Source organism: Sprattus sprattus (assembly GCF_963457725.1).
Source record: "Sprattus sprattus genome assembly, chromosome: 1".
Classification (NCBI taxonomy): Eukaryota; Metazoa; Chordata; class Actinopteri; order Clupeiformes; family Clupeidae; genus Sprattus; species Sprattus sprattus.
The window spans coordinates 61,978,428-62,039,375 of NC_137920.1; the positions used below are offsets into that span (position 1 = coordinate 61,978,428).

General features: G+C 41.1%; 1 protein-coding gene across 1 annotated transcript; it reads right to left on the reverse strand.

Moving 5' to 3' along the window:
- Window positions 1-44,920: 44,920 nt before the first annotated feature.
- Window positions 44,921-46,003, reverse strand: avd (avidin; the record flags this gene model as incomplete). The annotated part of the gene is made up of 4 exons (XM_080845555.1): window positions 44,921-44,960; window positions 45,058-45,178; window positions 45,358-45,568; window positions 45,884-46,003. The coding sequence occupies 4 exons, from the start codon at window positions 46,001-46,003 to the stop codon at window positions 44,921-44,923; spliced, it is 492 nt and encodes a 163-aa protein (XP_080701681.1).
- Between the last annotated feature and the right edge of the window lie 14,945 nt (window positions 46,004-60,948).

Genomic DNA, 60,948 nt, shown 5'->3' on the forward strand with positions numbered 1-60,948 from the left:
AGACCCCCTCCATTCACCGGAGTAACATCTGCCTGTCGGGGCTTCCTCTTCCAGTGCCCACTGATCCTCGAGATGGAGGCTCATTGTACCCGTCAGACCGTAGTTTATCAAATCTTGACCCCACATTCACTGCAGTTCCCACCAACCGTTCACGAAGTAACACAGTGGAAACTGAGGTGAATATGGGGTCATGGCCGCGCGTGAGCATATCAATCAAATGAAAGGGAGCAGAAAGGCACGTAAAAAGTAACTGAAGTAGCAGCTTTTTTATTCGGTCAGTAACTGTAATCGGATTCATTAATTAATGACAGCCTGGGGACAAATACTCAAACAAACAAACAAATCGCCTTAACTGCAGTTGACCAAAAGCTGAAAAACTAAACACTGGATATCAGTGGTTAAGGCACACAAAACCAAACAAATAATTTGCAGAGTACCAGATGCTGGACGAATAGCACTGGCTATCAGTAGCTGTCGGATTACCGAAGACTCAAAGGTAATCCTTTACATTATTTTGTGACTGGATAAAGTAATCTGATTACAGTAATCAGTTACTCCCAACACTGGTTGTCAGTACTGTTAGCTAGTAGAGGTAGTAGGCAGCTAACTTGGCAAGGGAAGAAACAATTATTAACAGACAAAACAGTCCAAGGCAAAACCAGCTTGAGGCAAAGCAGGTGTAAGTAAAGCAGCAGTGTTTTTGCCGTATGAGCCAGAGTAGCAGCCGTAGTGCCCCATCAAGCCGCTCAACATCAACCCAAGGCCTATGGTCCCTTTGATACATAATAAAACATCAGGTTAAAAACAGGGATGATGAGAGTCAAAGTCCATAGGAGGCTAAGAAGCAGTGGAAGAGCCAGGAAAAAATGCACTGTGAAAGTTCACAGTTAACTGTTACATTTTCAGCTCAATCTTAATTATTCATAGTTCTACTATAAAGTTTACAGTTGGAACATGAGCGTTTCAATATAGAACTGTGAACTCTAGTTTTACTATGAAGTTCATGGTCACCTCTTCTGGTGTTTAATAATTCTGACAGTGAAGTTTACAGTTCAACTATGAAAATTATACAGTTGAGCGGTGAAGTTCAGTTCTGTCATCTTAGTCTTGAAGTTAATAACTGTGTTGATAACTGTGGACCTTTTTTGACCTTGAAAGGTAGCCTCAAAATCATTGTTGACAGCAAAGGTAGGCTACTGATACAAATTAAACTTAACCTTTACTGAAAATGGCAATGACCACATTTATGTGAGCAAGCTGAGCCCTGCAATACAGAAGCATCTGTATTGCAGCCATCAAAAAAGATATTTCGTAAAAGGCTGAAGCAGCCCCAAGGGCAAAGTTGCAAAACTCAGATGGACATTTCTCTGTAACCACTGCCCTTGACAGTACCTCCATCCACCCCAAGAAACTTCTGTAAATGCAACATTTACGTAACTGTAAACTGGTAAACTTCACCGTCAGAAAGTTTACAGTTCGTCTGTCAATTTCACAGTAGAACCATGAAAATTCCACCAATTCACTGTAAAACTTCATGGACGAACATGGTCGTTTCGCAATAAAAGGATCTACAAAATCATAAATTGTGTGGTAATATTTCCATATCTGGTGACGATGGATAAACTTATAAAAGATAAAAATAGCCTCACTCAAAATGGCTGACAAATAATACAAAAAAGGCTGACAGCCAGGATGTAAACAAGATTAATTGACTTTGCCAGCACTATCCAAGGAAATGGTAGTGGCACCAAACACGCAACAAATTCTGATTGAGTAAAAGTTAAAGGACCGAGCTAATTATAATTGGCCTGTGACACAGAAGAATGTGAGAACTAGTTTCCTTTAAAGAGACTGACCGGTGGGATCATCCATGGACCATCTTCTATTGTGGCTTAGTGACTACAATAAACTTCAGATCTACTGTACACATTCAGCCTCTTGACTTTTGATTGTGGAATTGCAAGATAGTGGCTGGTTTTCAATTTCTAAATATAAACAATAGCGATAACGAGTAAGTTAGTAATAAGCTAGTGAGTGCCAATTCAGAAAGCAGAGCAATACATAGAGAGGAAGAGAGGAATACAATACATAACCATTCTGCTATACCTGCAACAATGTGCTTTGGTATTTCATATCTTAAATTTTGACATATTTTGTTTTAATTGCGTACTCTTTTGCTCTGAATATATGTTGTTGAATTTCCAATAATCTTCAATTCATTTAAGCACAGCTGTTTGCTAAGGTGCTTCTCCCGGCCCGTCAAGGTTTAAGGCCTCGATACATCTTATCACAGACCTATTCTTAGCTCCAGGGAAGTGACTTGTTGACACAATGTCAGCTGGAGGTGCAACACTCTGGGATATCTTTACATGCCTTACATAATGCTGAATGGCTGTGTTAACATGTTGTGGCAAACTAGCCAGGAAAAAAGCAAAGCGAGAAAGCAATCTCAGTTTATTTGCAGCTCCCAGGCCAGATACGCTGTACGGCAGTGGTAGTGCCACTTATACGCTAACAGCATACAGAACAAGTGAAAGAGAAGGGCTCTAAAACCTGACTTTACCAAGTCACTGCGGGTGACAGATGCGCTAACTTACACTGGGGAGCTAACACATAGGTGTAAACAGACTAACACACAGACAAAATGATAACAATTTATACACACTGAAACCAGACACGAAATGGATGGCATGAACCACATAATTCTAGATAGACCGAATAACAGCCCACTGAAGCACTGAAGCATGCTGGGAACTACTACACTATATCCCACGCGCATTCAGAAGCGTGCTACCCCCCCCTGCATGCTACAATGCGTCTTCTATGACATGGTGATACGAAATTTTAAATGTGCTGCTCTGGTGTCTCACAAATGCCTCTATGTTCAGTTGGTTAAAAAAGACAATAAAAGACAAAAAAAAAAAAAGAAATACTCTGCAAGGTTCCCCGGGAAGACTATTTGTGCGTTCCGTCTTACAACTGACAAAACAATTCTAACCATGTCACAGGAGATGTAACATCCTGTCATTAGTCATCGTGAAAGTAAGTGTCCAGTCATACAACACGGCCAAGGCTGGTCATGACAGCCCTCAAAAATGTTTCACGCTATGTCTGCTTATTTGAACATGACAGTTTGTTAGGGTGTCTGTCATCTTTGTGAGCTGTTGGACACTGACTGACGTGATGACTAATGATTTGACATCTGCCATGATATGTTTATGACATTGTTAAGACTAACTCATATTGGAAGGTTCAAGCAGAGTTACTATTCCTCCCATTTCAAGTAAAACCAGGTACTTTTTTTCCCAAGTTATGTATTTTCTTACCTGAGCAAATCACTAATCACTAATTCTCTTTAACAAAACAGGACTTACATAAACATGATGAAACTCTAACACAGTATTTGAATTGGGTTTTAGGCACGCACACCAGTGCAGTATAATATTTGCACAGTGTCTTAAAATATTTAAATGTGACTCCTACTTCCCAGTGAGTGTGTGGCTCTCAATCACTTACTGCAGAGAGAGGAGAGACAGCCATTTCATTATTTAACAGTAGTTCACATGAAGAATGGCACATCAACCCCAGCCAATCCTCCATGGCCATGGGCTCTCTGTCTCTCTCACACACACACATGCACGCACGCACGCACGCACGCACAAACACACACACACACACACACACACACACACACACACACACACACACACACACACACACACACACACACACACACACACACAGAGAGACTCACATACACTCCCTCATATAGTTCTTAACATAAATGATTCACCACTGTGCAGCCATTCCAAAGCCATGCCAGTGAGTTGCACACCAGCTGTATGTCGCTGGTCTGGGTCTCAACAGAAGCAATGGGGTGGAAAGTGAAAATGCTTCATGGCTTACATCAAAATGTCTGCCATGTTCTGTGAGTGTCAATGACAGGAATCTGTTGTGATTGACAACAGACGAGTGAAAAAACAACAAATTGTAAATAAACACCAGATTACAACAGCCAGAGGAAATTAAGATATTTTGTAAAATGGCAGCGAAAAGCCTTGAGGATGTATTTCAACCCACAAAAGTAGTGAAGCTATTCTGAGGTGCATAGACTTTACAGGACTTGATATTTATCATACTGACAGGCACTTTCAAGGCAACAGTGGTAAGGAAGCATAGGAACACGTTGTCTGTCTGTGCATATTTTGCTGTAAACACACAAACACACACACACACACACCCACACACACACACACACACACACACACACACACATAATCATAATTACTTCATATTTTTATCTTCTTATTACTTTTGCATTAATTTCCAAATCGATTAACACAGATGTGGATTTTCTAAAATAACAACTTCCAAACATCAAGAAATGGTTTAAAGAGTAGGACTGTAAAACTCACAGGTGCAGATGCTAAACCATCAATTTGGTGGTTTAGGTTTGTAGAACAGACTGTAAGCTCACCCTCCTCGTCTTTTCCTCCTGATTGTGGAAATTGCATATAATCTTTCAAGTAAAAGTAATGAACACAAGCGGAAAGTGAGATTAGGTAAGTGTGAGGTGATTGTAACTAGGACGGCAGGGACGGAAATGATCATGATTGCTGCCTCATGATATAAAACTGGGGGGGAAATGAATGGGAGTGCTCGTAAAATGTACAAGAAATGATACTTCATTGAGCTGCAGGATGAGCTGCAAATCTATTTCTAAGTGAAGAGATTCACAGGTTTAACTAGATAAAGAAATATATTGTGGATTCAAACACATCTTGGGCAATCAGTTTTGAGGCCCAGAACTGTTTTATGAGAAGTGCTAAATAAGAATTCTCTACCTATAAAATACAGTGTGATCCACCGGCAATAAAATCTCACTAAATCTAATCCCCTCCCTGAACCCGTACAATATTGGTTATGGCTGAATGCATCTTGGCATGGGGATCTCTGCTTAACATTATGGGAAGCCAGCACCTGGAGTTCAGTTGGTGTACCTGAGGTAATTAAACTCTGTAAGTAACACATTTAACTTCACAGACCAAAACAAGACCTTATGTGTACAGTAGGCCAAAAGGCATACAGTATTTTGCCATGGCCTTATCCCAAAAGAGTGCCTGTTTAGAGAAATGTTTCTCGGTCTTCTAAAAACATGGCCGTGCATACAAAAGCACTTCTTAACGGTTAACCATGGCGCATGTTTATTAGGGGCAAATATTGTGAGTCCACAGACTTCCTCACGTCATCAAGAAGAGGGTCATCGCTGTTCGTCTGGTGAGGGAGATCAGCAAGTTGGCTGTACGGCAGAAAATCACCTTAGCCACCACACAGACGGATGCGACTCAGCTGCTGGCCAAGGTGAAGGCCATGATTGAGGAGCAGGGAGTCCAGCTGAGTCTCACCATCTCAGAGGTGAATGAGAAGGAAGGTAGGATGGGGGTTAGCGAGGCGAGCTCGGAGAACACCAGGCACAGCTGACGGAGCATGCGGCGCAGCTGAAGCTGAAGAGCTCCCGGCTCAAGGGTGATGAGCTGAACTTGACTAATTCATGTAAATGCGCTGGTTGTGTATGGAAAGTCTGAAAAACTTGTTCTCATGAGCTATGATATTGGGAAAGATTCTTTTAACTGCTTTCACTGGGTGATGTAAAAGAGTATGACCCCACAGATGACATTTTACATAACAGTGAGGATGTACAAGTTTCAAGAAGCTCTTTAAATTTCAGTTGAAGACCTTTCAGGTTCAGTAACGCCACTTTCCATCAATTATAATCCATGACTTTAGTTTTGCACATTTGAAATGCAAAATGTTTTCAGAGCTGCCGAGAGAATGAAAAAGTGATGAAGGTGTGCTTAAAATTAGAGGACCATTCAATGCAGGGATTTTATTTTCTTCACAGTTTTGAAGGCCAGGATGAACACCCGTGAGAGGCTCATTAAAGAGATGAACACAGTGAATAAAGGTAATTTAACGGAGAAAAATAAATTGAATCATCCATCCTGGGAGGATATATATATTTGCAAAAGGAGTGCTTTTGTACACCACAGATCCTTTTTTATAATTAAGGACAAGAGGTTCAGCTGAGAGACATGGAGTTAAGGCTGACCATGAACCAAAATGAAGTGGGGAAAGAAAAGAAAGATAACCATTGTATTGTATGGGGGGCCCATTAGGGGCCGCGGATATCCATTCTCTCAGACAGTTCAGAGATTGGTTCAATCAGAAAGAGTGTGATTTTGCTCTGCAGTTTTGCTTGCATTCAGTATTTGATAACACAAAAGGCAGAATTTCAGGGTCATAGTGAAACTTGACAACACAAATATGAACTTTTCTCAAATAAAGAGAATTAATTGTCCTTCTTGTAAAGGAAAGACGGATAAACCAGCTTTCATATCCGCTACCAAATCCTAATTCTTGAAGGGAAAGTGTCAACTTTTGAGTTGTTTACTTGTTTTATTATGAGCAGAGGGAATACGATTTTGATCCACATTTACATCTATTTTGTTGTCCGTGTAGTTTTTACATACCAGTGATATTTTAGGCTCATTTAGACACTATGGATGGAGAATGGACCTGACAGTGTCAACTTTTAAGTTGTGTACTTGTTTTATTATGAGCAGAAGGAAATAATGATTTTGATCAACATTTATGTCTATTTTGTTGTCCGTGTAGTTTTTATATACCAGTGATATTTTATGCTCATTTGGACACTTTCACTGAGATAAAGATGAACTACTTCAGTGTCAAATATACCATTTAATGGGAAAAAATATTAATAACAAAACAAAAAAACACATTGCAAGTACATCTTAAATATCAAATGATAATTGTATGATGGGCTGAAATGGAAGGCACCCAATGCAATCACTATACTTAAGTCAAACTAGGATTCATCCATCAAGATGGCAGACTCACAGAACATTGCCTCCTCACCAAAGAAATTACTATAAACATTCCGAACCTCAGGTAAAAAAAAAAACACTTTTAAATTATTGCTTAAAACACTGCAGTTCCTTCCCTGCGTTCGCGTCGCTCTTCCCTAACATTAAACACTTTTTTCTTCTTCAGACAAATCAAAGTATAACAACATTGTCATCACTATACATTTAGTATTTGATCACCAAAATATTTTTCACACCTTGAAAATAACACAGTCCATTAATTTAACCATGAAATTAAATCCACTCTGCAAAATTTGAACCAACTGTAAGATCACTACACTAAATGTGTCTAACCTTTTAATTCTATTTATGAATGAAACACCTTAATGTATGACCTTACACCCCAGGGTTTCATACACCACTTGTATACACAAATATCTGTACATTTGAAGAATACAGGGTTCAAGTAAAGGGTTATCACTTCAACTAGTTCATATAATGAAGACATAATAACTGACTTACCTCTGTTTTATCCAACCTCATCCATTTTTTTCAATGTATGTTTTGTTTTGATGTCTGTGTTTTCGTATATAAATATATCATACAAAATATATCCTATTTTAATAGATAAATATAACAGATTTTCTACAAACACCTGACCCAGTGTACAGCTATCTGGACCGGAAAACACTAAAGAAAAGTAATGAAGAAGCTGAAACTCTGACTGAGATGTGACTTGACATGTTTCCATGGTGATTTTAGGTCAGGTTTTGCATCTGGTTTCACTGGACATGAGGCAGAATGTCACAGAGACCCAGTTTGATGACCAGGAGATCATGATGACGGAGCTAAGGGCAGAAGTGATTCGGTTGAAGGGACAGCACTCAGGTTAGCAATAACAACAAAAAACATCTACAACACTGACGGCAACAGCATTTTTTTCTCATAAAAGGACCAGTAAGCCATAAGCAGCCTGAAGGATAGAGACTGCATTAGTCAGAAGTATTGTACAACGGCACCATAACACATTTTTTGCCAAGGTAACTATGGTTATGTATGTGATTCCAGCTCTAGCCCTAGGCTTGGTGTTTATCAAGTCAAACACCACAGAGATCCATTTGGAGCAACAGCAAACATTCATGGTCGAGCTAAATAGTCACCAGGAAGAGCTGAACAAAGAAAAAGCTGGTGAAAGCATTCAATAGTTTCCTTTCTAAAATAACTTTAAGATATTTTTCTTTGGGGGGGGGGTACTGAACCACACACCATGTAAAGTGTTTTTTATAACAAGAACTTGACCCCCAAAAGTAACACGAAAGTCACAAATCAAATGGGTTTTATGATAATGTATTCGCTGTGGAAGTTAATGGTTTCCGCTCAAGCACTGGAACTGATAGCCCTTGGGGAAAGGACAGCCAGATGGAGGGACAGGTGACTGTGGTGGGGGAGCTGAAGACTGAGGTGGAGGCGCTTAAGGAGGAAAATGAAGGTGAAAATGTGACCTTAAGAAAATCTATGCTGTCTTTTTATGGGTGGTAATTGGGGTCTCCCAAATATTTTTGTGTACTGTTTGCCTTGTCATCAACAAACCACACTGCACTGAATTGCTGGCATGTAAAAACAAAATGAAACCACAAGAGATTTAATACTTCTTTAAAGAAAATTATACAAGCTTTTGAATTTCTTTTTCAATCTTACAAAGTTTGATGTGAATACTTTGATTGAGACTGATGTGTGTACTGAACTGTATTGGTAAGAGGAGGCACACAGAAAATAATCAAGTATCTTCCAAAGGTAACTGAGGAGAATAACAGTTGTATGGACCATTAAACTTTGTTGTTGTAGAATGTAACTACAAATGCCAAAGTTTTATGTTTGATCTCTACCAGGACTAAGGTTCATTGCACTTGCTTTGATTTCCTTTGACATGGGCAGAGAACAAAGGTTTGGAGCTGTTGTGACCTTGCCAGCGATGTTCAAAATCACAGAAAGCTGAGTGAAACGGAAAATAAAGCAGATCAGTGTCTGGAAATTGTGTCCTACCAGTTCAGGCTCTGGAGCTGGAAATGCTTAATAGCAGTTCAAATGCCATGGACACCAAGGTGGAAGGCCAGCAGACTGGTTGTGGATCAAGGGAGATGTGGAAGAGCTTACAGTAAGAAAGAGAACAAAGGTAAGGCACATCAGATTGTAGTGCTTCTAAAGCAATATCCTGACAAAATGTAGTGTGTGTGTGTTCACGCGTGTGTGCATGTGTTTGTGTATGTGTGTGTCTGTGTGTGTGTGTGTGTGTGTGTGTGTGTGTGTGTGTGTGTGTGCGCGCGTGTGTATGTGTGTATGTGTGTATGTGTGTGTCTGTTTGTGTGCATGAATGCATGTGAATGTGTGTTGAGATAGATATGAAACAAAGGACTAATGCACATACAGTGTATTGCATGTATATTGTACTTGGTATCACAAAGATTGATTATACCATACATTTCTTTGTTCATGCCTTGCATGTTTATAAATGCCTTTTTTTGGTGAATGATAAATAAGGGTTTTATTAATTTGCATAATGACAATCACGTTCATAAAGGAAGCAGAAAACTAAGATTCCACTCTGAATGTTCTAGTGAATGACTCGACATGATTTCAGCACCACTTTAATTCACAGTGCTTGAACATATGCCATGTGTCACAGATTAAACTGGCAACAAGAGCAGGTGGACACAGAGACGTCTGCCTCAGGTGCTACATTCAGCAGTCATTCGACAACTCACTCGCAAACGTTTCTGGCTCCCTGGATTTGAGCTCAGTCTAATGACCTGAAAACTCTCAGAAACAAGTCAAGCATCATTGAGATTCAAGGTCTGGATTCACTTAGCATCTGAAGGAGGAAAGTAGCTCCCAACTTGCCAATAATAAATGGACGTGTCAGACTTGCCTTTGGGACTCCAAATAGTTTTGACGTCTAAGAGTAATTCACAAAGCCGCCTAGCGCTGAACGTAGTAGTAAAAGAACTAAGCAGAACTAAGAAGCAGTCGAGAGGACTACTAACTTACTATGAACAAGTCCCAAAGGATGGAACATGCCAGTTTCTATCATTCCACGTCAGAATGTTGTGGAACGCATATGCAGAATCACTGAAAATGTACCGTCTCATTCACAAGGAAATAGTTGTGGAGCTTGTAAGGGATGCAATTACACTACCAGCCAACCGAAAACAACCCTTTCATTGCTGAAATTGAATTGAATGTATTTCAAATGTAAAATTAAACTTGCTCCTGCTCACACAAATGTATCATCATACAGATTTTGAAGACTATGCAAAGATACACTAAGTCTGTGAGGCATGCAATGGGCACTAATGCACTTCATTTTATGAATTGATTGATTGATTGATTGATTGATTGTTCTTGGACTATGAGGCACATGCCTACTCTCTAGCACAAACCTGTCACTCATCAACAAATCACCAAAGTCATTGAAATCAAGCTCATGCATGAGACTTGACGTCAGCCATGGCTACTGGGTCTTTCTCTTAGCTTAAGAGTTCTCACTTTTCCTTCGTAAAAGTTCGTCTCCACTGCTTTGGAATAGGATTCAGGATTCAAAATGTTTTAATGCGACTTAGGAGTAGTGGTAAGATAAAATGCTTTGTGTACAGAGTTGCAATGTGATAATAATGGGTGAGCAGGTTGCAGATTTATTACAATGTGTAGTTCAAGCCCTGAAGATCACAGTCTTGGTAGAGAAGTCAAGCTCTGCGGTGAGTCAGACGGAGGCGCAGCTGAAGGCTGACTTAAAGCAGATCTAGGGGTAGAACACAGGTTGTGATATGATCATGTGCTGTGCAGTGTAACTGTCAAATTGTTTTATCTTTTCTAAACTATGTTAATGACAACCAAATAGCTGCTATTACCTGCTTTCATCCTACACGGTAGATACAGCTGCTATATGAGACAACATTTTATGATTATCTGACAATAGCTTTTATAATTTCTTTTAGCTGTATTTGTTGATGTCAGACATCTTCCCTTGGGATTGCAGCTCAGAATTATTTCCTGGACTCTTTTGATGAGAGGTCAAAGATCTCTGAGAGTCTGGTGAAGACTAAGAGGCTGTGGGGTGGTTGACCCTGTGGGGTGGGAGATCCTCAAGCCACAGGTACACACTTCTACAAAAATAACAGTGAGCCACATGGTATAGATCAGAGGTGACATTTTCCAACATTTTGTCAGAGCAGATCTGGGGAAGAAAAATCCTTTAACTGCTTTGGGGGGAGGGGGTTATCTGCCAATGCATTTTATTACCATTTAAATTACATTGGCACATAATGTATTCACAGATGAATTTGAACTCTTGATCACTGCCATCCATATTTATTACATCATCAGTACCGTGCATCAGTGTCCATTGCAAAGCAGTCATGACCTTTGTGTGACTTTAGAACAAGCCATTGAACTGCAATTACTGAGAGATAAGGCCAGCTCACTGTTTGCGTGGCAGAGGAGAAGAAGACCACAGTGATGGAATTGCAGGCGGCCTTGCAGGATCTGAAGAAGGAGAACTCCTGTAAGTCTATTCCAAAATGGCACAATTTAAAAGTTTCTAAAAGACAATGATCTATACCTTCATGGATCATACACTTCTTGCAGACTATTTGCATTATAAAAGGTCCAGTGATTTGATGTGTGTTTCATTATTAATGCAAGCATCAAACAAGCAATGAGATTCATAGCAAATGTTTTATATTCTGATGTGATTCGTTCATTTTGCGATGATACTTTAGACCAGGCCCAGAAACTGGTGGCCCTCGCAGAGCAAACCAGTCAGATAGAGGGGCAGTTGACTGTGGTTTCTGGACTGAGATTGGAGAACTGAAGGACAAGCATGAAGGTGCAGCTCACTAGAGCGAAAAAGCATCTTGAAATGTGATATTGATTGGTTTGATCTGTTGCTGAAAGGCGCATTCGTGACATCTTCAGGTGTGTTCCTCCCTCATGGTTGCAGCCCAGTCTGTGGAACTGTCAGTGACAGGCCCTGGTGAAGGAACCTTAGACAGTGTTTGTGGACCAGAAGCCTACTGTAGAGGAGCTAAAGAGGGAGAATGCTGGTAAATTACTATAATATCCCCTTTGATAAATGAAAACCCAATGGTATGTGTACAATTATCAAAGAAAGTTGACTGTTGATTCCTTTGAAGCTCTATGGACATTATACCATCTTTGTTCCCACTTATATTTGTGTCTGATACTATATGTTAACTATATGTGTCTGTGATGGACTGAGCGTCGGGGTAAGGTCTATATGTGGGTAAGGCCAAAAGCTCAGAGTCAGGGTGAGGGTTCAAAAGTCATAATCATTTATTTAATCTTGAAAAGGATGAAACAAACCATAAATCCAACACAAAAATGTAGATTGAACCCGTATTCATTCATCCAATACAAAAAGGCATTAATACAAAAAAAGAACAATTCAAAATATCAAGAAAAAACTTGTAAGCCTCTAAATAAGCATAGGACAAAATTCAGTAGTCTCAGAGTCCACTTCCATGTACATACCTGTCCAGACTCTCCTAATAGACAGAACAAGTGAACATATGTAGAAAAGTGCTCAATGGTGTTTTGAGGCCTCAACTTCGACTGCCAGTCAGCGGCTGCCTGGAGGGTGGTTCCGCCCCCAAAACTCTTATCCAATCAATGTGCTTCCCACCTCCAAACCTCTGGTTCCGCCCCCAAACCTCTGGTCCAATCCAAACACTTGGAGCCCAAATTCAAACTTTCTGTATAGTGCTCTCATTCCAGCTCCAACTTCATTCCACCTCTCAGCAATGAGTGAAAGCTCCAACTTTACAAAGGTATGTAGCTAATATATCTATGTAGCTAATATAGCTAATATATCTATGTCTATTTCAAACATGAAATGGCTAATTGTGTTTGCTTTAGGGCTGTACATGTAAGATGGGCCAGCTAATGTTATGTTTAGCATGCAATATGTTAACCATATTTAAAGATAGATTGTGCTAATCTTAGCTGTGGTAATGTCATTTCAACCTGCTAGCTAGCTAAATCTGGTTAAAACATTAGGTAACAGTAAGCCTAAAAAGTAAGATGAATTACTGTAGATATGTATTTAAGTGATTAATTACTGTAGATATGTATTTTAGTGATTGTTAATGGTTAGTGGTTATCTTTCAAATGACGTTGAGACTGGTTGACTTCCAGGCTGCTTACTAACACTGGGTAACTCTCAGGCAGCCAATTGGCTTTGGGTGCCTGTGAGGCACTCGATGTTGAGACTGGTTGACTTCCAGGCTGCTTTGGAATAAGGGTAATTCTCAGGCAGACAATTGGCTTTGGGTGCCTGTGAGGCACTCAATGTTGAGACTGGTTGACTTCCAGGCTGCTTTGGAATAAGGGTAATTCTCAGGCAGACAATTGGCTGTGAGGCACTCGATGTTGAGACTGGTTGACTTCCAGGCTGCTTTGGAATAAGGGTAACTCTCAGGCAGCCAATTGGCTTTGGGTGCCTGTGAGGCACTCGATGTTGAGACTGGTTGACTTCCAGGCTGCTTTGGAATAAGGGTTACTCTCAGGCAGCCAATTGGTTTTAGATACCTGCATTGTTCATGATATCCCTTAGTTATAAAGTTAAATTGTCCTCATGCCTCCTCATACAGATAGGCAACCTGAATAAATCTGCCAGATTATTTTTAACATTGCATATGCCTAACATTATGTGATAATACTAATCACACTCATATTGCCTTTCTCTTTCAGTTTATGAAGAAATGGCGCCCAGGAAGGGTAAGGTTCAACCTAGACCTACTTTAATGACCGCTCTCACACACTGACATTTAACAATGACTACAATAATTCCCCCCAAAATACTTTGTTAATTGCAATGTCTTTATACAGTAGGACGGAAGCGTAAGGCCCTGCAGGTGGCAAAAGGTGGTAAGTTATTCTTTATCTTGCCATGTACTGGCGGTACAGCAATCCATGCCCTCTCTATGGGGGAAGTCATATATCAACCCACTTCCTTTGTCAATCTATACATTTACAAAAACTATGAATTTATTCACTGACTTAAGGCAAAGTCTTTGTATAGCACCATGGGATGTCATTTTCAAATAATGGCCATCAACATTTTGCTATGTTTTTTTATTTTATTTAAATTGATTTTTAATGATGGATAATGGATAATTGGATATATTTGTTAACTTGAACTTAAATCAAATCTGTTGGTCTCGAGGACTCGCTCTGAAAATACGAGTCCTTCTTGAGACCAAGTCTTTTGAAGGTTCCAGTCAGAGACGAGACAGAGAAAGCAGAAAATGGTCTCTAGACTGGACTCGAGTACTACAACACTAGTTCATCTACATCCATCTACTCACATAGCAAATTTGGTTACTTCTTGTGACTTTATAGGGCCATCTGCAAAATCATTAATTTTCCACCAGTCACCACTGGTTGGTGGAGCCTCCGCCCCAGCCCCAACCCCATCCAGCCCTCCTGCCCCACCCAGCCCTGTTGCTCCACCAAGCCCTACTGCCCCATCCAGCCCTGCTGCTCCATTTGTGATGGAATCTGGGAAAACCAGTCACATATGTAAAGAAGATGGAATCCTAATATGATTGTTACAAATTATATTGTTGAAACATTGAAACCTTCTTTGAGCGTGAATCTCAGAAATGATATTTACAAAGATACCAGATAACGGTGGAGGAGATCAGGAGGAGGACTGTTCCTCCTGAGAGCATGTCCATTAACACCCTCACTGCTCTCCTGAGGATTGATAAGAATAAGAAGAGGGACATCAGGCAGCAGCTGCAGGAGGTCGGGGTGACTCCGTCCCCAGTGACCAGAGTCACCTCACTTTGCTCAAAGCTGTCAGAGGGTACAGTTCAATTCTACACACTATTCTTGTAACGGCACTTTTTACATAAATTGATATTAAGAAAGAACTTCAGAAAGCCAGCTCCAAACTATTACACCCCAGTGTCAATAAGTGTTGCACTGTCACATTGGTATGTGCATCAAATCTGAATTTAATACTGTGTTCGTGTCATGATATGTCTTTCCCATTTTTGCTAAGGCGAAGCCAAGGACCTGTGCTCCTCTGTCGGTGCTCTGGCTGCCGGGAGCATTGATTTTAAAGAAGTGGCCATGCTGCCTGCTCTAGACCCCACTGTGGCCACAGGGAGAGCCACGGAGTTCAAGTAATTTGCAATATTCCACATCCTATATCTGGGCTCTGACAGGTATAATAGACATTATTTATCCTGAATTTATGTTTTTATCTTTTCCTCCAGATAACAGCTCCAGCACCTCGCCAACCAGGTGTGCTCAAATGAGGATTTCGGACTCCTTAAACACACCTTCAGGCCAGGAATGGTAGAGGTGGTAGTTGATGTTTTTAAAAAGTGTGTTGACACACACATCACAAACATTAACAATTAAAAAAAAAATCTGTTGTTTGTTGTTGTCTATTAATAAAATAACTAGATGTTCTACATCACTGTGTATGTGTATTGAATTGGAAGTGTATTGAACTTGGCATCTTGATTTAACTAGTCTGATAATTTAGCTAGCTGGGCCTGAAATGAAATAAACTAATTTCAACACTTATTTCTACAGCTTCACATAAGGGTTTATTCCAGTAGAGTGTTACAAGTTAATGAAACCCCAACTTACATTAATTATTTAAAAAAAATGTATCATCAGAGGACACACATGATGGAGGAGAGACATGACTGATGGGGTGTGACATATTCTTTATTGAAAATAAAGGCCAAGTACAACCCTCATACACACAGTAACCAAGTTGATACAGAATAATGTGAAAATGGTAAAAATCAAATTTCCTCAAGAGAACATCCTCAGGAATATTCCCTTCAAGAATATCAAAGGATTGCTTGATTCTAGGGTCCCTTTCCTTCTTTAAGCCGTCTTCGATTGACTTCAGCCAATTCTTCTCCATTGCCTGAAACGGGGAAAAAGTATGAAAATATAAGCCTATGACTCCCTGAGACACACATACTAAACTATTTTATCTTGTGATTACCTGAACTGTAGGCTACATGGTCAGTGTTAAGCAGTCTGGAGCACAACATAAATCCACCATGCCTAGATTCCTCTCCACTGGCTGTCACCTGTAGTCTATTATGAAGTCTATTAAAAAGCCTATTACAAAAACTGGTGGCTGCCTCAGAGTTGTCCTTATTCCAAAGCAGCCTGGAAGTCAACCAGTCTCAACATCGAGTGCCTCACAGGCACCCAAAGCCAATTGGCTGCCTGAGAGTCACCTCACAGGCACCCAAAGCCAATTGTCTGCCTGAGAGTTACCCTTATTCCAAAGCAGCCTGGAAGTCAACCAGTCTCAACATGGAGTGCCTCACAGGCACCTAAAGCCAATTGGCTGCCTGAGAGTTACCCAGTGTTAGTAAGCAGCCTGGAAGTCAACCAGTCTCAACATCAAGTGCCTCACAGGCACCCAAAGCCAATTGGCTGCCTGAGAGTTACCCAGTGTTAGTAAGCAGCCTGGATGTCAACCAGTCTCAACATCAAGTGCCTCACAGGCACCCAAAGCCAATTGGCTGCCTGAGAGTCACCCTTATTCCAAAGCAGCCTGGAAGTCAACCAGTCTCAACATCGAGTGCCTCACAGACACCTAAAGCCAATTGGCTGCCTGAGAGTTACCCTTATTCCAAAGCAGCCTGGAAGTCAACCAGTCTCAACATCGAGTGCCTCACAGGCAGCCAAAGCCAATTGGCTGCCTGAGAGTCACCTCACAGGCACCCAAAGCCAATTGTCTGCCTGAGAGTTACCCTTATTCCAAAGCAGCCTGGAAGTCAACCAGTCTAAACATCGAGTGCCTCACAGGCACCCAAAGCCAATTGGCTGCCTGAGAGTCACCCTTATTCCAAAGCAGCCTGGAAGTCAACCAGTCTCAACATCGAGTGCCTCAAAGACACCCAAAGCCAATTGGCTGCCTGAGAGTTACCCTTATTCCAAAGCAGCCTGGAAGTCAACCAGTCTCAACATCGAGTGCCTCACAGGCACCCAAAGCTAATTGGCTGCCTGAGAGTTACCCTTATTCCAAAGCAGCCTGGAAGTCAACCAGTCTCAACACCGAGTGCCTCACAGGCAGCCAAAGCCAATTGTCTGCCTGAGAGTTACCCTTATTCCAAAGCAGCCTGGAAGTCAACCAGTCTCAACATCGAGTGCCTCACAGGCACCCAAAGCCAATTGGCTGCCTGAGAGCTACCCTTATTCCAAAGCAGCCTGGAAGTCAACCAGTCTCAACATCAAGTGCCTCACAGGCACCCAAAGCCAATTGAGAGTTACCAAGTGTTAGTAAGCAGCCTGGAAGTCAACCAGTCTCAACGTCATTTGAAAGATAACCACTAACCATTAACAATCACTAAAATACATATCTACAGTAATTAATCACTTAAATACATATCTACAGTAATTAATCTTACTTTATAGGCTTCCTGTTACCTAATGTTTTAACCAGATTTAGCTAGCTAGCAGGTTGAAATAACATTACCACAGCTAAAATTAGATTTAGCTAGCTGGCAGGTTGAAATGAAATTACCACAGCTAAGATTAGCATAATCTATCTTTATGTTAACATATTGCATGGTAAAGATAACTTTAGACGGCCCATTTTATACAGTGATTTATACAGTTTTATACAGTGATTTTATACAGTGGCTCTGGGGGGCAGGTCCTGCCTGTGTGTTTGTGTGTGTGTGAGACCTGTGTCCTGTGTTGCCTCCATGTATGTACATGACGGTGTTGTGTGTGCCATTAAAAACTTGACAAAGGTCTTAATTATTATATTTTTATTACAGGGAATCAGCCAGTGTAATTCAACTGGGAGCCAAATAAATGTTCCCCCTGTTTCCGGCGGTGCTTCTTTGCCGACAGGCTGACCAGCTACACGAGGACACATGTCCCCAACCAGTCGGTTATCCATTTATCCATACTCAATGAAGCTGAGTTTGTGCACCAACTCGGTTCACTCAAATAAATGGTGTAAAACAAGATTGGTGTCCTAGCCTCGTTTGTCAAGTTCGTGTCAAGTTCGTTTGTCAAATTGTGTGTGTGTGTGTGTGTATGCAAATCAATGTGTTTGCGTGAGCTAGCGGTCGTAAATAAGGGGCAGGAGTGTGTTGTTCAGATGCGGTCGCAACGCAACTTTTTAAGAAATACTTAATACAAGTAATTGACTGATTTAATTCAATTGATTTCATTTGAAAAGTTTTTTAAGTTACTTCAAGATGCAGAGTATGTGTTAGGTTTCTGGTTTGTGTTAATAACTTGTAGTGAAACAACTATACAATTAAAATGAATTAGTTCCTAAAGTATCCAGATTATAATACCAGATTATAATCTCAAATTCAGCAAATTGCTCCTCATCGTCCTCTAACTGTCCATTCTGTCTGTGTGCACAGAAGATGTCTGGTGTTCGTACACAGTCCTGGCTCTGTGTGCTCAGAAGATCTCTGGTGTTCGTACACAGTCCTTGCTCTGTTGCTTCATGAGCACAACAAGGAAGGATATATTTTGATTGGCTCAAATATAAGCTAAAATATCAACAGCCTTTGACCAGAATTCCAGACTCCACTTATAAGGCTACTTCATATGAAGTGGGGGGAAATTTCATCTTGGTTTATTCTGAATATTTTTCAATTTCAGCCCAATCATCAGAAGTCACTGCAGTGTCTGACAAGTCCAGCGCTACTAAAACTCTTCTGAAGGAACAGCACACTTTAGTGGTGGAGCTAAAGATTGGTGTTGATCAAAAAAGAGAATGCTGATCCAAACTCTCTGCAATCAAATTATATAAAAACGCTTAGATAAATACACAAATATAAACACTTTATCGAGTGGCAACCCTGTGTCATAATACCCTCATATCAATGTCATATCCTGGCAAATGGAGCGATGAATTAATTTGATTTGTTTACATACTCCTGTTGTGAATATTTTTTACCTGTGATTAAAGTTCAGTCACTGGAACTAAGTGTTATAAGTGAAAAGTCTACCTCTGCTGGGAACCTTGTTAAAGAACAGCATGTCATTGTGATGGATCTCAAGGCTAGTATAGACACTGAAGAGAGAAAATGAAGGGATTGATTACTTTTGATTAGTCAATTATATATCAATTATCCTTACTCAGTCAACCAGAAACCAACAGCATGTTATTTGTTTTTCATCACATTGTGTAATGATATGTACATATTTGCTCTCTTGTAACTCAGGGCCAGGAACTACTTGCTTTTGGAGACAAGACGGAGATGGAGGGACAGGTGACTGTCATCGTGGACCTGAAGACTGAGCTGGAGGAGTCTTAAGAGAGAAAACACAGGTACACTTTACTTAATGGCATTAGTTTCATAAGTGTAATTGATTCTCTCTTTTGAATATATAACATGAAGGTTGATATATATAGAATCACTGAAATATAAGCAGAGTTAAATCTTCAGGTGTGTCTCCATTTTGATTCAAGACCAGTCCAAGGAGCTCATCAACATCAGTGACAAGTCAAGCATGACTGAGACCTTGGTGAAAAAAACAGGAAACTGCTGTCAAAGATCTGACAGCTACAGTGGAGCAGCTGAAAAGGGAGAATCGTGGTTAAATATAGCACATCTTACCAAATGTTTTCGTTTTTCATTTAACATCTGAAGCAAAGCGAAGCAAAGGGTATTGTCTCTCTCCTTTAAGCACAGCCTGCTGGAGTTTACAATCATTACTGACAAGCCCAGTTGCACGGAGATTCTGGTAAATAACCAACAGTCTGTGGTAGTTGACCTGACTGCTAAAGTGAAATAGCTTGATGGTGAGAATGCAGGTAAAGTGCCTTCAAAATGTGTCTTAGTCAAGACTGAATGATTTGCTCTGCCGAGCATACTTCAGACATGTTTCACTGTAAAAGTCTCGTTGAGAGAGTTTTATATTTATATTCTGTCAAACTGTCATCTCTTCGTCGGTTGTCAGTGACAAGTCAAGCACCACGTAAAACATGGAGAAGACCCAGGAAACTGTGTTGGCCAAGCTGAGGGTACAGGTGGAACAGTTGAAGGAGAACAAGAGTAAAGGGGTCATTCCTCTGACTCAAATTATTTACCTGAGATGTGATCATTAGAGAGGAACATTTTTGGGATGAAATGCGCGCACACACACACACACACACACACACACACACACACACACACACACACACACACACACACACACACACACACACACACATACACATACACCCACACATACACACACACACATTTTCATTTGCCCCCTTCCACACCCTAGGATGTGGGGTAACATCACTATTTAATCATCAACACTCAAATCAATAATGCATATTGTTTTGTTTCAGTCACATTGGTTTATGGTATGTCAGAAGTATCAAAGCATGTCATCACTCCACTGTCATCATTCAACACTGCCAGCAACCTTACAGTAAGCCTCAGTGAATTATTTCTCTCTTCAGTTCACTATTGCATTCAGCCATTCTAATACATTTCATAGATACATTTGGAATTCACCAATGTAGATATTTTGAAAGGATAAAAATTCATATATACTAGTAAGCAAAAGCCTTGGATTTAACCCCTCCTTTCAGGGTACTGCCTTGTGGGTTTTTCCCCCAGTTGTATCCTTATTAAGCAAAGCCTTCACGATGTCATGATGTCAGACACTTGAATTAAGTATAGTGTGGACCAGCAGCATGCAGTGGGGTTGCTGAGGATATAAGTGGAACAGCTGAAGAACGAGAGTGCAGGTATGGCCCACATGCTTCTCCTTATCATCCATCCCCCATAACACAGTGTGCTCATTTCTCACAGGTCTGGGCTGTTACACACTCAATGTGAGATATGCATACGCAAAGTGTGGGTGGGGGGGTTTGGGGGGCAAGGAGTCATCCATTCTTGTGAAACAAAAAATGTGTAGTCTCGGCGCGCATTGCACCGTCATCATCTTTGGCATGCGATAGGTGGTAAATGCGGTTACGGAACGGTTGTTTTTGATTGAGGCTGCAGTTGCATCGACGTTTCTCACAAGCCCTCTGATCTCATATTTGAAATGCAAAATGGTTATTGATGGATACATTAGTCCAATCCTAAGGCATACTTAATGTACTATCAGATAACTGATACAACACCATGTACTTATAGAATGATAATTAAATCACCAGGGTGAGTTAAAAATGCTTTATGTTGGGCTTAAGAAGAGGATGATAGCTAGGGTAAGGTTTATGGAAATGCAGACTTTCAAGTGCTGTCCCACACTGATAAATACGGTACAACAAAAGCAATTTAATCATGGGATTTACCCAGGAATTTGAAACCGAATGTGTGCAAACATTGCCCAAAGATTGATTTCATTGTGCATCTGAAGAATGTCTCATCCACTGATCATCACTACAGCCCAGTCCCAGGAGCTGACTGTTATCAGTGAGATGTCTGGCACCACTAGTGCTAGGAACAGGAAACTGTGGCAATACATTTGAAGTTCACAGTAGAACAGCTGAAGAGGGAGAACTCAGGTTAGAGTGAACAATATTAGAACCCATGTATGTGCTTTTGACACACAAAACCATTTGAAAATGCACTGAAGTACGCAGTGAATTTGTTTTGTTGTCTTAACATCCTGGGTACTTAATGCTTAATCAATATGTACAGTGCACTTTGTGAATACTAACATGTTGTCACAAAATGTACATGGAGTAAGGTTTAGAATTAGGTTAAGGTATATGCCCTTACATGGGAATAACATCATGGCATTTATAGCTTACTCACCTGCATTGGTCTAAGGATGTCTAATGTAAACTATAATGAAAAGTTAAGGAGGATTTGGCAGTAAATCTGAATTGGTCTAAAGACGTCTAATGTAAACTATAATAAAAAGTCAAGGAGGATTTGGCAGTTAATCTGAATTGGTCTAAATACATCTAAAGTAAACTATAATGAAAAGTTAAGGAGGATTTGGAAGTCAATCTGAATGGGTCTACTCCAGAAGTGACAAGCAATATGAATTAACAGGTTCTAATACTTGTTGTACATCATGGCCTTCCACAGCTGGCATATGTTTTCTCTCCTGTCATTGGTTCTTCCAGCTCAGGCCCAAGAACTGGCATCTCTTGGGGTCAAGGGACAGGTGACTATTGTGTTGTGGATTAAAAAGCTGAGGTGGAAGAGCTCAAGGGAGAAAACACAGGTACAGGTGTCAGCGAAGCTGTTTTAAAATAAAGAACATTACATTGCCAGAAATAGAAGACAAAAAAGAAGACCAGAAAATAATTTCATCTCTTTGTCTTCACTTCAAGCATTAGAGAGTTGTTCAGTGTTTTTTGATGGTGAATATTCTGTTGAAAAGGACATCAATAAATGCCTAAAACATTTTATGGTGTGATCAATAAGTGGGACAAAAAGCAAATGCATTAGCAGACCTAAAAAAAAACCTTTCAAGTGAACCTTTCAAGTGAATGTTGTGTTTCTCCATTTAATTGCAGCCCAGACTCAGGGGGTTGAATGCTGTCAGTGAGATCTCTAAAGCCACTGAAGAGAGGGTGAAGGACCATAGGAGGCTCTTGTTAAAGGCTATAATGGAGGACCTGAAGAAAAAGATTGCAGGGGGTAGGGGGTAATTTAAAATGCTTAGGGTGCAATGGAAATGTTTTTGATTGATTTACCAGAGAGATACAGCATTCATTCTCATTCTCAATAAAACATTCTTTCATTACAGGTATGGGCCCATTATATGTGCTTCTTTTCAGTCTAATAGTGTAGTATGGCACCCAGCCCACTATTCCATAATAATGCAAAAAGCAGCATAAAGATATGGATGGCATCAGGGTGCTATTTTCTTGTTCCTCTGTTGAAAGTTACGTTATTATGTATGTACGAGTTAGGAAATGATATTACCTCCTACAGTCTTGGCAAATATTGCTAATATAAAAACATGGTTCTGCACATATAATGACACATTTCATGTTTATTGAATTCTGCTCTTTTGATTCTAGCCTAGGTCCAGGAACTGGTTGCTCTTGGAGACAGTCAAATGGAAGGGACAGGTGACTGTGGTGATGGAGATGAAAGCTTAGCTGGACAAGCTGAATGATGAGAAGTCAGGTTTGGCCCATCTACGCTTTATGTTTTGAAATCTCACTATGATTATCTACATATTGTTACGTGCACGGCTCAATGTATGAAACATTAAGGGGAGGCCACGCAGAATTTATAATGATAATAATAAAAGTTATTTATTCAATGATACAAGATTTATATTATATTTAAGTAAAAAGTGTGGTGAATGTCAGTGTTGTGAATAGAAACCAAAGATGTAATGTAAAGTCAGTTTAAGAGTAATTAAAAACAAACGACGACGACGATAATCCAAAACCCAACAACCAAACCAAAACCAATGAGTATCCAAAACCAACGATCCAAAACCAATCTCTATCCAACGATAACCAAATGCCGGTAATCCAAAGCTCTCCCGACTGCCGTCTGATCAGGGATCTTATAGCCCAGCCAATCAAGGATACACCTGTTTCCAATCACCTGTTGTAACGACAGAGACAGAATAGGCATGCAAATATCATGGGGCGGGGCCTAGACCCGCCAGGGTCGTAACAATATACAAACACTGTCAGTGTTTAATGTTATGATACCTTTTCTGCATCTTCAGCTCTAACTTCAGGGATGAATTGAATGCAAATTGGATCTGTAGTCTAGAATGATGTCAGTACTAATTTCATCTACTCGCTTTACTTCAGTATCTCTTTTTGACTTAAGAACAAGCCAAGGAACTGTAGATCGTGCATGACAGGACCAGTTCAACTCCTACTTTAGTGGAGGAACAGAGAAGTGCAGTGGTGGAACTCCTCTAAGTGTTCCCAAAGGGTCTGTGGAGGATGAGCACAAAGGCTGAATGTAGAATGAATTTGGTGACTCTGTGAATTTTTATGCCAATGAACTGTGTACCACTAAATATGCACATACAGTACGTACTTACATGGGAAATTAGTTCTCTGGCACTCATTTTCCCTGTGTGTGTTTTACACACTCTTTAGACCAGGCTAAAGAGATGGTGGCTCTACCAGAGGACCCCTCACATGAAGGGACAGGTGGCTGATCTCAAAGCTGAGGTGAAGTTGAATGATGAGAATACAGGAATATAGGAATATATCAATCACACAGGAAATATGATGACATTTCTTAATATGAATTTATATTGATCAGCGTTCATTCAGCATATAAATACATTAAGATGCTAATCTGGATAAATGTCACTGTTATTTATTAGTGCCCTTTGGAATGCAGTCGTGGTCTTCGGGTCACTTCAGAACAAGCCAATAAACTGCATGCACTGAGTAATAAGCAGAGCTGAACTGCTAGTGTGGTGGAGGAACAGAAGGCCACCATGATGGAGCTTCAGCCTGCTGTGCAGGATCTAAATAAGGCGAACTCAGATTTACTTGAGAATATGGGGGGAAAGATAAAAAAGAAAAGCTTTTCATACATTTTCATTGAATAAATTTGCCTAAGAACTAAAGTTTTTTAGTGGAAGTGCACTATGATAATACTGTAGACCTGAAGCCTAATCTAGAAGAGCTGAAGAATTCCAAAGTATCATCATAAAGATAAAGATATTAACCAGTGAATTGTTAGGCTTTTTCTTTCAACATTATTCACTAGGTGGCGATACAACATAAATACATCATGAGGACCTAGGGTAATGTGCATCCTAGAAGCCAATTTGCCATAACTAATTGGTTGTCGAGCTATTGCCAAAAGTGCTTTGAGTCTACTGAACTTCATGGGGGGCGCTTGCAGGAGGGTGGAGGCCTACCTAGGGAAGCAAGCCTCTTATGTCGTAAAAACCATGTGGAGCTACAAAGATGGCAAGTTTCATGTGGATCGGTGAAGTCTTACTATGTGATATCATCAACTAAAACATTGGTGAAAAAAAAGGCGGGGGAGTGGTACTTACTAATACTTTATTATTTTATTCATATACTGTTAAAAATATAATCTGAAATGGTTTTACATAAAACCATTTCATTAACCTTGTGAAATGGGCTATGAAGTAGACTGTAATAGCTGTGTCCTAAAATTGAAATTGCTTTATGAAATTCCAGCCCAGGCTCTTGAACTGACAAACCACGACATTAGAGAACTACATGGTGGACCAGCAGAGTTCAGCAGTGGAGCTGAAGGCTACAGTACAGGAGCTCAAGAAAGAGAATCATCATCATCATCATCGCCTTTTACCCCTACTGGGGCTTAGGCCGTCAACAAGGGTTCTCCAAGCATCCCGGTCCTGCGATAACTTCTCCAGCTGTCCCCACGTGTAGCCCATCCGCTTGGTGTCTACCTCCACCTCTCTGCGCCAGGAACTTCTTGGTCGTCCTCTCTTCCTTTTTCCTTGGGGGTTCCACTTCAAAGATTGCCTTGTTATATTTGAGGCGGGTTTGCAGAGAGTATGTCCTATCCATTTCCAACGTCTTTTGGTGATCTCTTCCTCAGCAGGTCGCTGGTTGGTTCTTTGCCACAGATCTTTGTTACTGATGGTGTCGGGCCAGTGGATACGGAGTATTTGTCTAAGGCAGTTATTGATGAAGGTTTGGATTTTGTTTATGGTGCGCACAGTGGTTCTCCATGTTTCGGCTCCGTACAGCAGAACTGACTTTACATTGGTGTTGAAGATCCGGATTTTTGTTGTGATGGCCAGGTCCCTTGAACTCCAGATGTTTTTAAGTTGGATGAATGCTTCTCTGGCCTTGCCAGTCCTAAAGCGTACATCGGCATCAGTTCCGCCCTGTTTGTCAACAATGCTGCCTAGGTAGGTGAACTCTTCTACCTCCTCAAGTGTTTCACCTTCCAGATTGATGGGCGAAGTATCGGCAGCATTCACCCTTAAAATCTTGCTCTTCCCCCTGTGGATGCTTAAACCGAGGCGAGCTGAGTTGGTTGCGATGGTGTTGGTCTTATCCTGCATCTGCTGTTGGGTATGGGAGAGAAGGGCCAGGTCATCTGCAAAATCAAGGTCGTCAAGCTGTGCCCACATCATCCACTGTATGCGATTTCTCTTATCTTCTGTGGATTGCTTCATTACCCAATCTATCGCCAGAAGGAAGAGAAATGGTGACATCAGGCATCCCTGCCTTACTCCTGTGTGTACTTGGAAGGCGTCCGTGAGTTGCCCTCTGTGGATCACCCTGCAGACCATCCCTCCGTAGGACTTTTGGATGATGTTGGTGAGCTTCTCTGGGACTCCATAATGTCTGAGCAGCTTCCAGAGTGTTTTTCTATCTAAGCTGTCAAAGGCCTTCTCATAATCAATAAAGTTCACATACAGAGGTGAGTTCCACTCCAGTGACTGCTCTAGGATGATGCGCAGGGTTGCAATCTGATCTATACATGATCTATCCTTGCGGAAGCCAGCCTGTTGGTCTCTGAGCTGGAGATCAACAGCATCTATCATCCTGTCCAATATGATTCTGTAGAAAATTTTACTTGGGATGGATAGCAGTGTAACACCTCTGTAGTTTGCACATTTACTTAAGTCACCTTTCTTCGGTATCTTGGTGAGGTGTCCCTCCTTCCATTCCGTTGGGATGTACTCCTCTTCCCAGATCTTCTTGAAGAGAGGTTGTAGGATCTCTTCCATGGTCTGCGAGTCAGCTTTCATTGCCTCTGCTGGGATACCATCGGGACCTGGGGTCTTGTTGTTCCTATGCTTCTTTATGGCCTTGCGGATCTCTTCCTTTGTGGGTGCATTACAGTTTATTGGTAGATCTTTGTCTGCTTGTTGGATGTCTGGTGGGTCCTTTGGGGTTGGTCTGTTGAGCAGCTCCTCAAAATATTCCTTCCATCTTCTTTTCTGTCCTTCCTCTCCAGGGATAGGCTTCCCCTCCTTATCTTTTACAGGTCTTTCTGATTTACTAAACTTTCCTGCAAGCTTTTTGGTGGTGGCATACAGGTCTCTCCAGTTTCTGTGCTTGACTGCCTCTTCTGCCTCTCTAGCTAGGGTGTCTATGTATTTTTTCTTGTCTGTTTTGATGCTTTTCTTTACTCTCTTGTTTGCATCCGAGTACTCTTTTTGTGCTCTTGCTTTTTCTGCCCTGGTGCGGCTGTTATTCATTGCTGCCTTCTTTCTTTTCCTCTCCTCAACCTTTGCCAGTGACTCTGTTGATATCCACTCTTTGTTGTGATATTTCCGTGGTCCAAGTGTTTCCTTACATGTTGTGATCACTGCTTCTTTCACCATCTTCCATGTTTCATCGATGTTTGTGTCTTTTTCGGTCAGTTCTTGTAATGCTTGAAACCTATTCCTCAGTGTGAGCTTGAATTCTTCTCTCTTCAATGGGTCCTGTAGAAGTGCTGTGTTGATTGTCTGTCTCTGATTCCTATCCCCGGTCCAGTTTCTCTTAACACTCTAAGGTCAGCTGCCTTTTAGACTTTTCTAAGTTGTCTGACATGCCTTGATGTTTTTGTACATTTCCCTAAACTAAAAACATTGATGCACAAATGGAACATATGATTATATTGTAGAAGACATCAGCAATAATAACATGTGAGTAAAAGTAATGTAGTAATTCATTTTTTATTTTTAAATCTAATGTAAACATACCCTTAGAAAAACCTAATTTTAGAGGTGCTCAGATTTAGTAAAAAAACACATTGTGCAAATTTATTCACAAGGCTTTTTATTTCTGAACCTTGAAAACATATGTGTTAGCTATGTATATGTTAGTTTAGCATTTAGAAAGTGTGTGTGGTTTCTCTTCTATAAATTTATAATTTCAGAGTGACCTTTCCCTGCCCAAGAATTCTTTCCCTGCCCAATGAATATTGATGAGTTAGATTTGACAGGCCGGTGATTGCTCCTCCCCCCTGTCACTGTCACCTGTCAAAGAGGATGGCCAATAGATAACAACCCTGAAATGTCTCTCAGTTTTGAAAGTGCATAATTAGTTAGTGGATATAACTAAGTCAGTAAACAAGTAAGTGGATATATATTAGAAAAAAAGTGCATAATTAGCAAATGCATGCAAGTAAGTGGATATAACTAAGTAAGTAAGTGGATATAACAAGAATCAGAATCAGAATCAGTAACAGATTTATTGTCATGCAGGTTTACACCAAGAAATTGCTCTGGTGTATGGGTACAGTAAACATATAAACAAACCCAACACAATAAGTACTACACATAACATAAGACATAGAAACACACTAAGTACTACACATAACATAAGTACTACAGATAGACCACAGTATGAATACAGATATATAAAAAGAGTGTATATAAAAAAGTTAACTAAGCAAGTAAGTGAATATATATAAAAAAAGAGTGTATATAAAAAAATCCACTAAACGAAGAGGGGATGTGGACATCTCGGACCATGGAGCTGCCGATGAATCAGCACAAACGAACACACAGATGAAACATTTCACCAACCAGGGATATGTCACCTGTGTGTCGGTTTGCTGTTGCATGTTGCTAAACTAAGCAAGTAAGTGGATATACTGTACAAAAGAAGTATAATCATATCCCCCCAGCATGCCAAGCCTCAAAACAATTCCTCTCTGGGATAAGGCAAAGGTGGATACGACACCCTTTGCACTTCCAGAGGGTTTTTGTTTGCTTTCCCCTATACTTTCTGCAAAATGCACATGTCTTGCGATTATCGCGAGTAGCAACCTCACAAACTGGCATACAAACATTGCTGGCATTCATTATAGGGTCTGTTTGTGGCTGAGTTTTTAATGGAATGCCAAACAGCTGAGCAGTTGAGCAGACAATGGCTCCTGTTGGAGATGACGCTGTGACAACGTCTTTGTCTTCTTTTTGGGCAGAGGTCGTGCTCTTTTGCGGGGTGATGTAGGTGCTATGTTCTCCTCGTTGTTTTCCACGTTGTTCTCCACGTTTCTGTAATAGAGTAAATAAAAACAATGATCAGTTGCTTGTTCAGGGATTTTTGCAACATAGAATCCCAGAGCTGCAATTCACACTTTACAGCAGTTTCGGCCATTCACACCTGGCCTGGCCGGTTTCGATTCACACCTATCAGACGTGTTTGAATAGCCTACACTAATGACTAACCCAAGGGGAACAACATACTTTTAGCGTTAGTATTTGTACTTATTTCGGTGCAGACAACAAAACTGCAAACATCGACGTATATAGCGAGATAAAGTTATGTATATGATTCATAATCGCCATATAGACGGTAGTCGCCTGGTTTACTCCTCTTTGCGCACACAATAAACCCCAAACATCGACAACAAAATGTCGGCGAACGTAGCAACATAAAGTTATTTACCTATATTATTCAAAACCGCTATACATACGGTAGTTACGTGTTTTATTTATTTTAGGATAGACAACAAACTGCAAACATCGACGACTGTAGCGACATAAAGTTATGTATGATTCAAATCGCCATACAGACGGTAGTCGCCTAGTTTACTCAGCTTTGTGCACACAACAAACTCCAAACAATATAAAGTAATTTATATTATTCAAATTCGCCATACAGTCGTAGCGTGTTCTACTAATTTTTGCACACACAACAAACTAGACGCCAACGGCATAATAAGCATACTATGCCATGAGTTTTACTCCCTATAAGTAAATCAACACCATGCAAGAGCCAGTCAAGTGAATATAAATTACTTACTCATCAGGAATATCCTGAACGGGGTCAAGACGAAGCACGAAGTGGTTATGTTCGTCCTCACTGTCTTCACTACTTTCATCGGATTCGTGGTTGTCCTCCTCGCTTTCCAGGTCAAGTTCCTCCTGAATTTGTCGTAGAGCATCAGCAGCAGAGATGGGAAGCGGCATGTTGTCTCGTTCTCAGTCGAAATGTAAACAAACATACGACCATGTGGACTGGCTTATATGGGTGAAAAGGGCGATTACTGAGTGCTCCTCGCCACGGCATGACCCAATAGCGTTCGCCGAATTACCATTTCTTACCATATGAATAGCCACCAAGTGCTAATGGGTGGCGCATTAGGAGCTGAATTCTGGCTCAGACAGTGAAATGTGCAAGTTTTCGTTCGATTCTCCTGACAAAGTGCCTATTTATTTTTTAGTTTTGAACTTTATATATTTTAAAAGAAAAGGGTTCAATGATGATGTGGGTGTTATTTGTATGTCTGTAGGTCAAAAACTCGCGGAGCTTTAAACATTTTTTGACAAAAAAAAAAAATATCCCTGACAAGGGATATCGACCTTAGACCTTTAAGCTTCAGTTTCATCTTTGCAATCAGCAAATGGTGGTCCGATGCGACATCCGCTCCTCTTCTGACACATACATCTTGGAGGGACCTTCGGAACTTCTTTGTGATGCACACATGGTCTAGCTGATTCTCAGTGGAGAGGTCAGGTGAGATCCAAGTGGCTTTGTGTATCCGTTTGTGCGGAAAGACACTTCCTCCTATGACCAAGCTGTTGGTGGCACATAGGTCAGCAAATCTCTCTCCGTTTTCATTCATCTCTCCTATACCATGTTTTCCCATGATCTCCTCGTATCCCTTGTTATCACTTCCAATTTTTGCATTGAAGTCTCCCATGGCGATGTTGATGTCTCTTGCAGGATAATTCTGGATTATGGCTTGTAGTCTGTTGTAGAACTGCTCCTTGTCTTCCTCTTCACTGTCGTTGGTAGGGGCGTAGCATTGGATGATGTTGATGCTTATTCTCTCCTTATCGGTTTTGAAGGAAGCTGTTATTGTTCTAGGGCCATGTGCCTCCCATCCTGTGAGTGCCCTCTGTGCAGATTTGGACAGCATCAAAGCCACTCCCTGCGTAATGGTGTGCAGAGACATCTTCATGGCCCGAGTACAACAGCAGCTCTCCTGTGGTGAGCCTCCTCTGTCCGGATCCGGTCCATCTTGCTTCACTGATTCCAAGAATGGCAAGGTTGTGCTTCCTCATTTCAGCAGCCACTTGTGCGGTCTTCCCAATCTCGTACATTGTTCTAACGTTCCATGTTCCGAATGTGGTGATAGCCCTTGTTGATAGGATGGTCTTCGGCACGGCAGCTTCCAAGCGGCTTTCACCACCGCGCGTCATACCTCTTCCAGAAGGAGATCCATCTTCTCTCAAGGCCGAGGTGTCTTGTTTTTTCCTTGTTAACGTTTCTGTAACAGGATACTTTTTATGGGGTGGGGTTGTTGACCCCACGCCCAACCCCCAACCTGGAGGGCCAGGTGTTGCTTTTAGTCTGTCCCCTCCTCTTTGACCTGTCCGGCTTGGTAAAACCTGCCAGGGGTATAAAAACCCCGGCCGGCATAGCTCTCAGAATCATGGAAGCACACAAGCTGCCCCATCGTAGAAGAAGACGACAAGTTACAACTAGTTAAGTTGGTGACAGTTCAGTTTGTCGCCAAGTAGTTGACCATACTGTGCCTTATACATTTCCTATGCTTAAATCATCATTGTTCGACCTGTATGTGATGCATTATGTGCATACCAAATGAAAGTAAGGGTTTTCATGAAGTTGCTACTGTGATAGATCGTGTGTATTAAATACCACATTTTGGGCTACCTTCTAGTGCTATTAGTAGTGATTAGCACGCTAAGCGGAGATTTAGCTATGTTCTGTTCTTATGTTGATACGCTGTAATAAAGATGTGTTCAATCCTGCTAAGATTTCGACTGGATGAGATATGAATGAGATCCATGTTGCCTAGTGTAATGTCCACTATTATATGTATCTGGTAATATTAGTTGTGTAATTCAGTGCAGTGTAAATTAGTCCCCCTAAAGAAGACTGCTTTGGTAACTCAGTGAATAAAACGTGCCCTTCTTAGATCGTTGTTTGCCAGCCATAAACAGAACAGAAGACTTACATTTTTTTGTTTTTATTGCGATTGGGAAGATGTACGTGACTACTTGACAGCTTCCAGCGTTCACGTGGGATAATTACGTCATCAGATTCGCGGATTCAAACCCGATTTGCGGCCAGACAGGCCCTGATAGCAGGGTAGATTGCAACCTTCCCACTCTGGAGAGGGGATTCTAACCTTGGCGGAAAGTAACGCTCCAAATGGCAGATTTATCTGGCCGGGAGGCCAGTTTGTCAAGTTATTTTCCGGAAAGTATGAAAATCCGCTTAGTCTGGCCTGGCCTTAAATCCTCCGGTCTCCAGGCTCACTCAGCTTTGAGCATGACGCCGCTTATTTGCTGGAAAGGTGTGGATGGCGGGGAACACACGGTCTTAACGTAGCCCGAAACCCACTTCACAGAAAGACTCCTGTTTTGATATGCAAACAGCACCTGGTAAAAAGGACTAATTATGTACACTTCTGTATCTTATATTTAGCGGGAACACCACGCAAAGAGAGCTCATGCCGAGGCTTATAGGATAGACTCTACACTGTAAGACCTTTTCCTCATCGATGGATACGAATCGTGATTTGGATACGTTTAGATATTCGAAGGATTGTGTATTTCAATGGATTGGCAACCTGAGGCGGAGCTGTACGCCTTAAATCGCAACGTATCCTCATCTCCACCCTGGAAAGCACTTCAGTCCCCGCGACCGCAGCGGCTCCAAGAGTTAGTGCCACTTCCGGAAACCAGCGGGCATCTAGCCTCGCAGGGCCTATGCGTCTGCTGTGCCAAATGGCCGCCTCAGGAGCCTTCATTCCCTCTGCAGCAGCCATTACACACGCGCTTCGCAGACAGATAATCGCAGGTAATGATGTCAATCTTGTTAAGATTTGTTGTGCCTGAAGAAATACTCTCCTGAATAAAAGGTTACTTTTAATGACAATGACTTCCTGCAGCAATTCACAAATAACAATACGAGCTACAACCAGTAGCCTAATTTCTACATGCACTATCTAACATTACTATCAGCAGGAAATTAATTATGATGATAAAAATGATAAATGATACTGATAACAAGAATGATGATGGACTACATGAATTATGTTTACATGCTTTATCCAACCTTGTAACAGGAACTTCTGTCATGTTTACCATGCTTCGCAAATGCGCATGCGCGAACATCAAGCTTCTCACTCTGGCTTGATACTTGATCAATTAAGTATTGTCAACTTAGCTCTTCCACTTAACGATGTTAAATCGCGGAAATGGTTGAGATTACTGTCAATAACAAGTTGAAAGCCAAATGAAGGGTTTGAGTTGTGTCTGCTGAAATGTTGGCATAACACATTCAAGTTATATTACAGCATAGGTATTCTGTTGCAGTGGTGGACAGTAACGAAGTAAATGTAATTCGTTCCTGTACTTAAGTAACATATCTATGTATCTGTACTTACTCAAGTATTTCTATTTGGTGAGACTTTAAACTTCACTCCACTACATTTCAAAGTGAAAATTCGTACTTTTACTCCATTACTTTAGTAAAGCCCCTCGTTCCTTTTACCAAAGCGAATCAAATAATGAGAGGTCAAAGTGAGTCACAATCACACCAATCAGGGATTAGCGCTATTTGCTCTGAAGTCCTTCGGTTGTACAGTCAGGTTCGTTCGTCCGTTGAGCATGAGCTACGTTGAATTCTGCAGCATTTTGAGGCTGTTATGCTCAAGCTTAGCTACGTAACGCTACATAAATGATGGAAGAACATACACAATCAACGGAGTTTTGCTCAGGCTCACATTTAAAAATGCTTGCCTTTTATAAGGGCACAAGATGTCGTAAACTTTATCATGCAGTTCTTGGCAAACTCCCTCGGTAAAGGTATCTCTACATACTCTTTACAAACTTTATCATGCAGTTCTTGGCAAACTCCATCGGTAAAGGTATCTCTACATACTCTTACAGTCTTCGGTGCAGACTGGTATGCTCTGTAGTTGTGCAATGTATGCAAAGACTAGTTCCTCTAATGACATTTTTTCTTCACGTTTGATTTGAGGTCAAGTGTTTGTTTTGTACCTAGGGTTGTGTAGGGAATATCACTGCTAACACTAGTCTTCAGCACAAACTAGTATAACTAGGTACCTAATTGCAATAGATAGCTTCAATGTTGTGCTTATACACTTTAAATAGACAAATGTAAGACACTATTTAAAGATTGGCATTAGTATTTTCATCTTATATCAGTTGGTTGAGCCCGAGCTTTGATGTGGAAATGATAAAAGGCCGTTAAAACCATAATTCATTAAGGCTCTTTACTTTTAATACTTAAGTATATTTGAAGGCAAATACTCTTATACTTCTACTTAAGTGGAATTCAAAGTGCATTCTTCTACTTACTGGAGTAATATTTACACCAGGGGCCGTATTCACAAAGCCTTTTATCTTACCACTAGGAGTGCTCCTAACTCGCGCTAAAACCTTTTACGTAGGAGTAATTTCTTAAAAGTGATTCACAACGGCTCTGAGACCTACTCATACTAAGGATAATACCAACTCCTAAGCTTAAGATAAAAACTCCGTTGCTATGGATGACGTCGCTTCTCATGCACGAGTTTAGAAGGGGTGAGGACGGTGATTGGTTGTTGACAGGCTCTCATTAAAAACTCAGTCCTAACATCCCCCTAACGATCCCACTAAATAAACAGAAAATAAGAGAATAACCTAGGCTTAAAATTAAGTCATATTAAATAGTTATGGACAGTGCACTTAGCAGAATGCACACGCATGATGACAAGTTTGTGCATCCAACGAGAATGACGCTTTGCACGTTAAGAGAAAGAGAAATTGCCGAAAAAAACACGGAAATTGCATGAAATCAAAGAAGTAATAATTAAAGCACCCTGCAAACTATGCGTGAGGCATGGGAGGACATATGTGTTAACATAAATGCTTCATTCCCTGCCGTGTGTCGCTCTGTCAATGACTGCGAGAAGCGGTGGTATGCGCTCCAGTCACAATGTAGGATGGAGATTGCGGAGTGGACTTTAAAAGAGCCGTCGCGGCTACAGGTATCACCAAAATAGGCCTCATGCGTATACTTGCATGTTGTAGTTCAACTGTGCTCCCGGTTGTGGATTGAGGAAGGGTGTCAAAAGCCATGTCTTGCATGGATGGCCACTGTCACGTCACCCAAGTGGCATCCAGCAGGTACATGGTGCCGCTCAAAAAGCTGGCGCAGACCGCGCTCTCCATTAAACTGCGCGAATCGTGAGTAGATCCAGGCCACTTCGCAACAATATCCATGATTGTGAAATTTGGATCAAACACTATCTGTGTATTAATTGAATGTACCTTTTTTGCGGTTTACAAAGACGTCCTCATCTCTGGATGGAGCAATTATTTTAATGTGTGTTCCATCGATGGCACCCACGACACCGGGCATTCCTGCAAACGCCATGAAATTGACCTTGATCCTTTGAAGTAGCCGATTGTCCAAAGGGAACCGGATAAACTGTTGTACAATGTGTGGTCTACAGAGTGCGGTGATTGCGATATTCTGAAGTCGTCTGCGTTGCAAAGTTGCATTTTCCCCGTAGCCAAAAATCGTAATGTTATCAAACATTTAACTTCCGGACTGATTGGGTTGTTTCGGATAGTTGGAGACGTGATTGCATCCCGCACTAATTCTAGTAAAATGTTGATGCCTTCACGGTTTAAACGATATCTTCTCAACAATTCAGACTCGTTCATTGTCTCCAACACGTTACGTCTGGCTTCAGCCATTTTAAGACTTTTTGTGAATAGGTCTTAGTGACTTAGGAGTCCTCATGAGGAGTTTTAAGCTGTCCTAGACTTAGGTGCTACTTTTAGGGATAAAATATTTTGTGAATTGCTCTTAGTAAAAAAAAATAGGAGTCCTAAATTTAAGACTGACACGCCCATTATTTTTAGGAGTTTCTCCTAAATTCGCCACTTATGAGCTACTTTTAGCCCTAAGATTCTTTGTGAATACGGCCCCAGGTATCTATACTTTCACTTAAGTACGTAGTTAGTGTACTTCGTCCACCAATGTTCTGTTGGGTAGCGTGATATGCGGGCTTCCCTTTCCGAGGATAAATTACTTCGTATAGGGGAATGATTCAGTCTTCAGTCCGCCGTTTCTCTCTTCAGCTGCACACTATATGAGGTTGGGAATGGCCAAATCACACTGAATGCTTATGACTGCTTAGTCTCACTTCACCTCCTTCTGTGCTGCTTTCACGCTGTTAAACATTCCGATTATAAACTCCTTCATTGTGCATCTATCTATTAATCCAGAAATCTCTGTGTGTCAGAGTGTCCGTCTGGGGCGTGTCTCCCTGAAGGTGTTTGCGTTGGTATGAGATTTCGCTTGTGGCTGCTCATGTCGTGGGCCTGTGCATCCTTGATTTTGAGGATTTGAGTTCGTGGTTCGCGAGATATTTGTATTTTACCGGTGCGCTAGGCACTATGGGTAGTGAGGCACTATGGGCGGACCCATGCGACGTAAATGATGTCAGTCATAGAACAGTCGTTGTCATAGATGTTGCCCCAGCTGATGCGTATGGGCCTGGCATGTAACCAACTCTCATTACCATGTTAAGTAGTATATTGTAGTTGATGTATTCGTATAAGAGCTTTCTATTCAACGTTGCTGGTTAGCTAGACCAGTAACCATGCGTCATGCATCAACTGACGCAATGAGAGAGGTTCCGATGTGTCCCGATGTATTTGTTGTAATTCGTGTGTACTTTGTTTTCTCAATTTTATAATAATATAAACTCAGTCTGCATTTTCCCTGGCTGGGAGAGGCTGTCATTCGGAAGATACTGTGTGTGATCGCTTGCTCTGGGTTCATTAAACCTGTCAGAGCATGAATAAAGGGCTGGGTGCCATCAAAATCACAACGCAAGAGTGGAGTACTACACCACTACAATGGTAGCTTGATAAAGCCTCGGAGGCTTTCAGATTGTACATTGCTTTCCCATCTGTTGCTATGGAGTCCACGAAATATGCGCAATTCTCGCTGTAAGTTACGTTGGGCTTTCAATCCCACTTCGGACCTTACCATGTCCGATCTCTTACTAGATCACGACCACTCACTCTAATTTTAAAACTCAAACTGATACATTTTGCAAGGGTGTGCCTATCATTATTTCTGCCTCTAACAATGATTTCTGTCCCTTATCTTCCATATCGCGCCTCCCGATGTTCTGCTGCCCCCGATGAGCCCCTGTTCCTCACACTGGACTGCAAGCCCATGACCAGAGCCTGGTCTTCAAAAGCTGGAGTCCATTTGCCAGCTGCGGCTTGGATCCTAAAGCATACACGCCTCATTCCTTCAGGATCGGAGCTGCCACAGTGCTGCGCCTACAGTACCGGCTGCCACCCTTAAAGAATGGGCCGCTGGTCATCTCAGCTTATGAACACAACCCTTCCCCGTCCCACCTTCCTGTCTCCACCCGGCCGACCTTAAGCAGATGGGTCCCCCCTTATGTGCCGTGGTTCTGCTTAAGGTTTCTTCCTGCCCAACAGGGAGTTTTTCCTTGCCCCTGTTGCCGTTGTGCATGCACTAAGGGGGTTCAGGCTGGGCCCTGTTAAGCGCCTAGAGGCAATTGTATTATTATGGCGCTATTTAAATTGAATTGAATTGAATATGTCAGACCTAACCCCAAAGACATTGTCAATGGCCAAAAGCTTATGAGTAATGCTCAGGTGGTGCTGGGACCCCTTAACCTGTTGTTTATTCTTCACATTGTTGCTCTTTGGGGGGCGTCACTCCAGCTTGCTTGTCATTGTTCAGGCATTCTTATTCTATTCTTCTTTCTATTTATCACATTCACTGGTAGGTCATTAGCAACCTCCGTCTTCGACCTGAGGTACACACATTGTCACTAGTTATCGACACTGGTATTTTAGTTCACTTAGCTTGCCCATGCTTTCACCAAGGCTGGGTTTCATTTATAGGTCACTGAAACTGAAACATGTTGCAGCAGCACACATGTCTGGCGTCCATCTGCCATGTCGGGGTTTTCGTTAAATCCTGCTTGTATTTATTGTGGCAGCAATTTACAGTGTAAATTGTGTTCAAGCTGCTGCTTAATCTTGCTGCAGCAGTTGCAATGTGCAGCTTTATCTTGCAGCAGCAGCTTGAGCAGATCTAGGGCGCCATGACCAAACATACTACCTTGTATTTACATTAATAAAATCTGTTACTTATTCTGAGAGTTCCTGTCTGAAATGACCAAGTGTGTCATCGTTCAGGCATTCTCTTATTCTATTCTTCTTTCTATTTATCACATTCACTGGTAGGTCATTAGCAACCTCCGTCTTCGACCTGAGGTACACACATTGTCACTAGTTATCGACACTGGTATTTTAGTTCACTTAGCTTGCCCATGCTTTCACCAAGGCTGGGTTTCATTTATAGGTCACTGAAACTGAAATATGTTGCAGCAGCACACATGTCTGGCGTCCATCTGCTATGTTGGGGTTTTTGTTAAATCCTGCTTGTATTTATTGTGGCATTAATTTACAGTGTAAATTGTGTTTAAGCAGCATTTGCAATGTGCAGCTTTGTTTTGTGCAGCAGTTGCAATGTGCAACTTATCTTGCTGCAGCAGTTGCAATGTGCAACTTATCTTGCAGCAGCAGCTTGAGCAGATCTAGGGCGCCACGACCAAACATACTACCTTGTACTACATTAATAAAATCTGTTTACTTATTCTGAGAGTTTCCTGTCTGAACTGAGTTTCCGGTGAAGGAATATGGGGCCATGGTGATTGAGTTAAAGGCAACAGTAGGGAAGCTGAGGAAGGAGAGCACTGGTATGCCTTTAATGTGACATTAAATATTGTGACATTCATACATTCGCACAGAAGAAGTGAGCATGTTTATTATCAGAAATAAATTAATGGACTTTGATGATCAATTCAAATCACATGCTTGGGCTTGCTGAAACCAAGTATAACATCCAAGTACAAAATAAGTCCTCTCATTGTAAGCAATTTAACAACAAACACAAGCACCTGTTTCTCTCTCCTGTTATTTAAGACTTATCTCTGGAAGCGAGCATCCTTACTTACCGTCAGTCAGGTGGAGCAACAGGCCACGTGGGTGATGTGAGAGCTGAACTTGAACAGCTCTGAAAGGACAATAAAGGTACAACCTTCACATGTCCTATGAGTGAAAAAATATGTATTGACTAAATATCTCTAGTCCTCTTCTATTGACCAGTCTGCCAGGTTTCAATAGACTTTTATATGCCCACCTCTCGCTTTTTTTTCACTTCAGTCTCAAATGCACACATAGCGGTTGTGAAGAAAAGAACATAACAAACATAACAAGCTGTGTAGATGACCTGAAAAAGAAAGTTCAGTTGTTGGATAGTGAGAATGCAGGTGCATTAAATGTTCACTCTAGTGTGAGCTATCCATAACAAACGATAAAGGTAAGGTTTACTTGAGTTGTGTTCAAAATATTATTTCATGTCCACAGTGAGTATACAGCTGTGATTCTATCCATTTGTCAAAATACAGCACCCTGTCTTCAACCCATGGCCCAATTTAGATCTGTTTTGCCAAAGCTCAGTCCTTGAAAATCACCACCATCAGTGATAAATCCAGTACCATTGAGAGCCGTATAAAGAAACAGCAGACAGAGATGACCAACATCAATGTCAGAGTCAGGGATCTTAAGAAACAGAATGCAGCCAATGACCCATTAAAAGAGCACAGACCATTTGGATTTGAATCACACAGGATTGTGATTTATTATGTTGCCTTTTTCATTTTTCATAATTTGTTTGTGTGTTTCTTAAGCCCAAGCCCTAGAGCTCAGTGTTTTTTATCGGACAGATCAGTATCCTATGGAAATAAACTTGACCTCTGGCAGATTGAGGTGTTGGAACTGAAGGCCGACTCGAGGCAGAAAGCTCAGGTGCAGTGAACTCACAACAATTCAGCAATTCACCTCTTGGCAGTTAAAAAGGCTTAGAAAACACCACCTATGTATACATAATACGTGACTAGGACGTTGTCAGAATACAGATGACTTTCACAATTATAAATGTGGTTCAAAGTATAGAATTGTTTACCTGGACATGACCCCTTAAATGTGTCTTGATGAAGTATCTCATTTTGTATGAGGAACAGAAATAGTTTTAATCTAAATATGCGGTTGTGTGAATTAACAGGTCAGTTTCCAGAACCGAAAGCCCTTAGTGAGAAGTCGAGCTCCACTGAGCATCTCGCTATAGAGCAGCAGACTGCCCTTGTAGCGGTGAGGGCTGAAATGGAGGCGGTGAAGTCAGAGAATGCAGGTGAGTCATTGGTAATACACACCCATAACCTCAAACCTAAAGCATCCCCCAAAATAGGGCTCACCGTGCTGAATATCCAAAGCCACAATCCCCTTGTTTCCCTCTCTGAATGTACAGTATGCTCTCACTTTCCCATTTATTATTGATATATGATACTGATGATGTCAAATAAAGTCAAGCTCATCCAGATGCTTTGCTGTTTTCAGCATGAATATTTTAAATATTGACCAATGTAGCACAGTCCTCGAGCAAGAAGGCCCTGGCTGAGAGGACCAGCCGCACCAAGAGCCCGGTGAAGGAGCAGGAAACGGAATTGGTTTGACTCAAGCCAGAGTGGCAGAGGTGAAAAACGATAACAAAGGTATTCTCTGCCAGGGCGCGTGATTCTGTTTGTCTCGTCTGCTCGATTTTATAGACCAACAGATTAGAGCAAATCAACCAGAGCCGACTGTGCAACACAATGAGAACCAATCCTCCATTATGGAGGTGTTAACGACCTGCATATCATCTTCAAAGCAGGAGTGTAGTGGGCACACATTTGGTTGTGTTCACTGGTTTACTCAACAACTGCATTATACCTTTCATGAGGAATTCCTTCAAATTCCTGAAAAAACTCTTATATATTTATGTTTTTCTCTCTGAAAACTTTCAACAACCCTTAAAGGGCTAAACCCTTGAATTTGAAAGGGCTCTCAATTTGGTAACATACTTTCTCCCTAATCTGTTTGTTTGTGATAGGCCAGCAATTGTCAATTAAAACATGCACAAATCTATCTTATATCCCCATAACAAACCTCTTGAAAAATGGAAGGGGTTCGATTTTAGAGTAATTTGCCAGAGTATGAAAATTGCATGGCAGTGTCAAGATGCAGGTCATCCCTGAATGCTTATCAAATGACAGATCTTCACCCAGCCAAGTGAAGTATTGACAGCTTGTATATCTTCGAATGTTGCACACAACTTAATGATTTTCAGCTCAGGCTCAGGAGCTGACGGCCCTGGATGACAGCTCCAAATCCACGGAGAGCCAGGTGCTGGAGCAACAGAGCGTTGTCACGGAGATGAAGACTGCAGTGGAGGCACACAAGGAAGAGGATGCAGGTAAAATAAATGTGCAAAAAAATCATTGCTGGAGTCACACTCTCAGACATAAATGATATGTTTGTGAGTTGGAGAGTCCACACGCCACACTGCAAAAGGATATTGTTCAAAAGGAAATTGCACCTTTTCAATATCATAATATCCTAACTGCTCTTAGTGCCGAGGTGGGATATTTCAAAACAATTGCACTAATGCAGTAGTGATGACATAACGGCATGTGCTTAGTGGTATTGAAGGAATATTATGTTGATTGGGTTTAGCGTGCAAAGTGTGTTGGCAAAAAGCGTAGCAATGACTGCTAAAACACATCTAGCAGAATATTTGTTTCTTAAGAGGAACAGGAGCTGAGGGACATAATGAGGGAGGCTCTGAAGGAAGAGAAAGAGGGTAAGACACAGGCAACACAGCCCTCTGAGTTACTGTAGAGTCCTGCAAAACAACCTGCTTCTAAGGCACTGTGCCCTCTGTTGCTCTGCTCTAGGCAGTAGTGGCTTGACATTGGGCATGCCTGAGTAACTCCGGGATGGACCGTCATCTTTATTAATGATAGATGGGAAGATGGCTGTAGACAGAATGGGAGCCTGTGTGTGGGTTTGTGTGTGGGCTTGTGTGTGTGTTTCTGTGAGTGTTTGAGTGTGTGTGTGTGTGTGTGTGTGTGTGTGTGTGTGTGTGTGTGTGTGTGTGTGTGTGTGTGTGTGTGTGTGTGTGTGTGTGTGTGTGTGTGTGTGTGTGTGTGTGTGTGTGTGTGTGTGTGTGTGTGTGTCCGCTTTTCAGGGAAGTTGGCAGGCAGCTTAGTGTGAATGTGATCATTTCTCAAACAAGATGAAATGTTAATCCTTCCCGCCTGTCTACTGTATGCATGAGTTTGAGATGGGGAGGAGGGACTGTGTTTGTTCATGTGTGCATGCATTATGGCCCCTATCAGCCTGGAAATGTCAATTTCACTTAGTGAAGAAGCAGGTTGGTATTTGAATGACTGATGGTGATTGTGTTGAAAGAGAAGCATCTTTAGTCCCTGTGAAATGTACCTTGATCTGGCATGACAGGTTTTATTAACTTAAATATCTTTTGGCATCAACAAAATGTTGTGTTCTTCTAGAGCCTGATAATATACCATCTCTCTGTCAGTCATCTCCTTTTGGTTGCATTTTCCATTCCATTTCATTCTTTCTCTCACAAAAGCATATCAACAGTGTATCACCCTATACTGTACTTGCTGTAGCAATGCACTGGTATAGGGACAGTTGCTTTCATATAAAACTGTTGAAACCCCATTTGCAGGGAAAACAGCCTTTTTATTTATGACAGTGGAGACAGAAAACATGTATGCCCTCGTATTTGTCTGGTTAAGGTTTATAAGTATTGGGTTACGGAAGCAAACACACTGAGCGTACAGATGATGCTGTGTATGGAAAGCCAACATAGAACTCACAAGACAGAATGGCTCTTGCTTATTGTCCCTATAGTGGTAAGTGTTTGAACCTTGAACCGTCCCTTCCAGTACTTCCACATAAAACACATTCACCGCATTTCTTTCTTTCTTTCTCGCTATTTTGCGTGCTTCCTTCCTTTCCAAAACCTAAACACAAAGCCAGGAACTGCAAACTCTGGAAACAGAGTCCAGCTCCCCTGAGACTCAGGTTGAAAAACAGGGGAGTATCATTGAGGAGCTCAAGGCTAACTTATGACGGAGACTGGCATAAATAAACTGATGAAACTGTGATTAAATGGATCAACACGACTGACACACAATCTTACTCTCACCAGGCAACTGGTTTGTGTTACCATGAAGCCATGTCCTTTCACCACAGTGAATGTTGTTAGGTATTTTGGGTAAAGGATTTTGCAAAGAGCTTTTGTATTCTCAGAAATCTTTAGTGGTGTGACATGTATTGTTGTTGTGTGAAAAAAAAATCATGTTTCTAACAATGGTGCAGAGCTAAAGGCAAATGGACAAGATGGCATTTCCCATAAATCTCTTGCATTTTTGTGTCCGGTTTCTTTGATTCAGACTTTTGTTGCAGTTGTTTACTTTTCCGAGCCAAAAATGAAAAACAATGATTGTAACAAAAGATGCAGACATAAAATGAATCTAAAGACAGTGAAACTCTGTCTCATTGTTCCCTAGGATTTACATTGCTGTTGTGTGCCTGCAGGCATTTAAACTCCCACAGTAATCACTGAATGCTGCATATTTTAATCAGAAATGTATCAAAGTCGATCATTGTTCCCTACAAATAATATAGTAGAGAGTGATCATACTTTCCAGAATATATGAAAATTCCAACCCTAAACTTTCATAATAAAAAACTGATTGCATAATTTCACCCCCCTCAGAAAGACCGAAATTGGCCTTCACAGCAGCTTTGGGTATTTCAGGACAACTGGGACTCTTTCAAGACAATACTCCTGCATAACAAGGTCAAAGCAAACACTGGCAATATCTTAACCACACAAAGAGGTACACCCACCCAGTTCTGTGCTTTTATACCTTTAGTTTGCTGTAACAGAGCAGCTCACCACACACAACTATTGTGTTTTTTCTTTTCATTTCTGTGATGCTCAAGGTGTTCAATTTCTTGTGGGAGTCCTTACGTGTTCCTTTCTCGGCTCATCTTCACTTGTAGTACACTCACTGCGCCGGTGAAACACATCTACTTCTTCCAGTTCCTGGTGACTAGCCACCAGGGCAAGTACAGCCGTGGCTCCATCTACAACAACTCGGAGCAGATGGTGGGCAAGACCTCCAGCCCTTTTCCAGCAGGGGCCATTCTTGAGCTGGTATAGGGAGACAATATCTACCTGCGCCTGCAGACCTACTACCAGCTCTTTGATGAGCACAACCTCAATACCTTCACCTCAATACCTTCAGCGGCTTCCTGCTCTTCCCCATGTTAACACAACACCTGGCTGAGTGGTGGGGGAGTATGAGAAGGAGGAGCACATAGGAAGATCTTTAATTTGTGACTGAATATCAAAGCGCTGTTGTACATGTGCTCAGAGGGGCTGTGTTGTTCAGCATGCTATTTGATCTTTAATTGTGGCCCAGGCAGGAATTAGCTGTGCAAGTTTAAAGACTAAGGATTGAAGTCATTCAGAAAGCTTAAGCAGGTAATCTGATGAAATCATGAACATTCGTTGGCAAGACAGAAATACAGAATCAAGGTATATATAAAAATAAAATAAAAAAAAGACTTCAAAACGACTGTCGCTGCTCAAATTTGACGAACCAATAGAAGTTCTGTATACACCCCTTAGATAAGGATGTTTGACTATAATGCTTAGCCCTGTTTTCATAGTGTTCCTTCACGCTCACATCCTTGTCATCCATTTGTCAGTAATACAATATCGTCCTTGCATTGTCTGAAGATGTAACATGATGTTAGAGAACGGTTAAGAGCATGTTCAAAAGTACTAATTAAAAAAAAAAGCATAGCCCTAAAGAGCAAGGCCACTTCGCCTTGAATTCCTCGAGTGCATGTCTGAATGCATAGATTTGAGAGGGTAAGAGTGACTCACCTCAGCACTCATTCTCAGGAGTATGCTTGGAGGTACTAAAGATCAGTTGTTCATTTAATGTCTAATGGCCTGTGATTTGAACACCAAGGTTCAAGAAAGCTTACATAATATATAAAGCCTGGCTCTGGGTTGCATTTGCAAGAGGACTTTCACTTTGATCAATACCTGATGAGGGAAAAAGAGTCACAAGGCATGGCAAGTGAAGAGCAGGTTCAGTCTTTATTTTTCATGATACAGGAACAAATGTAAAATTGTCTTCACCAAACCTGGATAGGATTCAAGAGGAAATGAGAAAGTTGGCAATCATTTTAAAAGGACAAAATGACGGTGTAAACCATTACATTTAAATTGATTGAAAGATACCTGGTGCTCATCCAGTTTTCTGCGGGATTTTTTGCAACGGAGCGCAACATCCAGTGAGTTTTCAACACTCGCTCTCCATTCGGCATAGCGAAGCACTGGCCCACCCATGAAGTGCAGGATCCTGTCAAACGTGGCACAACCTTTCAAAGAGCTGCGCTTTCATCTCCTCAAAAGCGGAGAATCAGCCATTTATTCTGCACTTACAATAATATTGCCTGGTACGACGTGGGAGACAGGATACTAAATACATTAGTTGGTGACTGCACGGCAATTATTCAGCACTTGACCAAACATGCTCACCCTTCTCCCACAACACCGAGAATGCGACGGTGGACTGCGCCCCCTCGCTGACGAAACCAGTCAAACCGGCTTGCCCATGGAATCCTGCAGCCCCAGGTGAACTTTCGACCGTAGTCATATAAAATCCTTTCAGAATGGAGCCCACGGCGTGCAGATGCAGCAGAGAGCCCTGGTCACTGCGCCAAACTCCGGTAACATTACAATAGCTTCCCTGTGGAACACAAACTCAGCTCTGTTAAAGCCGTATCCTAATGACAAATATGGGGTTCCGTTCTACCTCAAATTTTAGCTCACAGGGTAGCAGCATGTTAGCCATTCTGCCCGACGGATTAAAAAAAATACATAAATTGTGGTCGGTTTAATTGGTTGCAGACTCTTACATCATAATTAAAACACCGAATTTGATTCTGTTAGTAACTGCAAACTACTTAAAGGACTGGCTAGATTGCATTCAATTACGCAGTATCAGGAAATTCAAAGTAGGCTGCATCAACTTATTCATCAGACATCTTAAGCTGGAGGCTACCTTATTAACAGCATACAGCGCTTCAGAGCGCCCTGTTAATGAAACCTCTCCATTAGTAAAATGGACTAGAACAACACAGAGCTCTAGAATCACAATCAACTCAGCAACACGTATCTTCATCCTGACCAACTGATTTTACGTGGCTTGCTGCTCATTTTATGCCGTCAGTCAGACCAATGGACCAATTGAGCCCTGCAAACATTTAATTGATCATGAGTCAGTTTGTCCGTCCATTTTGAGAAGGCCTGCCCATTTTTTTAAAAAGTTTTAATGTGGTGTATGGTTAATGATGATGAATAGAGGGTTCATTTGTTGTTCATAGGCTACAGGAAATGACAAGCCTGAACATTCACAACTTTAAGTTTTTAGATTGTCAAGTTTAAAAATGCACTGGAAAGGAGGTGGACACTGGGTAAATAGAAGGTCCATGTTATATTTATGCCAGGACTTTAAATAAATAGGCAGCTGTATGATGGTTATGTGAACTGACCAGATTTGAGTTTGTGAAAAAAAAGAGGACACTTCGTCACAGGAGGGGGCGGGGTAGTGTATACGGGATCTGGCCCGCGGGCAATACAGATGACCCAGCCCCCTTACCCTTGAAAACGTTTTGATATGCAGATGTCATGTGCTCTTGTAAACAATGCAACTACGGGAAGCGGCAAGGTGCTCTGTGTTGCCAGATTGAAAATAGCGTATCGTACCAAATGCTCAAAATAATCGTATTTGTAGGATAATTATCGTGCATCTGGTAACACTGAGAGGGCGGTTGACCAATGACAGTTCGCTACAGTCAGAGCTCGCGCAAGAAGGTGGAAGGTAAGGGAGATACCTCTTCCAAAACTTGTAAGGGCGTAAACAGTAGTTTGTGAAAGACCCAGAGAAACACAAATATCCCACGAGGCAAAAGTCAGACAATTTTGGAATCCCGTCTCGAAAAGAGGACATGTCCGAGTAAAAGAGTCACCCTACATAACCCCATGAAAGACTGTGCTTCAATATCTCAAAAGGTGCTAATCATGTTTAACTTTCCCATGGCTTTAATCAAGGAGATATCGAAATGAGTTGAACATCTTATCTTTCATTATTGACTCGACCTTCTGTCAAAATGTGCCTGGTCAAACAAATCCTCTGGAGCAATGTATTGGTACAAGTAGGCCCCAATGCCATTCGAGAGGCAGTTTAATGTCAGGATGAGGGCTGCATATGTATTAATGATCCTTCTCCTGTCGTCTGTTGCTGAACTTAAAAACAATGATGATATCAGAAAGAATATTATCCAGGCGGAAAGTAATGGAGGAGAGGATGTTGGAGATGGGAACCTGGTTGACCAGCAAGTTGCCAATCAAGCTGATGTTGGCAGAGAGCTGAGAGAGCTGCAGGCTGTGGTGAAGAAGCTGGGTGAAGTGGCGGTAAGGCACACCGTAGCCCTGACGGCCTCCCAGTCTGAAGTGACGGGTCTGGAGACGCGGCTGAGGGCCGGCGAGCTCAAGGCGGAGGATCAGAGGAAGCTGGCGGCCGGGCAGACGCTGCGCCTGAACTCTGTCACCTCTGACATGAGAGAAGTGGAGTCCAGAGTGGAGACCAGCGAGAGGCAGTCACAGCAGCACCAGACAAAGATCACCCAGCTGGGAATGAAGCTGGAGGTGGCGCAGATGCAGCTGCAGGCCAGCAAGAAACAGGTGGACAGACTCCAGGAGGAAAATGCAGGTATACTCTGATTTTTTTAATTTATTTAAAAACTTACACATTATCTTTTGATGGTAATTCTGATACAATACCTTTGACAGTTTACAGGGTATCTGATAATTATCTCAATAACTTCCTCGAAACTGGAATTACAGAATTATCAACATTTAAATCAAAATCAGCCCTGCGCTACCAAGACCTGAACTGACAAGAGTTCATTATTAACCAAATGAACTGTGATGCCAGTGTCTTCAGGGAAAAAATACTGAGGTGTTTCGTGATCTTTTGATCTTTAGTTACATGAATGTGAATACAATATCAAGAAGAATATAAAAGAAAGTGAAAAGTAATACAATCACAGCGCTGGTGTTTTCTTTTAATCTCCAACTGTGATATTATGTGTATTGTATTTATGTCACTGCAGCCATGGAAACCAGACTGGAAGCCAGTGAGAGCTGTGTTAGTGAGATGAAGAAGATGTACGAAGGTAACGTAGATAATGAGCCAAAAATAGTAACAGTAAACAAAACCACAAATCAACTCACAATAAATATGAATGAGCAAATGAGCTATATGAGCATATGAATGTGTGTTTCTTTGTTGCACAAATGGCCTACCTGAAAGTCATGGAGGCCAGACTGAGAATAAGTGAAGACAAGGTGGACCAGCTTGAAAGACAGCAGACAGGTATCATTTTTGGTGTCACAAGTTACAGCGTAAACACATGGTAAATGATCGATTTGATTGAGTAAAGATTTGTCCCATTCTGTCACGGCTCCAGCTCAAGAACTCACATTAGAGATCCTCGAAAACAAGTCAAGCACCATGGAGAGTCAGGTGAAACAACAACAGACAGTGGTGATGGAGATGGATGTTCAAGTTGCTATATTAAGAAGAGAGAATGCAGGTAAACTGATGCTCAGAAGAACAGTGTAGCTTGTGCATAGTCAATTCATAATGTACGCCTTGGTAGAGCATCATCTTGGAAATAAGTAACTCTGTATGGGAAAAAGATTGGTGTGATTTAATGCTCGATTCTTACTGTCTTATAACCAATCTACTTGAACCCATAGAATGAGAGTAAGATTTTTTTTTCTCTGTCATTTTGGTACATTTCTCAGATCAAAATTAAAACTCTAAACTGTTTTTCAACTTCCATGGAGTCACCTGTGCGCAATTCTCATTCTCTCAGAGAGGATGCGCCGGGCCAGCATGAGGGAAATCCATTACTGTAACAGTGTGACAATATATCAGACAGCAACTGAGATATGTACCCTTGTAAGCATGTCATTTTAGATAGTTCCCATTTTTAAGGTTAAGATTCTGTTTTCCTACTCATTTCAGACCTGGCATTAGATGTGGGGGCTATACACATGATGTCAAACTCGACTGAGATACTGGTTCAGAAACAGGGGAGTCAGGTGGTGGCACTGAAGACAGACGTTGAGAACATAAAGAAGGAAAATGCAGGTAAACAGTGTAAAAAGCACACCAGTGTCATCATGAGGTTGGTTGAGTGAGGATACTCTGTGATTTAGGTTCAGGCTGCTTCCTACAGTAACTACATCCTAAGCCAGTCAAATGTAAAAAGAGTGGTTTATCACTGACATAATTGATAATTTAATAGATGTTGGAGAATCAACAAAACAAAATCACACACAAATAATACAACAAGTCAAATACCATATGCACTGTGCAATGCTATACTTCTGTTCAGTATACTATACCATCCCTTTTATTTAAGATCAGTTCATAGGGTAGAATACAATATTGCTACAGTCATTAGCAGTCTGCTCTTACTATGGTCAGACCTCTGTATTGATCAAAATGTCCAGACGTATTATTCATGCTGTACAGACCTACACAGCACATGGGTCAGAATGTAACCGTCTTGTGGTCCTCGTTGAGATTATCTTTGAGATTGTGCCCTTTATTTCCGAATGTAGGCTTTATTTTTAGCCATTGATCAGAACAAGGCATTGTCAATAAACAAATATAGGTTCATCTGACATTTAGAATTTTACATTTCATTACGAAACCATCTCTTTCTCACTCCATTTCTCACTCTCTCTCTCGCGTTCTCTCTCTTGTGTGTGTGTGTGTGTGTGTGTGTGTGTGTGTGTTTTTTTGTGTATGTGTGTGTGTGTGTGGGTGTGTGTGTGTTTTCTCTTTGCCTCTTGCTCCCTCCTACTGTCAGCCCAGAGCATGGAATTGGTAGCCCTGCATGACATATCCAACTCCACAGGGACGTGCTTAGAGGAACAGCAGGCAGCAGTGGTGCAGGTGAAGTCTACAGTAAACACGCTGGAAAAAGAGAATGCAGGTATATAAGAATGCACTTTCACAGCATACAGAAATGACTTCCTTACTCAGATCTCCAGATTTGTACAAAGGAAAAATAGACATTTATTTGACCATTATAGATTTGTAACATTATGACTATCACAGTTAGACTGTAGGCAAACAAATAGATGTATTTGATAGGACATTTATTAACCACAAAACCGAGATGTTGGGTTCATGGTGTCAGTTTCCAGAAAGTATTTGTGCAAAATGTAAATCTCTAAAGCAGAAAGGTAGAGTTTTTGGTGTCACAAGTTACAGCATAACTACATGGTAAATTATCTGTTCACTTGAGTAAAAATGTGTCCCATTCTGTCACGGCTCCAGCTCAAGAACTCACATTAGAGACCCTCAAAAACAAGTCAAGCACCATGGAGAGTCAGGTGAAGCAACAGCAGACAGCGGTGATGGAGATGGATGTTCAAGTTGCTATATTAAGAAAAGACAATGCAGGTAAACTGCAAAAAGAGGGCAAGAATGATCCTCAGATGAACAGTGTAGCTTGTGCATAGTCAATTCTTAATGGATGCAGTGGTAAAGCATCGTCTTGGAAATTAGTAACTCTGTATGGGAAATAGATTGGTGTGATTTCATGCTTGATTGTGATTACTGTCATTATAACCAATCTTTTTTAAAATCTCCACTGTCCTAAGAGAAGTCAGATTTCTGCTAGCCAAGTAATGTTAAAGAGTCTGTTAAGAAAGGTATTACAGATTTAGAATGTTCCGTTTGTTTGTTTTAATTCAACAAGATAATCACATTTTATGGTAATTTTCTACATACATGCAATGCAAAACTATCATTTGTTTTCCAACTTTGGCCTCATTTTTACATTTAAGCTCAAACCTCTGAGCTCTCAGCATTAGGTGAAAGATCAGGGGCCTTGGAGAGCCAGGTGGAAGCGCAAATCTCTGCAGTGGAGAAGCTGGAAGAGGGGATGGACATCCTGAACACAGAGCATGCAGGTGAGAGGAAATTAGAGGAGATGGCATTATAATCAAGCAGCAATTAACCCAAAACAAACAATCATCTTTATGAGCTTGTTCATTAGTTGCAATCAGGTAACCTTATTTATTTTCCTACAGTGAGCATTAGAAATGGCCAATAGATGGCGCTGTTTAGCAAGAAAACAGGAATGCTGAACGTGTGCAAGCCTGACAAAAAGTACTTCACTGCGTGAAAAGAGGTGTATCCAGGACTCCTGCACTACTCAGTACTTCCAGACACTCCATAGATAACTGGGTGTATCTGGGAGTTTGCTGTCCTGTCAAACAATCCCAGATTCTCCTGGATATGTACCAGGTTTGGGGGCCTGCCTGGACCATTACTTGCCATGCTGAAGAATCTCCCTGCTTGTCAGGGAACATTTGCATTTCACACCTTTGGGCCACAAGGTAATCTTCAATTGGTCAAAAGTCTTACCTTGGATTTGTGGCACAATATCTTGCCCCTCCTCTAAACCCCATTGGTCGAGTATGTGTCCTTTTGAACACCCTTTTTCTAATGTCAGTGTGGCGACGGACATTCATGAGTGCCATTTTCTCTCCCGACTGCTCAGCCAAAGATTCATAAGCAATGCTGAGATATCCCCAGTGTTGGGTCTGTGATGAGATGAGCTCTTTTCCCAAAACCACAATAATTAAACGAACAAAGTATAGCTTTGCATACAACGAAATTTGAAGCACCGCTACTGTTGGTTCTATGAGGAACAACATATTACAACAAAAAAATATGCAATAAACTAAAGAAAAGAAGAAGTAAAAAAGATAACAAACTGCAATTCCAATTTACACAATGTGCAATGGTATGGAGTACAAGTACTCCCCTGAGGTACGTTGCAAAATTGAACAGTACTTACATATCCTCCGAGCAGGAATAGAAGTGACATTATTGTCTTACACTGAAATGGAATAAAGTGACTCGCAGTAGAATAGAGTGACTGAAGTAGTATTATTGCACATTTGATATTCCACATTTAAGTGCATGTGGGACTTTATTGTTCTGATAGCTGTTGGGAAAAAACTGTCCTTTAGACATGTGGTCTTTGCTCTTGAGGACATGTAGCTCCTGCCAGATGGCAGGAGATTAAACAGCTGGTAGCCTGGGTGTGATGTGTTTGTCCTTGTTTTGGCCCTTCTGAAGTAGCAGGAGGAGGCACTGTTTTCCATGGAGGGCAGTGAGCAGCCAATGATTTTTTTGGGCTGTGTTAATAATTCTTTGGAGGGCTCTCTTGTCGGCCGCAGTACAACCGGAGTACCACAACGAAATGCTGAACGCCAGTACACTTTCGATGGCGGAGTGGTAAAAGGCCACCAGCAGGTTACATTCCAGGTGTTTTTTCCTGAGAACTCTCAGGAAGTGCAACTGCTGTTGTGCCTTTTTGACCAATGCTGAGGTGTTTACTGACCAGGAAAGGTCATCAGATATGTGGGTTATGAAGGTGTGGACTTTTTTCCACGCAGTCCAGTGGAGTGGGGTCGACACTTTGCCTCCTGTAGTCCAGAATGAGGTGTTGCCGTGCTCTTTAATCATCTGATCACAGTGGTTTCACCAGAAAATGACCAAGTTCATACAGGAAACGGGAGAGGCGCCCCTAATTAGTGACAACACAACCTATCCAATCACCTTCGCTCTCATACGCCCGCGATAGTTTAAATCCTCCGGTCTCCAGGCTCACTCAGCTTGAGTTGATGCCGCTATTTGCTCCCTCCTCCTCCCCAGCTCCACCTGTCTAGATCTGCTTATAGTTAAAGGGGGTTTTCGTTAAATCCTGCTTGTAATTATTGTGGCAGTAATTTACAGTGTAAATTGTGTTTAAGCAGCAGTTGCAATGTGCAGCTTTATCTTGTGCAGCAGTTGCAATGTGCAACTTTATCTTGCTGCAGCAGCTTGAGCAGATCTAGGGCGCCATGACCAAACATACTACCTTGTACTTACATTAAATAAAATCTTTTACTTACTCTGAGAGTTTCCTGTCTGAAATGTAATGATGGTGTTGGTGGGATGGGTACTAAGAGTACCATATGTCAGTGCTATGAAATTTGATTTTTACAGCCACAATCATCTGCCACAGTAACTTTATGTTTCTGTACATTTTATAGTATATTTCTGAGCCCCCTTCAGACCATTGCCTGTTATTAGCATTTGAAAGGCCAAGCCATCAACTAAAGATTGTGGTCAAGCGGCTTCCAGAAAACTACATACGCCCATACATTAATATTTTGTCCCAAAACTCCTGGATAGACCTCTTTTCAAACAGTGCTAACTGTTGCCGATATATGCCATTTTTCATGATGTGCCTTTATAAAGAAAGCTAATTTAACCCTTGGTAGTGCCACATAAGCGACTAATTAAAAAAACATGTACACAATGCAGTTTTCATTAAAATATAGATATCAGATATGCACCAAAATATACAGTAAATATGCACCAGATTATACCTGTCCACAATATTATTTTGTGTGCCAATATGCATCATCCTTTTCATATGTCAAATGGTTTATGATGCCTCTGTGACGACAGCGCAAGTTCTGGAATTAAGAGCCCTTATCATCAGATCAAACACCAGTGAGAATCTGCTGAACAGTCAGATGAGTTTGGTGACAGAGCTGAGGACAGATATGGAGGAGCTGAAGAGGGAGAATGCTGGTACAATTCTGATAAATTGTCATTCATAATACCCATTTTCAGTTAGAATGGCTGTAAGAGTATTTTTTGCCTTGTTATGATAACTTTTCGGTATATACCTTACTTTCAAACTATTGCTATTCATAATGGCAGTGACCAAAAATAAAGTAGTATGTCAGAAATTCATTTCAAGGTTGATTGTTTTGTATGATGACTGATATTTCACTTGTGTTGTGGAAATCACAGACAGACCTAAGGTTGGATTTTCAGCCTCCATAGGTGGTAAGGGATATGTGGGTCCATTCTCATCGGTCACAAAAATTGTCTACAAAAATGTCTTCTCAAACATTGGAAACCAGTACGACTCAGCAACAGGTAATTAAGAGAATTATTTAGCTTTTTTGTAATATTGCACCAAAATATACCTTGCAAGTGTGTTAACGTTTCACATAATCAGCTCACATAATCAGCTAATCAAGGAACAACTTTATTCAATGTGTAGCATCACCAAATGTTACAGTAAGCATAGAGTAAGTGCAAGTTAGCTGTATGACTTTAAAAAACACGCTATTCTCAAGTACAATTAAAACACACTAGATCTAGACTGTGTGTGAACTACACTGGTTAAAATGATTGTGTCTGCCTAATGTGATTATGTCTGTGGTTTCTTCTGTTTTTATTTTGTATGTCTTTGATTGATTCATACAGGTATCTTCACAGCTTCAGTAAAGGGACTCTATTACTTCAGATTCACAACTTGTGGACGGCTGGACCCAGATCAAGTAACAGGGGCCTACCTTATGAAAAATGACCAGGCCATTGCATTTGTGGCTGAGTGGGATACACACAGCCACTTCAGATATGCATCTAATGCAGCTGTCCTTCAGCTGGATGTGGGAGACATTGTTTACCTCCAGCTCCCCAAGGGTTACAGAGTCTTTGATGATCACAATAATGTCAGCACCTTTAGTGGTTTCTTGGTGTCACCACTGTGAAAATAGTGATGAATGTGTGGCAATTAAAAGCAATAAATAAAAGGAACATAAAATATGGTAACCTTTATATTGAGTGTCATTCTTTTCTCCAGGATCATTCAGGAGTATTTGAGGCAAAATGCTAATGTTCTACAAGACATTTTACAAAATGTAGATGTCAATGTAGACACCAAACTGATGAAAACTCTCTTTTGTGGGAACACTTTTTTTTTAAAGCAAATACAGTACACTCCAATGTAGACATGTCCGTATAGGAATAATACTGGAGAGAATATCAGGGGGAAATGCAACATTCCTGTTGTTGACACCATGACCCCAACACCCATACAAATAGCTTCTACTGTATGCATGGAAAGCTAATTTAGTCAGCCGGTTAGTTTCCCACACACAGATAGGAAGGTTCACGTGAACGGCCATACCATGAATAGCAAACAAGCCTTATCACAGTTCTTTTAAAAAAAGAAAAAATAACTCCACTCCATATATAAACCGACAATGATTGACGCCATTCAGCTTGTTGACCCGTAAGCCAAATTCTACAATGATAGTAAAATTGGCACTGGTGTTGCTGTTTGTTGGGTGTCGGACAGAGGCTAGTAGAGAGCTCAGTCAGGATGGCCTTGTTAAACAATCAGATATCCAAACTCAGCTGAAAGAGCTGCAGGCTGTAGTGAAGAAGCTGGGGGAAGTGGCAGTGAGGCACACCATAGCCCTGACGGCCACCAAGTCTGAAGTGAATGGCTTGGAGACGCGGCTGAGGGCCGGCGAGCTCAAGGCGGAGGATCAGAGGGAGCACCTGACCACGTTCACCTCTGATATGAGAGATGTGGAGTCCAGAGTGGAGACCAGCGAGAAGCAGTCACAGCAGCACCAGACAAAGATCACCCAGCTGGGAATGAAGCTGGAGGTTGCGCAGATGCAGCTGCAGGCCAGCAAGAAAAAGGTGGACAGACTCCAGGAGGAGAACACAGGTACTATTTCTGATCAAAACAAAACAAATAATCAATTTTCGGCTCAAAATAAAGAACTCCAATTCCCATGAGCCTTGGTAATGATCATAACGTTAGACTTATACTATCTATGATGAGGCTTTTAGAGCAAAGTATAGACTAATTTGGTGGACAGGAAAGGTGAAGGAGTTGCAACAAGAGAATGCAGGTAAGAAGGCAAATGTAGCACTCAATTTAGCTGCTACTAGCCAAAATAAACACTGATGTAAAAAAAAAAAAACAGAGGCAAAAACAGTAACATAATAGCTGTCAGTAACACAGGTACCTATCAAAGTGAACACTGCTCATAAAAAATAAAACACTCACTAAGGGGCTCTGCAAAGATTTTTTTTCCAGCTACCTGCAATGTTAATCATCTCTATGCATGCCTATTGCTCAACTTAAAATGTTAGCTCTGTAGGAACAATCATCCTGTGTACTCATTGCCTAGTCCTGTGTTGTCTTTTCCTTTTTTTATTTTTTTTTTATATTTAGTTACCTTTGAGCGGGGGTAGGGCATTCTGATGACTTTATTGTGTATGTTATAATATGTTATGTCTATGTAATGATGATTTTGACTACACCAATTATGCAACTATGTATATTGTGCTGTATAATAATTTGAAAATCCCAATAAAAAAAAAGAAAAAGTGAACACGGCTCATGAAATATTTTGCTCCTTTGTCATTTCAGTCCTAGCTTCTGAGCTCCGGGACCTTGCTTTGAGGTCAAACTCCACTGAAGGCCTAGTTGAGGAACAGCAGACTACTTTGGGAACACTGGAATATGAAACACAGACACTGAAGACAGAAAATGCAGGTAAGCTGAAATGAGGGTGAAAACACTGCCTATGGACTGTTCAACTGACATGGGCTTTGTTGTTACTAATAGATAGATACGCACATGGCCAACTGAAAAAGTAGAAAGAAACAGGTGGACAGACTCCAGGTGGAAACACTATTTCAGGTACTATTTCTGATAAAGACAAAACAATAATCAGATTCTCACTCCTAGACTAACGCTATTCATGATGAGGCTTTTAGAGCAAATTATTTGGAAATCCCAAGTTACCATACAACAAAAAATAAACCCACAATTAATGGTAAATGTAAGACACTTTGTTGTTTAATCATCATTTTTGAGTTTACTATGTATTGTCCCTCCCTGTAAAAAAAATACATTTTCCAAAAAAGTGTATTATTGCAAAGCTGATGCATCGACAAACAAACCATTTGACTGAATGTTCTCTGCATAGTCCAAGCGACTCAACTGAGCAACATGGAGGCCAAGTTGAAGGCTGCTGAAAACCAGCTGGAGCAAGTGAAGACTGTGAATGAAGGTACTGATTCAGCTTTTTGACCCCAAAAACTTCAGTTGAATACGCTCTAAACATATGCTCCACTTGGGTGTTTGGCTCAGCTCAAGCTCGTGAACTGGAGGAGCTCAGTGTGAAGTCATCTACAACTGAGGATGAGCTGAGGCAGTACCAGACTACAGTGGTGGACTTAACAGGAAAGGTGAAGGAGATACAACAAGAGAATGATGGTAAGAAGTCAAACGTAGCGGCCAATTTAGCTGCTACTAACCAAAATAAACACTGATGTTAAAAAAAGCCACCGTAGTGGTAATACAATAGCTGTCAGTATCACAGGTACCTGTCAAAGTGAGCATTGGTCATCAAATATTTTACTCCTTCGCCATTTCAGTCCAAGGTTCTGAGCTCCGGGACCTTGCTTTGAGGTCAAATTCCACTGAAGGCCTAGTTGAGGAACAGCAGACTGCTTTGGGAACACTGGAATATGAAACACAGACACTGAAGACAGAAAATGCAGGTAGGCTGAAGTGAGGGTGAAAACACTGCCTATGGTCTGTTCCAACTGAGATGTGTTTTGTTGTTACTAATAGACAGATAGATAGATAGATAGATAGATAGATAGATAGATAGATAGATAGATACGCACATGGCCAACTGAAAGAGTAAAAAGAAACAGGTGGACAGACTCCAGGTGGAAAACACAGGTACTATTTCTGATAAAAACAAAACAAATAATCAGATTTTCACTCAAAATATAGAACTCCAATTCCCATGAGCCTTGGTAATGATCATAACCGTTAGACTGACGCTATTTATGATGAGGCTTTTAGAGCAAATTATTTGGAAATCCCAAGTTACCATACAACAAAAAATAGACCCACAATTAATGCTAAATGTAAGACACTTTGTTGTTTAATCATCATTTTGAGTTTACTAGGTATTGTCCCTTCCTGTAAAAAAGACATCTTCAAAATAAAGTGGTTTTGCAAAGCTGGTGCATCAACAAACAAACCATTTGACTGAATGTTCTCTGCATAGTCCAAGCGACTCAACTGAGCAACATGGAGGCCAAGTTGAAGGCTGCTGAAAACCAACTCGAGCAAGTGCAGACTGTGAATGAAGGTACTGATTCAGCTTTTTGACCTCCAAAAACTTCAGTTGAATACGCTCTAAACATATGCTCCACTTGTGTGTTTGGCTCAGCTCAAGCTCGTGAACTGGAGGAGCTCAGTGTGAAGTCATCTACAACTGAGGATGAGCTGAGGCAGCACCAGACTGCAGTGGTGGACTTAACAGGAAAGGTGAAGGAGATACAACAAGAGAATGCAGGTAAGAAGTCAAATGTAGCGGCCAATTTAGCTGCTACTAGCCAAAAGAAACACTGATGTTAAAAGAAAGCCACCGTAGCAGTAATACAATAGCTGTCAGTATCACAGGTACCTGTCAAAGTGAGCATTGGTCATCAAATATTTTACTCCTTCGCCATTTCAGTCCAAGCTTCTGAGCTCCGGGACCTTGCCATTAGGACAAATTCCACTGAAGGCCTAGTTGAGGAACAGCAGACTGCTTTGGAAACTTTGGAATATGAAACACAGACACTGAAGAAAGAAAATGCAGGTAGGCTCAAGTTAGGTTGAAAACACTGCCTATGGTCTGTTCCAACTGAGATGGGTTTTGTTGTTGATACTGGGGATTATTTCTGTATAAACACTTTAATTACTTATAGATAGATGGATAGATAGATAGAAAGATCCATCCATCCATCCATCCCTCCATCCATACATCCATCCATCCATACATACATCCATCCATCCATCCATCCATACATACATCCATCCATACATACATACATACATACATACATACATACATACATACATACATACATACACGCACACATACACGCACACATACATTCACACAAACAAAAATACATATATACCTATGCGCAAAGCCATCTAAAAGAGTAGCAGGAAGCAGCAGGACAGACTACAGGAGGGAAACACAGGTACTATTTCTGATCTAAACAAAACAAATAATCAGATTCTCATTCAAAATAAGGAACTCCGATTCCCATGAGCCTTGGTTATGATCATAACTATTAGACCTACACTATTTATGATGAAGCTTTTAGAGCAAATTATTTGGAACTCCCAAGTTACCATTCTACAAAAAATAAAGCCGCAATTAATGCTAAATATAAGACACTTTGATGCTTCATCATCGTTTTTTGAGTTTACAAAGTATTGTCCCTTGCTGTAAAAAAGACAAAAAGTGTATTATTGCAAAACTGGGGCACCAATCTTTTGACTGAATGTTCTCTGCATAGTCCAAGCGACTCACCTGAGCAACATGGAGGCCAAGTTGAAGGCTGCTGAAAACCAGCTGGAGCAAGTGAAGACTGTGAATGAAGGTACTGATTCAGCTTTTTGACCACAAAAACTTCAGTTGAATATGCTCTAAACATATGCTCCACTTGTGTGTTTGGCTCAGCTCAAGCTCGTGAACTGGAGGAGCTCAGTGTGAAGTCATCTACAACTGAGGATGAGCTGAGGCAGTACCAGACTGCAGTGGTGGACTTAACAGGAAAGGTGAAGGAGATACAACAAGAGAATGCAGGTAAGAAGGCAAATGTAGCGGCCAATTTAGCTGCTACTTGCTAAAATAACACTGTTGTACAAAAAAAGACACAGTAACAGTAATGCAATAGCTGTCAGTAACACAGGTGTCTGTCAAAGTGAACACTGCTTATTCAATATTTTACTCCTTTGTCATTTCAGTCCAAGCTTCTGAGCTCCAGGACCTTGCCATGAGGTCAAATTCCACTGTAAGCCTAGTTGAGGAACAGCAGACTGCTTTGGGAACACTGGAATATGAAACACAGACACTGAAGACAGAAAATGCAGGTAGGCTGAAATGAGGGTGAAAACACTGCCTATGGACTGTTCCACTGAGATGTGTTTTGTTGTTGATACTGGGGTTTATTTATGTATTAACACTATAATTACTAATAGATAGATAGATAGATAGATAGATAATTAGATATGGCCAACTGAAAGAGTAGCTGTTGTAATTTTAAGGCTGTGCACTGACACCAGTACAAAGCAGAGGCACCTAATGTGAAGGAAATGTAAAGTTAGTTTTTGCTTGTGTTCAGGGATAATTAACGAGCTGGTAAGCACAAACATACCTCAAGATCAGTAAACATTTTAGCCACCAGATCATTCTATCTAATCTTAGTTATCTTGTATACTTGTGCCTCCTTAGTATAAACAAATCTAGACGAACCACATAAGTGAGAGAATGAGCATGTTTGCTTAAAATACCATAGTCTTGTGATTTTATTCAGTTTGATTGTCAGTCATGATAAAATATGATATACATAATCTGCATACGATACAACTAAGTAGATTATGAAATGTTAATTAAACTGACCTTTACAGGGAAAAAGGGTATACCAAATCTAAAGATCCACGATCATTACTGGAGGTCTTCAGAAAACTCCTATTATCTAAATATGAAAATCTCGCTCTGAAAATGCTGTCAGGGCCCATAATTCTTAGCATTGCCCTGTCATTGCTACACACACGTTAGATATTCAAGGACATATAGGACATTACATATGTTGCTTAACATACATTTAAAGCAGTATATGGGTATAATGATCTGACCTGGGGCATTTCTAGACACTGAAAACATCAGGGGCTAAGTCAGGTTTGTCTGGGGCTTGTCTTTTTTTTAATGGCATTGGTAGGTTGGGGAGGTAAGATTACATGCGTGACAAAAGAGAAAAAAACGTGTATCCCTATAGCCTATATGTGTGTGTTTTGTTCCCCAAGTGTACTTTGGCAATATTGTTTCTATTTGAAATGAATGGAGGGAGAGAGAGAGAGAGAGAGAGAGAGAGAGAGAGAGAGAGAGAGAGAGAGAGAGAGAGAGAGAGAGAGAGACCTTCACTTGACAGACTTGGACGTCAGTTCAGTGTAGTTCACTGCTCACGGCTTGATTACTCCCCTCTTCTTTGGATGCTGCAAGTCAAGTTCCACTCTGTTACACAGTCTGTCTGTTTTACAATAAACACCTCGGTTTTCAGAGTTAAAATACTCG